The 72,089-nt window shown below is 36.6% G+C and overlaps 1 protein-coding gene across 2 annotated transcripts; it reads right to left on the reverse strand.

Annotated features, from left to right (window-relative positions):
- Window positions 1-22,613: 22,613 nt before the first annotated feature.
- On the reverse strand, window positions 22,614-41,714 carry LOC131072402 (pyruvate dehydrogenase E1 component subunit beta-1, mitochondrial). Of its 2 annotated transcripts, XM_058008538.2 has the most exons (16): window positions 41,558-41,698; window positions 38,654-38,765; window positions 37,678-37,757; window positions 37,283-37,360; window positions 36,025-36,105; window positions 35,870-35,896; window positions 35,673-35,735; window positions 35,467-35,553; window positions 32,362-32,487; window positions 32,119-32,252; window positions 31,835-31,907; window positions 31,687-31,752; window positions 24,143-24,181; window positions 23,925-24,049; window positions 23,693-23,807; window positions 22,614-23,109 (listed from the first exon to the last, which is right to left on the reverse strand). In XM_058008538.2, the coding sequence occupies exons 3-16, from the start codon at window positions 37,735-37,737 to the stop codon at window positions 23,041-23,043; spliced, it is 1,143 nt and encodes a 380-aa protein (XP_057864521.1). In that variant the 5' UTR covers window positions 37,738-37,757; window positions 38,654-38,765; window positions 41,558-41,698; the 3' UTR covers window positions 22,614-23,040. The 2 variants fall into 2 exon arrangements, with proteins under 2 accessions (XP_057864521.1, XP_057864520.1); XM_058008537.2 differs by lacking the exon at window positions 38,654-38,765 and having other exon boundaries at window positions 41,558-41,714.
- Window positions 41,715-72,089: the final 30,375 nt, after the last annotated feature.

Genomic DNA, 72,089 nt, shown 5'->3' on the forward strand with positions numbered 1-72,089 from the left:
TAGCATTCTCTATGCTATCAACACGTACAGCTGGAAAAAGTCCTAAAGAAATCCTAAAAATCAAAAAAAGTCTTGAAAAAAAATCAAAAAAAAAAATCAGAAAAAGAAAAGAAAAAAAATATATAAAGAGACAAAATGCCCTAGTGAAAACCTAGTAAACAGGCACCTTGGTAAAAAAAAAAATGAATCTCTACCAAGCAGGTGAAAACCTAGCAAACAGATGCCTCTTGTACTCAAGCGCTCCATCTATCAACGCAACATTGGCATTTCCCGTTTTCCTGCATCTTTGCTTTTGCTTGTACATATTTTTCAGTCACTTTCGTGACATCCTGGTTCGTTGGAACCCTCATGACTTGAAACTGATCAATGTCTTAGTCTTAGGTTAATTGACAGAGCACATTACATATCCTAAACAGTGTCAACCAAGTCACCATCTTGTCAGTGAATCGTGGTCGTCCACTCTGAGTCAGTCACCTGTCTCCTAACTACCAAAGAGTTTTTATCACTGAGTAAACAAGCAAAACAACATAACAGAAAATAATCACTAAACAATTTGAGCTATGAAAGAACAATTTTCTTTGTGTGTTGTCTTTTTATATTGGTTTTCGATTATTATCCCTCTGAGTAACTCGAGGAAGTCTATTGTGACTAAGAGGAGCAAGGATTGTGGGCATAATTTTTTCTTTGTTTTCTGCTTGTAGGAATGATCCCAATGATCTAGAAACATAAAAATTTAGTTGGGTGTCTGTGATAAGAACCTTCACATCAAGGTGAAATCGCCTCACATACCTTGACTCCGCTTATTTGTATGCTACAGGGAGGTCCATATCATTTCTTTGTCTATTTTGAGAGAATTTCTTTATGATGCAATTCGGGTCCTTGCAAAATTTGTCCAAGGATATGAACGAAAAAAAGGTCATTGCGGACAAGATAATAAATATTGCACATTGAAAAAGAAAGGAACTCTAACCTACCTAGTGTTCATTATGCTCAATGATGAATCTTAAGTATTTTAAATCTAGTGACTAGGTTTAGGATGCATTTTGCATATCATTCTGCATTTTTGTGAATTTAGAGTGATTTTGGTATGGTAATAATCTCTTTATCTTCTGAATGAGAGCTGAAAGCATCATCATTTCTTACGCTAAGTGTTCTATTTATCATCATTTCTTCGATCGAGTATTTGTGTTTTGAGATGTTTTAGTTGCATACATAACATTTAATATAGCTTCATACATTTCATTATTCACTCATTTGCATTCATCTTATTACACAGAAGAAAAAAAAATTGCATTACTCATATTACTTAGTTGCACATTCATTTATTTGCATATGAAAAGAAACAAAAATAGACATCCATAATCATTTGCATTACATACATTCATATTGAAAAGAAATGCATACATATAGAACAAAGCATATAAAAGACATCTCATAAACGAATGAACACAAGTACGATGTAGTCAAATCGGATCTCGTATATATATATATATATATATATATATATATATATATGTATGTATATATATATATATATGTATGTATATATATATATATGTGTATATGTATACATATATATATATATGTATATATATGTATGTATATATATATACATATACATATATATATATATATATATATATATATATATATATCATGTCGAGTCTAAAGGTACACAATGATTTCGAATGACATATACAAAATCCCATCGGAGCAAGAATCGTATAGGCTACAAAAAAATGGGTGTGTCTACAAAATGGATACAGAGGATCCTATATACATCCTCAAGAGTGATAATCAACTCCCCCACCAGTAGATGAAAGGTGTTATGCTCTTAATGGAATCTCTCTACCAATGTCGTGAGCATTCTGTGATTCACACGGATATCTGGCAAACTAAGCAGATGAGTCAAACCACATACATCAATATGAGCCTGCTCAACCTCAGATAAATGTCGAACTAAAGCCATAGTAGGAGGATAAACGCATCTAAAAAGCACAGGAGGTAATTGAACCTACAAAAACCCAACAACGAAGCATCAGAAAACATTCCAAATGACCCTACACGAGAAGTAAAACATCAAGAAAATCCAACTAAGTCAAATACAAAATCAAAATTTCACATTTAGAGCTTCAAAAATGCTCACTGTCTCCCGCATGACAAAACAAAGAGGGACAGAATCTCGTACGAGTCAGGAATAGTTATCGTATGACAAAATAACCCCAAACGACAATTTATTGGACTCTGCACGACAAAATGGTCTTGTTACAGACTTGTCATACGATACAAGGGTGCATCCTGAACGACAATTCTAATGACTTTAAATGTGTTGGATTTTGCCAAGATCAAGGGCACAATGAAAAGCATAAAAGAGACAATAGAATGACAAGAACAAACTGTATTCTCATCAATATAAAAATGATCAACTGGATTAACCAATACAATGAATAGAGGCCTGCTTATATAGGCAAGGCCATATGGATGTATGAGCACACAAATATGACAAGTGGCTCAATGAGAAACAAGGGTAGGTAGGAAATAGGTGTGGGTAGGTAGGAGAAATAATATAATATTCCACATGAGGTGGATCACCCACCGAAGGTGGAATTATCACTCCACAATAAGTGGATATGATAGTGTAATAACAAGATCAACACCATAAAAGGTGGAATTTCTCCTACACACACTATCCCAATGTGACACAAACACCCAAGTGTCTCATATCCAAACTACTATGAAATGCATTATCCTAAGTTAACTTAAGTAAGTGTAATAATATCCATAATGAATATTTATTTACACCAACACCCCCCCTTAAGTGCAACTTAGGGGAATGAAGACTCAAGTCAACAATGCAAGATGGGTCCCGGCTACAAGGCCATGATAGGTGCCCATGTACAACATGCAAATGAAAGCAAAACAATGCAATGCAATCTCTCATAAACGGAGAAAGGGAGAAAACCCAGTGGGAAAAAACTCCCCCCCAAAAGAGAGATAAATGTACAAAAGAATCTCAAGGAAGAAGGACAAAACCTCAAGGAGGAAAAAGTCCCCCCACCATAAAAGAGGAAGGAGAAGTCAGCTGACCCCCCCTAATGACACATCCCGCACCCCCAAGAGAGCTCGCAACTGCTGGAACTTACTCTCGGTGAAAGGTTTGGTGAATATGTCAGCAACCTGCTCTGCTGTAGGACAATACTGCAAATCAATGACTTGCTCCTGGATGAGCTCTCGGATATAGTGCATATGAATCTCGATGTGTTTGGTCCGCTGGTGCTGGACCGGGTTCTTCGAGATGGCAATGGCACTCTGATTGTCACAATGGAGGACTGTCGGTCGTGGAGTAGTGAATCCAAACTCTATGAGAATCTGCTGGAGCCAAATGGTCTCAGTTGCTGCGTTAACAGCGCCTCGATACTCAGCCTCAGTCGAAGAGAGAGCAATAGCATGTTGCTTCTTGCTCTGCCAACAAATGGGGCTCGAACCAAGGTGAAAACTGTAACCAGAAGTAGACTTACGATCAACTAGATCGCCAGCCCAATCGGAGTCTGTGTAACCAACCAAGCGAAGTCCTGTGCCTGCTGCATAGTGAATCCCATAGTGATGTGTACCCTGGATGTAATGTAGAATGCGTTTGGCGGCTTTCCAATGAAGCTCATGTGGTTCCTGCATGAAGCGAGAAACCATGCCAACTGCAAATGAAATATCAGGGCGTGTATGAGTCAAGTAGATGAGACTACCCACAAGCTGACGATACAAAGTGGCATCAACTAGTGGAGAAGTACACTGAGCCTCAAGCTTGACTCCTGAAAGAAAGGGAGTCGGGGCAAGCTTACAATCAGCCATATGAAAGCGTGCAAGTAGATCAAGAGCATACTTGGGCTGCGATAGAGTAATCCCGGAAGGTGACTGTGAAATCTCTATCCCGAGAAAGTAGTGCAAAAGACCCAAGTCAGTCATAGAAAATCTGTCATGCAAAGCAGATTTGACCCTGCTAATGATGGATGAAGTACTCCCTGTAATGATCAAGTCATCAACATAGAGCACAAGTATTAAGTGAGAGTCATCCTGTCGCAAAATGTAGACATTCGGATCGGAATGACACCTGGTGAAACCTGCAGAGAGAAGAAAGGAATCCATCTTGGCATACCAAGCCCTGGGGGCCTGCTTAAGGCCATAGAGAGATTTCCTTAGTCTGCAAACCAAGGAAGTATCCTGGATGAAACCCTGTGGCTGCTCCATATAAATCTCCTCATCAAGGTCACCATGAAGAAAAGCACTCTTCACATCCATCTGATGTACAGCCCAACCATGAGCTGCAGCTATAGCAAGTGTCAAACGAATGGAGTTCATCTTAGCTACGGGTGCAAAGGTCTCAGTATAGTCAACACCTGCAACCTGCGAGAAACCTTTGGCAACAAGCCGAGCCTTATACTTATCCACACTACCATCTGCTGCAAACTTGGTCCGATAGATCCACTTACATCGAACCATCTTTCTCCCCTTAGGGAGATGGACTAGATCCCATGTGTTGTTCCTTATCAAGGAACTATACTCTTCCTCCATAGCTTGGTCCCACTCAGGAACCCCTGATGCTTCCCTAAATGTCTGTGGATCGGAAGCGGTAGCAATAAATGCATGTGGATGATCCTGATGTTGTGATCGAGTTCTCCATGTATCCGAAGGATCCCCAACAAGAGAACCCGCGGACTCAAGTGTCTGTCGAGCCCAACGAGGTCTAGGTGGAGGTGGAGAAGGAGGCACCTCAACTACAAATGGACCCTGTGGAGGTGTAACCCTGCGAGTCAGAGTTGAGGGAGTCTCATCATCTGAATCACTAACATCACTATCCACAATGGAGGAAGGTGGAGGAGGTAGAGAGGCTAAGCTAGGAGAGCTTTCCTCAAAGTGAACACTCCTCTCAATGAATACCTCATGTGTGTCTGGATCCATCAATCTGTATGCCTTAACACCCTCAGGATATCCAACAAATATGCAAGGCCGACTCTGTGGTTCCAATGCCTTGCGTTTCTGTGGAGGTATGCGAGCCCATGCTGGACACCCAAAGACTCTGAAATGTCTCACAATCGGTTTCCTACCAGCCCAAGCTTCAAAAGGAGTAATACCTTGTAAAGCTTTGTGAGGAACCCGATTCTGGATGTGTGTGGCACAACTGATAGCCTCTGCCCAAAAAGCGGGATCAAGAGAACGTGCATGAATCATACAGCTAGCCATTTCTTTGAGAGTTCGATTCTTGCGTTCTGCAACCCCGTTCTGCTGTGGAGTGTATGCAACAGAATGCTGAAGATCAATCCCCTCAAATGTACAAAAATCCTCAAGTCTCTTGTTCACATATTCCCTGCCATTATCTGTACGAAGAATCTTGACCACTTTCCCTGATTGCTTCTCTACACGAGTCTTGAAGTCCTGAAATCTGTCAAATACTTCACTCTTATGAATGAGAAAGTAGACCCAAGTGAAGCGGGAGTAGTCATCAATGAAGGTAAGAACATAGCGGGCCTTACTAAATGAAGGTGCTGGAAATGGACCTGCTACATCACTGTGAACAAGTTGAAGAACTTCCAAAGCTCTCCAAGTTTTCTCTTTATCAAATTTCTCTTCGGGATGCTTGCCCATGGAACAACCTGAACATACACCCTCTGAAAAGCTGATTCGAGGAAGACCTGTGACCATGTCTTTAGTGATAAGCTGCTGAAGATAGCGGTAGTTGACGTGACCAAACCGCTCATGCCATAGCTTACTTTCTGAATTTGAATGAGTAAGCAAGGCCCTAGAAGGTGAACTTGGCACAAAGTGGGAAAATGAATAAAGCCTTGAGTTGTCATTGACTTGTCCCACTGCTACCAAGGCATCATCATCAAGTTCCTTTACCACAACTGAATCTGGTGTAAACTCAACCTTTTTCCCATTCCCATAGTGAGTGATTTGGTAGATGGAGAGAAGATTGGTAGACAAGTTAGGAACATAGAGAACATTCTCAAATGTTCCATCATCCATGTCAACTGAACCTTTCCCTTCAACCTCTACTTGTGTATCATCACCTATGTAAATGTGAGGTACCTTAGATGGCTCTAATGAAGAAAACTGCTCCTTTGTAGAACCCATGTGATATGAGGCACCCGAGTCAAGTATCCATTGCTGTGAAGAACCTGTTGTAGCCACATATGCTTGCCCTTTTCCCTTAGACTGTGAGGAAGAAGAAGAAGATGAATCCTTCTTTGTATAGGCGGATGGCAAGTTGATGTTGTTTTTCTTGAGAAGATTGGTTAACTCATCAACTTGCTTTGCGTGGCATCGATGCTCATCATGACCATACTTTTTGCAATATGCACAAGTTGGTTTATCCTTCTTAGGTGGTGTCCCCTTCTTGGAAGAGGATTGTTGATTGCCTTGTGATGGAGAGGATGATTGTCCTTTTTCCTGTTGTGGTTGAGACTTAGATTGCTTCTTCTTCTTGTTGGAATTTTTGCCTTGACTTCCTTGATTTCCTTGATTTGCTACCAAAGCCTTGGACTTTGAAGACTTGAGAAACCCCATGTTCAACAACTTAGATTGTTCCAAGATCAACATTTATGTGAAAGCTTCAAAAGAAGGCATAACATAAGAACTCCCCACTGTCAAACGATGAGTTTGGAAGCTAGATACAAATGCTGCATATTCTGGTGCAAGCTTGTCCAACAAGTTGAATATCAATTGAGCATCCTTTTTGTCTATTCCACAATCCTTTAGCTTTGCTCTTAGCTCATTTGCTTTGGTTACATAATCTTGGATTGTATCAAAATTCTTGGGATCTAAGTTGGTGAGCTCATTATCAATCTGATAGCCTCTGATTTCATCAACTTGTCCATACAACTTCTGAAACATATCCCATGCCTCTTTAATTGTTTTACACTTCTCAATGTGGAAAATGAGGTCATCTGATACATACTTGCGTAAGGTTCCAAGAGCCATGCAATTCTTAGTGAGCCATTCTAATTGAGCATTTGGATCAGCCTTAGGATCAGGTGGTGCTGTTATTGTTCCATCTATGTAGTGTGTAAGACCCTTTTCCATTAGTTTACTCCATACTTTAATTTTCCATGATGCATAATTATGTGGAGTTAATGGTGGAAACTTATTAGGACTCATTGCAACAAGAATGGAAAGAGAACAAAAGAGGCACAATCACACAAGACACCCCCCCAAATTCACTCAATCAAAGAACCCCCCCCAAATGTGATGATTTTGGCACTTTATAAGTAGTGCGTATACAATGGGCCACTTGCACAAAATGGCAAAGTGGACTTCTGATTTACAATTTTACAACTACCTCAAGAAGGCCAAAAGAGACTCAAACTGATAATGCAAGAGATCTAACTAAGATCCAAGCAATTTACAAGTACCTAATAGGCCAAATAAGACCAATATCTGAAAGTACAATTTTCACTCAAAATCTCTGAAATCTGATCATAGATTCTGAAAGTAGACAAAAAAATAAGCACTTTCAAAAAAAACAGCACCTGAAAAGGAGGTCGTATGAGCTCAAACGAGGCCTTTGAAGTTGCAGAATTGGGGATTGGACAGATACAGCTGAGAGAATCCAAAAATTCTGAAAAACCTGTGCATCAAAATCAGAAAATAACCACACCACTGTGAAGATCACGAAATTTTAGCCCATTTCAAAAAAAATTGCACCAAAAAAGGAGCAAAAATGAGCAAGATATGGCCCTCCAAAGTTGGACTGCAAAACTGAAAAGCCCAATGGAGAGGGGTTAAAAAAATTTCAAAAAATACTGATGTGGCGCTGACATCAGCAAAACACTGTGTTAAATTTGACGGCCGTATGACCGTCGCGAAAACTTCGCCTCCCTGGCTGACTGTGCGTTCGTACTGTACAGACGGATGAGTCGGTCTGCTGACTGTACGGTCCGTACTGTACGGAAATGCTGACTGTGTAGAGCTGATGTGGCTGTCCGTACCGATGACGTGGCGTACGAATTGATCTGCGTATGTGTTGACTCGGCGTACAGATGGTCGGGTGTCACTGTACGGAGGATCTGCGTGTACGGGTGACGTGTCAGACGCGTGGCGGACGAGCTGGCTCTGCACGGTCACCTGTTCCAGGCCACGTGGCTGTCTCTGGTTGGCTGGGCCTGCCGGAGAGGACTGTGCCGGAGATCTGAGACCGGCGGCCGCGCTGTTGCCGGAGGAAGCGGAGGTGACGCGGCGGTGCCCGTGGACGAGGCGCCGGAGTCCGGGGAGGAGGCGGAGCTGGGTGCCACTCGGGTGGTGGCGGACGGGGGAGCCGCCGGGGTAGCACTGCCGGAGCGGGGGTTGCAGGGTGCGGACGCGGCGCGGATCTGTGTTGCACGGGAGGCGCAGCCGGGAGAGACGCTGGCGGAGTGGACGAGGGGCCGAAGTCCGGACAGCATCAACGCGCAGACAGGTACGGTCGGCGCGTGGGACCAGGTACGTTGTCTGCAAGGAAGCTGCAACCTGCAGGTCACGCGGTGGTACGGGGGTCTGCGGACCCCCAAACAACTATTTTTTTTTTTATTTCTTTTTCGAATTTTTTTGATCTTTTCAATTTTTCAATTTTTATTTTATTTTTTTTTATTTTTCAAAAACAATTTTCTGAAAAAATGAAAAAAAAAAAATTTTGAAAAATATATATAAAATTCGAAAATCCGTACAATATAGCAAAATTGGGGAAAAAAAATTTCCTCACCAAAATAGGTCGACTTTATAGTCAAAATTTATGGAAATGGCCTCGCGGATTCAACAGTGATGTCCAAATCGCTGTAAGATGCCTCCAAAAAATGAAGATCCCCAAATCCGAAAATAGAAGCCTTCCACGATGTCTCCAAAAATTGATCAACGAAGCCCCAATGGCTCTGATACCATATTGGATTTTGCCAAGATCAAGGGCACAATGAAAAGCATAAAAGAGACAATAGAATGACAAGAACAAACTGTATTCTCATCAATATAAAAATGATCAACTGGATTAACCAATACAATGAATAGAGGCCTGCTTATATAGGCAAGGCCATATGGATGTATGAGCACACAAATATGACAAGTGGCTCAATGAGAAACAAGGGTAGGTAGGAAATAGGTGTGGGTAGGTAGGAGAAATAATATAATATTCCACATGAGGTGGATCACCCACCGAAGGTGGAATTATCACTCCACAATAAGTGGATATGATAGTGTAATAACAAGATCAACACCATAAAAGGTGGAATTTCTCCTACACACACTATCCCAATGTGACACAAACACCCAAGTGTCTCATATCCAAACTACTATGAAATGCATTATCCTAAGTTAACTTAAGTAAGTGTAATAATATCCATAATGAATATTTATTTACACCAACAAAATGACACAAGATAATTTACCAGTTACTCATATGAGATAGAATCTTGTCTCGCACGATAAAACGTGAAGCCCGACTCCAAACATGCGAAAAACATGAAAAATGAGAAAAAAAATTCAAAATTGAAAACATTAAGAGGCTTAAGATCGATCACTTACCGCTGGCTAATAGCTTCGGGGTCGATTATGATGTCTCTGGCACTCGAATCGATGTTGACAAGTAGGGACCACCATTTTCTTCACAGAAGGATTTTTGAATTTTCATACTTGGAGGGTTAAAATGATTTAAAAATGACACTTTTGTCCCATATATAGCCAAAAACCTAATTTTTCAACTTGCTCCGATGGACATGAAAATTGTACCCTTAGCTAATTTGCCCGTTTTGATTCCATTTTCGGGATTGAAATCAAAATTTGAGATCATTTTGCTAGTTAATTTCACAATTTGGACCACTCAGCGCTCTTTTCATCAAATGCTCATTCTTTCTTCAAATTACGCTCAATTTTAACACTGAATATCAATTTCATTTCTACACATCAATTTTATGATCAACACTGTGCTTAACTCATCAATTTCAATGCTGAATTTTTCAAATATTTCTCAGAATCAATTTGTGCTCAAATAACTTATTTTCGCCACACAATTGCCTATGATCAAGTACCCTCGCTATTTTTTTTCGATTTTGCTCCCGAGGGGGCATACTCACAACCTTATGACTTCACATCTCACAAGTCGATAAATAAATTTTTCAAATCTTCATCAAAAGTCAAGCAAAATCAATTCTTATTACTAAGGGGCATCTCAACTTCATCGCTTCACATCAAGTTGAGATCTCTCGATTATCTAAATCGAATCAATCACTAGGGGCATATCAGTTTCATCACTTCAAATCAAGCTGATATTTGTCTTTCATCTGAATCAATCTCTTAACGTTAATCAGTTTCATCGCTTCAAATCAAACTGATTATTCGTTTAAACTCAATCAAAAGTTTAAAGAGTATCTTTGATCACACTCAATTTAAGCAGGTGTTTAGTAGTTGTTTCTTGATCAAGCTGAACAGTTTATCTTCGCTCATCGTGTCTTGATCAATCAAGTTCAAGATCGATTTTTATCATCACTCACTATGTCTAGTTCAATCAAGTTCTAGATCAGTAAGATCCGCTTCTTGATCAATCAAGTTCAAGTTCGGTATCTTTTGTTTCTATCGTTCCTAAGTTCAATCAAGTTCGGGATCGGTATCGCTTTAATCAGACTTCATTCAGCTTTGTCACTTTGAATCAAGCTAAACACCTTGCTCTTCATCTAGTTCGTGATCAATCAAGTTCAGAACTGGTATCTCCTAGACATCACACATTCTTTGAACCAAAGCGTTGCTCGCACATTAATTCAAAGAGGGGCAAATGTAATACCCTAAAAATGGTCATCTAAACCATAGGCTCCTAATCTCGACAACATCACCAAGGTCCTAACCATAGGCAATTAAATCAATCTTGAGCACATTATTAATTCTTTAATCATCAAATATCACATGGCAAATCAATTACTCAATATTAATTAAATATTCATTTAATTAATTGAATCATTTCCAAGAATATCATTTTGATCAATTACCTTATTTAATTTATTAAATATCCTTGCATATTTAATTAATTAAATAAAATTGTCATTTAATCATGCAAAGGAATTAATTTATTACAAAAGAGGAATTAATTACAAAACAAGAGTTGAATTGAAATTAAAATAAAAGAATTGAATTGAGAGAGAAATCAAACTTGAGATATTATTTCTTTTTCTAAATTTAGAACTTGAAATCAGAAAAGCAATTAATTGAATTATTGAATTATTCTCCAAATTGGAACTCAAAGCTTTTCAGAAAAAGAAGTTCAGTTGCATTGAAAAGACTCTTTTCTTGAATAAATAAAAGAATTATCTATTTTTATCACAAATGCATGGAATTAATTTATTATTATTTCCAATGTAACTTGGACTTCTAATTTGAATGCATTTCAATTAAATTATAATTGGAATCTATCTCAAGGTTAACTAAACCTGATTTCTCAATTATTTTCAATTAATCCTAAATTTACCTTTTCTCTTGTAATTCTCTATAAATTCAGCCTTCAGCTCTCATTTCAATTCACCCCAGAGATTTTTGAGAACACGCTTGGAAATTATTATCACGCTAATTTCGCTCTGGAGTCATTGAAGATTATTGTGCTTTTTAGGTTATTTGCATCCATTTTACATCCATCATTGCTTGAAACCATATTTGCTTGAATTGATTATTGCTTGAATTATTCATCCATTTTGCATCCATATAGTTAATATCGTATAGATTAAATCCTTCGTCTTGGTGTAGTCTAGTCACTGGTATTGCTTATAAAAATCTGAGAGCAATCTTATACTCGCATCTTTTAGAAGGCAATTAGTCGCTTTGTTATGGTTTATTATTGATTGATTATTATTTACTAACCATGCATATAATGACTTAATTGAAGTGTTGTGCTTGCAGCTACAGACCACTTTTTCACACACAGACTTGTAACTAGTTATTAGCCACTCCATAGTGTCCATGAAACCTTGCATACCCTCTGGAGGGGGGTTAGGGGGAGAATCAATCTTACAGGGGATATCGTGTTCCTTTTTTGGAGTGTAACAAACAGTAGTTGTGTCTTCAACCCTAAGAGCCTCGCTAGTGGTCACCTACTCCAGGTTTTTTCGGCTTCCGAAGTCTTTTCCTACTTATAAACCTCCAGCTCCTTCACATTCTCCTCCTTCCTCTTATGCTTGTTTCTAATCTGAATGTGGACTTTAGTTTTCTTTTTCAGAGAACCCTAAGGTTTCTCCTTCTCTGAGTCTTCATAGACCTCCTCCTCCGAGGAAGAGCTAATCTGGAGGATTTTGCCTTTAGGTTTTTAACCCTTTGAGGAAGAAGGTCTTGTTTTCATATATTTCCTCTTCTTACCAATTTTAAAATCCGAACCATCCAAGCTCTCCTTAGAATCACTTGATGGGTCACTATCGGAATCCTCAGCCACTGAAAAGAAAGAGTCAGACCCATCCTCCTCAAACTCTATAGAGGGTTGTGGGCGGGCTATTTGATTGGCCTTGAGATGGTCATAAATAAGGACCATTAAGCCTTGATGCATGGTAGTGTCCCCCATAGGGTTCTCTTTGTAGGCCTTAATAGTGGCATTCATCGAGCATAATAGAAAATAAGGAAAATTAACCTTCTCATCATGCCTAAAATGATTCAGCAAAACAAAATGGTAGCCGTAAACTTTAGTAAACCTACCATCCAATGTAATGTAGCGCATTAAAAAAATGAGGACCTCCCACCATGGTTTAACAAAAGCCCTAGGGGGATAGTAAGTTTTACTTAACTTCACCAGGCATTTTTTCTCCTTTTCAGTTTATGGATATCCATCAATGGCCTCCTTACTGACTTTTGTGTCTCTATAGAAGTTGCATCCTTCCCTTTTGAGGCTCGTGGCTTGGGCAATAAGGTCTTCATCAATTACAACAGACGGGTCTCCCATTTTCAACATAACCTTTCTCCAGTTTTTGCAGAAAAAATTGGTAACCATGACATCCCGTCCGTGGAGTCTCTCCATGAATTTTGAAAAACCACCCTTCTGCAAAATGCTCTAGACTACCTCCTTCTGTTTCCATTCCTTGCAGCTACTAGGTTCGTATCGACGTCTGTTTCCACCCATATTTTCATTGTTTAGAGCCAAATTTTGAAACTTGCAGAGAGTTTTATCTAGAAAGCTTATCAAAACTATCAATTTAACCCAAAAAGCATGGGAAGTGATAGAATAAGTATTATAATAAGTGAGGCTAACATTATTATAATAACTCAAAAAACTCCATTTAGTCCTTTTCATTATTATTCTGTCCATAAAAAATCTTTGGAGTGCTTCTATATCGGTCCTTAAAAATGATTAGTCTGACATCCTCAAGGAGTCCTTGTTCTCCCATCCACGTAATCATTTCATCTTTATTAACCAACGCGTTGGCTGCCCAGTCAGCAGACCCATTGGCTTTACTAGAGATAAGGGATATGTAACTTTTTTCAAAAGTGCTGATAAGGTCTCTAGCAGCTTTTATGATATTTTTGATAGACCATGAGGGCTTAGAGGTCCCCTTGAGACATTTGATGATATTGTTTGAATCCCCTTCAATCCATATGTAGGGGCAATTCCATTTTTTAGCAAGGAGAATACCTTAGAGAGCTGCCATTGCTTCTGCTTTATGGTTTGTTTGGCTCCCTATTGGGACAGCAACCATTTCCTTGCAAATACCTTTATCATTTCTAAGAATAGCTGCACAACCCACAGGGCCCGAGTTACCTTTTGCAGCACCATCAAAATTGACTTTGAACCAACCATGAGGGGGTGTTTTCCACCTAGCTTCAAGTATTTTATTTTGATTGGGGTCAGAACTGCCAACAATCTTAAAATTTCAGGAGCTTAAAATGTTGGATTCCAAGGGGTTGGTCGAGAAATAGGGACCCTCAATGATCCCAATATTCTCCACAATCGCTCATTGTATTTTCTGGAACACAATATCCTGATTGAGGGATATGTCCCTGAAGATACGATTATTTCTTTCTTTCCATAATCCCCACAGGATGTGAGGAAGTGATAGCTGCCACAGAGATCTCAAAAAGGAGTTAGTCCAATGAAAATTCCAAGAGGAGAACAGTTCACTGATAGTGTTAGGAAACACCCAATCAATGCTAAAACTTTTAAGAAATCTTTCCCGAACTGAGGTAGAATAGGAACAGTGGATGGCCAGGTGGTCCACAGACTCTTCCTCCTGAAGACACAATGCACATCTATTAGGGAAGGCAAAACCTCTGCCCTTGAGGTTGTCTAGGATCAAGATCTTATTTTGAAGGATGGTCCAATAGAAAAAGTTGATTTTGGGGGTCAGACCCTTAATCCAAGCTTTAGACCAAAAAGGATTAACAGGAGGGGTGGAGGAAAGGACACCATACATTGTTTTGGAAGTTCATGTTTCCAAATAAGGGAGTCTTCCTCTTTATTCAACCAGACCAAAGACAGATGGATCTTGAGCTTAGTAAGGCTAGGGTGGATACTTTCAATGTTCTACCATTTATTGCCAGACCAATACTCTGCAACTAAAGGGCTGAAAATTCTAATACAGGAGGGAGCATGAGGGGCCCATTCAGGGATTCCAGTCAAGGGTTTATCAAAAATCCAGGGGTCTTCCCAAAATTTAACTTTCCTGCCATTTCCTACTTTCCAAATCACTCCTTTAGCAATGCTTTCTTTGCACTTAGAGGCATGATTCCATATATGGGACCCATTAATATTGATTTCCGAATTGATAAAAGAAGAAAGAGAGGAGGACAGAAGAGAGTACTTACTTTGCCAGATTTTACACCATTCAGTGTTTGAATGGAACATTCTCCAGACCTATTTGGACAGTAGAGCTTCATTTAAGGTTCGGATTCTTCTCAAGCCCAGACCTCCTTTACTTTTCAGTCTGCAAACCTCATCCCAGGTCACCAGAGACATTCTTTTCTTGTCCTCAACCCCTGATCATAGGAATTTTCTTTGAATTTTCTCAATTGCGTCAGCATACTTAACTAGAATTCTGAAAAGACTTAGGGCATAAATCGGTATACTTTGAAGAGAATCTTTTAGAAGTTGAAGCTTTCCAACCTGACTTAAAAGGGCTCCTTTCCAACCAGCTAGTTTTTTATGAAATTTATCCACTAGTGAGCTCCAAAAAGGATCAGGAGGTGCAATGCGCATGGGGAGGCCAAGATAGGTCGCAGGAAGATCAACAATCCTACATTCCAGGATTCTGTTGATTCTCTGTTGTCTTCTCTCAGGAGTATTGATGAAAAAAACTTCGCTTTTGACCCAATTAATAAGTTGACCAGAAGCTGAGGCAAACTTACAAAGAGTACTCTTCAGGATTTTAGCTTCAGAGACACTAGATTCCCCCATAATAATAGTATCATCCACAAACTATTGGTGGGAGCAAATAAGGTCAGCAGAAGAAGGTTGGAGTCCCTTAAAGGAGCCTTGCATAACCATATTTTCCATGGACCTTCCAAAACATTCTGCCATAATGATGAAGAGGATGGGGGAAATGGGATCCCCTTGCCTTAGTCCTCTAGAAGCTTGGAAAAAGGGGGAAGGGGAGCCATTGACAAGAACAGCAAAAGAGGCTAAGGTGATAAGTTGGCTGAAGAGGTCGATAACTCTAGTGGAAAAACCATAAGCCATAAGAACCTTCACAAGAAAAGGCCAGTCAACCCAGTCATAGGCCTTGGAGAGATCAAGCTTGAGGATGAGCCCCTGCTTCTTAGCTCTAACAAGAGAATGAATTTTCTCATGGACAATTATAATAGATTCAAGAATTTGTCTTCCAGGGACAAAACCATTTTGCTAATGATTAATCAAAGCAGGAAGGACAGACGGAATTCTGGTAGTAAGAACCTTGGAGATAATCTTATAAAAAGAATTGCATAAACTGATTGGTCTAAACTTGTCCATAGAGTCTGGACCTTGGGTTTTGGAGATGAGAGCAATGAAAGTACCATTGATTTCTTTCAAAAGTATTCATATAGTTATTGATACTACATTGTACAATATTGTGTATGGTGCAAATGTTATAATGCCTGATCAATTCCATCTTTGTGAGTTTCCCTTAAAGGATTTATTGATGATGATACTTACCATGAACAATGTATATATAGTTAAAATCTTCTTCAAATGATTTGTCTTCTCATTTATGAATTGAACTTCCAGAGCCAAGTGATAGGGATGGGCATTCCTCCACCAAGTAGTTGAACCAACAATCTTGTTGTGAGAACACGAAAACCCAAAAAAAAATGTGTGATAGCAAAGTACCATCTACACCAAAACATCAAACTCTCGTAATCAAGAAATTGAATCCTCTACATATTTCAACCATTAGGACATCCCCATGAAGAGCCTTTGGAAATGTCAATGTTCACCAAATATGAGAAAAATTAGTGTGAATATTGTTAGAGATCATAGAATCCACCTTCAAAAAATTATCAATAGAATTGTTGATATCTTCAAAGCAAGAAACTTCTCAAAATGGGAGAGAGAGATAAAACCTCACCCAAGCTAGTATAATTAAGAGATTCTATCATAGGAGTGAAAGTAGGAAACCATGGTTTAAAAGAGGGAATGCTCACCCCATGTCCACAACCTACCATTAAGCACCAACTCTATGCCCTTCGTAGTATGAAAGTGTGTGATAAAGAAGTCTCTATCACATCAAAAAGATCAATTGAACAATTAGTGAGGAGCCTACAAGACCCCAAAACTAATTATACAAGTCCAAGAGAGAAGGCCAAAGTTAATGAAATCTAAAAATCAACTATGTCAAGTGTAAAAAAAACCCATTATCGATCACACCTTGCCCTCAAAATTTTGATTACTTTTTTATCTCTACCTTAACTCCTTGAAGTTCAACTTGTCTACCTACTCTTTAAAATTTATTTTCATTTGAAATTAAAAACCAAAAAGAGCATAACTTCAAATTTTCTAGTATGAGCTTTAACATGAAATAGTTTACTTAAATACTTTTCTCTTGAAATATATTGTTGTTCAAACATACCTCTCTAGACATGGAGGTACAAATTAACCTCGCATCCACATCTAAACCACAATCTATCTATTTTCCCTTAATGAAATTATTAATTTCTTACCCTTTTATTATTTTGATGATGTCATCCTCACTATGCCTATAATGTCTCTTAATATCTTTCTTTGTAAAACTAGTAATCACATTTTGTGTACCTTTTCATTTGCACATTCCTTTGTTTTTGGTAATGAAACCATTTTATTGTTTTTGTCAATCTAAAGAGAATTATGGACCCTTTTTATTGTCCCTCTCAATATAATGAGATTGCAAACAAACATCCTCAATGGCTAAGCCATTTAAATAGGCATCCTTGTGTCAATATGTAGCCACCTAATTGCTTCATAAAAGCATCAAATCAATCAAATCTCTTTCTATTTTGGCTATTGTCTTGTGAAAATTTAATTGTCAATATGTATCTATCCTCAGAATAAATTGGATAAAAATTTATCTCAATCAAACTTTTGAATTCATCCATTTACTTATGAATGGTAATTAAGTTAAAAAAAATATCTAACAATGGAGGAACAACCGTTACTTACAAACCAAGTTGGAGAATGCCTAACCTATTTGTACCTTGCAAAATAAATTTATTATTCATTCAATTGAAAAAAATGAGACTTAATTTATCAATGTCAACTTTACCTTTGTATGGATGAATATTTTTCCTTTTCTCTAAATGGAGGTGGAGCTTTACTCAAAATAATTACTTATTTTCTATTTATTTGTTTTTAGCATCTCAATAGGCACTCCTAACCTTCTCATTAGCACCTCATGTATCTTTTACGCTCTTTCAAGTTTTCCCATTACGTAATGGATGCATCCTCCTCCAACTCATTGACTTTTTCCTCACTATTAGTATATCTTGTTTCCATTTCAAAGTTTATGCTTATAATTTGCTTACTCCACTTTCTTATTATATGTCTTATCACAAAGGAACCAAGAAACCTTAACCCCTTGCACTAGTTGATCTAGTGAAGAAAATACAATTACAAAATTAAAAACTATACACATTGTAGACACATAAAAATTTATCCTCATAATCATCCTAGTTCTTCTATTAATTAAATAGGTATTATTGTCTATTTAAATAATTCATTACTATTTTCCTCTATTTAATCAATTCATTAAATCATTTCATTTATCTAAATCATTGAACTCCTCTCATAAATTCATTCCTATTTATCTTCATCTCTACCATTTCCTCAATTCATTTCTTTTTATATCCTTCCACCCACCACCAATTACATCAACCGAACAAATGTGGGATAAACAACACTTTACCTCTATCTCACTCATTTAATGCTACATCCTTCCCGACATCGGAATCACCCATGAGGATACCTATATATACATTCCTCCCCTCTTTCGAGTCTCTCTTGTTTCTTGAAACTTGGACGTCGTAATATTGTTTTGATATCATTTTGCATACTTAGTCAATTCTCATATTTCAAATCATTTGGCATTGAATCAACCATCTTCATTCTCCATAGCTTCTTGTGCATTGTGTTTCCGAGAGCACCAAAATGTTATTTGCAAGATCCTGGTAGATAGGAGGGCAATGGAGTGAGATTTTCATTTGAATGCATTTGTTTGTTTACTTAATATTTGTTTTACATTTGTGTTCATTGGAAGAACTCCCTTGGCATGATGTCGGATTAAATTTTGGATCTTTGGCTTATGGTCAGACTTTTAAGGTTCAAGAATTAGTTTCCCGATTTCAACATCATCACACATCACATGTAACAATATTAAAAGAACACAAAAACTAAGCTTTGATACCAATCTGGTCCACAGACATTATGCTCATTCCACTATCTGAGTTACCAACACAAAACTGACTAGTTTCAAACACTATTTCTAATATGCTTGTTGGTTACAATGAAAAATTAACAAAAAACAGTTTTGAAACCATTTTGTTGCTTAGTAAGTACAAATATAAGAAAACTTTAACACTAAAAGAGAGTGTGACCAAGCATGAATACATATCACAGCTAACATTTCATTATAGGGGTTTACTGAATTTGAGAAACCCTCCTACCTTATTCAACATACAAAACAATGCACATACAAAGGATTAATCAACAAGGCCAAATCTCTAAATAGTCCATAATTTCTTTGTTTCCAAGTAGACTTTTTTTATATTAATAAGCAACAAAACAAGGGTGTTGACCCTATTTCCAAGTAGAAGCTAATAAGGCATATAACTAAAATTATTGTGTTGCTTGGCATTACCAAATGAGAGTTCAAATGAAGCAATTAAGATGTTACCGAAAAAAATGAAGAGATGCAACTAAACACAATATTAATCCTAGGAAACCCCAAGAAGGGGAGAAAAGCCATATGGTAGTGGTAATTGCTCTTCAATAAAAGTGCATTGCTTCAATAAGTCACAGATACTAGAATTAGCTCCATCAAGTTTATTTCTCCACTTTTAGAATGTTCTTCACCTCTTTGTTACTTCAAGAACTTCATTATCCTCCCCTTTGGTTTTGAGTTGTCAATGTCTTCAAATAAAATGTTGGTGAATTCAGAAGTCCTAGAAGCGTTTAAGCACATTAAAATAGACAAAATCAATTGAATTATTTCACATTTATTTTTGTATCAACTATGAAACCATCCTTTTAAATCAAATGTTCATTTCATCACCACCGTGGTAGTTACAAAACACCCCCTAATACCCTGTAATTTCTTAATTGGTACCAATTCAAAACCAATAATTTCATTCAATCCAATTCAAGGGCAATTTTGATACTTAAAACTTGCTAAAGTGGCTTCATATGATGATGAGCTTTCCTCCTAGATCCAATACAAATCAGTAACATCCCCAATTAGACTCAACACACAAAAGAGACAAATGCAACTATATAAAATTATAATCAATTGCAATATAAAGGAATCCATTTTTCTATTGTAGACAAGGTTTAAATATAGCCCAATAAAGATATACTCTCAAAGAAGCCCGGCCATTCAAAAGTCGTAAATATGAAACTCCAAATAATTCAAGTTCCCTCTACATAGCCTATGTTTTTGTCTTATCTACAATAATTCCTACCACAAGTGAATATGTTTAATGAACCTATTATCATCTTCGTTACTCGAGGACGTGTCCCTGGTTTTTGTTTTAGATGTCCCCATCCCGGAGACATCCCGAGGATAGGGAACTCCTAGGGGACATCCCAAAAAATTCTGCATATTGACAATGAATTTTGACAATGAATTCTATAAGCAATTTGACCGACTCTCAATTTAACACAAATATGGCATAATAACTTTGCTAGTTCTTATATGTTAAGGTTCTATTATTGTATATGTGAATGCTTTATCCATGTTTTCATATGAATATTTTAAATTTCCCCATATATTTTAATTTCCCTATTTTTATATAGCTGTCCCCTTTGCCGTCCCCTAGCCCTCCCCTAGCCCTCCCCAAAATTGGCAAAAAAAAATCATCGTCTCGAAAACACATACCCCCATCCCCTGTTGTTCATGTCCCGGAAGCTCAGGGTAACATAGATTATCATCAATGACATATTAAGTCAAATCAAACTAGCACGATGTGTCCACAAGACATTTTTTATCATTAGTGAAATCCCTTCATTGTCCTAATCACCTAACATTTGTTTTTCTTCACCTTTTTTTAATCTCTAAAACTATTTGTTTCACCTTGGACTTGCTCGAAATTGAGTATCAATTCTTGTCTTAGCACTAGAAGTCTTCAAGAATGATTCATAGCGACTAAGTTAGCCAATCTACTAACTTTACTAATCTAATTTCAAATTGGATACTATAGAAAAGCTCTTTAATATGAATTTCCATAACAACCCTCATATAAGTGAGATTTAAGGAATCATAAGACAAACTTACAAAAATTGTGATGAGGTGTTAACATGTAATATTAGATGCAACACGTTGCACACAAAGGCTAACAAAACCAATGTTAAATATCCTTCCAATAATTTCAAGGTTGCTTTTATCTATTTTCTCCCTCTAAAAGATTACACTGAAGCATGTGTACGTATCCAATACATCCAACCCATGTTCTTAGTAGCAGTCCTTTGCAATGACAAATTTCTTTTCAATCAAATGTATGCCCAAGAAGCTGCATTGAGTTCGGCAAAGTTGGATCCTTAAGAACAATCTCATCCTTCAAAATTAATTCACCTCAATCCTTCCATCCACTAAAAGTTTGTATGTGACAAAAATCCCTTGGTACACTCAGAGACACCTTTGTTATCTATATAGCCAGTGTTCTTGTTTGTTTCTTGATAGTAATGTAAAATGGTATTGTTCTCTAAATGTGGTCCCCAAGCCATGATTAATTAGAGACCTGCCTTCATTGTGAGGGCATTCAATTAAATCAAGCCAATTTAGTGCCTTCCAAAAAGATGAGTAGCAATGATGGCTTCCGCTTTACTAATTGTAAAAATGTTTGTGTTTGTTGGAAGACACCAATTAAATCCCTTCGCCTCTCATTATGTTTTCTTGACTTCTGCATCACAAGAGTTTCACTTTAAAGCTCCAGCAAAGTTCAAAATAAACCACCCTTGTAAACCCCATGCCAGCTTTACTGTGATCCATTTATTGAGGGGCATAGTTGCATAATTATATCACAAACATTTAACTTAACATTGAACAAATATGGATGATCAGTACACCTACTTGAGTCGCCAACTCTGGCGTTAATTCCACGAGGATTTTGATGCCATATGTAATCAGTATGTAAATTCCATCAGAATTATGTTATAGCTTCTCTAAAGTGGATAAGAAAATACCTTTTCCTTAACAAGAAATGTATTGCATCGATGCTACTTAAGTATTTCAGCTCAAACTCTATACTCAAGAATGGCAAATGCCACCTTAGCATCCCTAAAATGCAAAAGACACAAAACTCAACTATATGCAAATTAACAACCTGCTAACAAGAAAAAATAGACCTCATTCCATTGCTAAATTTATAGTCATTTAATCAAATCACTTATGGTTAATTTTTCAAATTTCCAAGAAACATCCCAAAAAATGGATATTTCACGTATAGATTCACCATTCCCTTTCATTCTAGTTATTATGCCCAAGAGTAAGACTGTTCCAAACCTGAGTAATTGTCCCCGATGTATTAACAGTAACACATCTATAACATTAAAATAATACTTAGTATATTTTTCAGATTAATGCCCCCTTGATTTGTCTATTGTCTCCAGAAATCTCGGGGCATCACACTGCCACAGAAACACACATCCCATCCGCATCTGTGAAAGCTTGTGGAAATCAATTGAAAACCTATGCAACAGACAAAATTAATTCCCAGACATTGCTTCATTTTAACACAATCGCACTCAATGAAAGGGCACCACTGAAGAACGCAAATCAATCTCTCAGGATGAATGTACTGTAACATAATGCAAAACAAATTAATATTTTGTAACGGCCCACAAAATGCTCAAAATATGGTACAATTATTTAGGTTGTATTTAAATGGATAGTACCAAAGCAGTTTCACCCATCTGGTTACAGTCAGCAACTAAATCAGCTTTAGGGCTTTATAATTGTGCAATTGTTTGGGACAAATCCATCTACAGCAAAGCAAATCATCACATTTAACAATTCATTATTATTCAAGGATAAAAACCTGGTGTTACACTACTTAATTTTATGGCTCATATAGGCTCCGCACCAAATGACACCAAAATTTTGGTTAAAAATGACGGATAGCAGATGATAAAACAGTTAATAGAAATTGATTTCAACACAAACGAGGATCAATTCCCATCAACTGAACAGTAAATTACAATGAGAGCTACATACTCTGAGAGCGGAAAAAAAAACCTTTCCAGCATTAAAAATTGCGAGGCCAGCAAGGATAAAAATAATCCTGACCAAAAGAAAGTTCAAAATGACCATACCCTATATACTAGGATCATTCTGAACACATCCTTGGGCCTCATTAAACATATAGCAAATTTCCTTTTATTTTAAAGAAAAAAATCAAATCAAATTTACACTAGGCAGTTGCACTCATTGGAACTTCTCTGTAGCAAGCCCTTTTTGCAGCACGAATGATGTCTTCTACCTGTAAAATGAAAAGAGGAGAGAAAGAGAGCAAAGCCAATCAATACCAGAAAAGGCACCTCTTAATACAAATTGCTTCACTAGTCTTATAATCATAGAACAAAAACCCATTATTTCTGGATCAAGATTTTGCACGTAGAAATTATTATCATATTTTCAGTATATCTTCATTCTAGCCTCCTACATTTCATTCCACGGCATGTTTCACAAAAACTAGAGAAAACTAACTTCCACTGGCCACAATCGTTATCAAGTTTTACAAAGCTAGAGAAGCTGAATTCCAGAATCAACCAGACATCAAACCATGCCACATGTTATTCTGCAATGTATTTCCTACGATAACATATTCAGATAGGTGTACGATGCAACCAACCAAGACAATCCAGACATAAAAACCAAGCCTTAAAAATTTCTAAAATGATGATCATCAGTAACAACATAAATTAATAGCAAGGCTGGCAGGAATCATCGGCACTTTCCAAGGAGAACAAAGCAAACATAAAAACAATAACTATGATAATAACTAAATAAGTAAACTTTGTGAGAAAAAATAAAATGAGGAATACACAAGATTTAGAAAAAACCTGTGGAACTGCCAAGCGCTCCAAATTTGCAGCATAAGGCATGGGAACATCAGCCCCTGCAATTCTTTCCACAGGTGCATCCAGATATTCAAAGCTTTCCTCGACCACAGAAGTACTGTTCAAGACATCAAAATATGATCAGGTGACCAAGGGATATATTTGTCCCAATACAGGCAAATGAATGGAACTCAGAAAGAGATACCACCCAGAAATGGATAGAAAAACATCTTACCAAATTTCTGCACCAATGCCATGTTGTGGATAACCTTCTTCAACAGTCACCAGCCGATTTGTCTTCCTAACAGAAGCATTGATTGTAGCTCTATCCAAAGGTCGAATTGAACGAAGATTTATAACCTACAGCATGAAATGTCAACTTTTATGTGAATCTTTGTAGAACAAATCGCATTGAAAATCAATGCCCATAATAATCGTATTGAAGAGATTCACCTCAGCACTGATTCCTTCTTTTGCAAGTTCTTGTGCCGCCTGAAAAAGGAATTTGCAAAATAATTAAATTAAAGCAATTGTTAGCACACGTTTTACTAACAAGAAACACATTTTAAAATAAAGGGAAAAATAATATTGCTGCAAATACAGATGCAGATCAAGTCCAATAATGCTGCAGTCAATTCCTTGTTTTTTCAAGCCTAAATCCCTATATTTGTATTCTACTTCTGCTTATGCCCTTCATGTTATAGAATTAGGATCATTCTGTATGTGATATGTATTAATTGACATGATTCTCACTTGTCCTTCATACATATAGAACTATCAGAAAGTAACCATACAGTGATAAACGACTCTTTCTTTTTTCCAGCAATACTCATGATGAAGCATGAAGCATTATAAATTAATTTTTTATTTGAGATACATCAAAAAGGAAGGTTACAGTATAGTGCATTTATGACTAAAGCTAGACGAGTGTGACTCCAAGGTCTCTCGGTGCACTAATCTTTGAGAGCTGTTCTCTGAAAAAGATATTTTTAACCCAATAATGCTGGAGTCAATTCCTTGTTTTTCAAGCCTAAATCCCTATATTTGTATTCTACTTCTGCTTATGCCCTTCATGCTATAGAATTAGGATCATTCTGTATGTGATATGTATTAATTGACATGATTCTCACACGTCCTTCATATATATAGAACTATCAGAAAGTAACCATACAGTGATAAACGACTCTTTCTTTTCTCCAGCAATACTCATGATGAAGCATGAAGCATTATAAATTAATTTTTTATTTGAGATACATCAAAAAGGAAGGTTACAGTATAGTGCATTTATGACTAAAGCTAGACGAGTGTGACTCCAAGGTCTCTAGGTGCACTAATCTTTGAGAGCTGTTCTCTGAAAAAGATATTTTTAACTCATAGAATCCCTCACTGAGCATGCAAAAGCACCCCTTCCTCAGCCACCTATAGACATTGTCATTCATACTTTTTCAATACTGCCTTAGTGACCAAAATGTCAATATTTCTGTGATAATTTTGGTATTGTAAATTTTATCATCCACTTATGAACTGTAAAATTTGATAATACTCTCATGCTTAAGTGTCCTCAATAAATGGACCTAAGAATAGAGACATTCCAAAATCATTAGAGCTTTGTAAAACACCACATAATTCCCTTTGTTATCATTGATCATGTAGAATATTTGATATGGCAATGCAGGTATCATTTTCCATTTCCTGCTGGCTTGTTTTTCCAACTTGGCTGCAATTTTTTTGCATCTAGAAATGAACAAATATTAGATATGGGGTCTTTCTTTCTTTCTGTCAAGGCTAAGAGGGGTGTGGGAGCCCACAAACAATAAATAAAAATGTTTTTCTTTTGACCAGCGGCCTTTTAAAAAAAATATGCTCCAATTGTAGGGGCAGCCAGCTGTCCCAAGGACAGTTGGGGGACATTTGAGACATCCCCAACTGTCTTGGGGATGGCTGGCCATTCCCTACCCATCCCCTTCCCATCTGTGTCCCTGAGACATTTCCAGCTTTTTTTTGCGATTGAGGATGACTAGGAAACATCCCTGGGCTGTCCAAATGTCCCTGAGACATCCTCAGTGCAGGGACACTTCCAAAAACCCTAGGGACACGTCCCCATGTACCCTTGTCTATGAGCCAAGCTTCTTAATGAATGGAAGATCAACAGCTTTGGGTTCTTTGAAGGAGTCTCAAATTTCTTCATAGCCCACTCAAGTATCTTCTACTGTTCTAAAGCCCTCTCAAGGAGCTCCTTTTTTTGCATCATTGCCTTCTAAGAAGTCTATTGAGAAGATTCCTTTAGTGGATTATGGTTTATTTCCTTCTTTGCCTTCTCAAAGGTTAAATCTTAAAGCTCTTGCTGGCACATGCCCTAAAATGCAAAATTTTCTAGGTCTTGTGTCCTCTTTGTTGCCTTGGCCCTACTCTAGCCATTGTTTATATTCAATCAAAGAATTCCTTTAATGGGCCCCCTCGGTCAATTTGTGGTTAGTGTCAAGCTTTGTCTCCCCTTATATCTTTGTCATCAGCCTACATTTCAAAAATGTCAAAAATTTCAAAGTATGAAAGGTTTTTGGGTCAGTTTCAAGGCTTGGGTGGGTTTTCAAAACTTTTCTTGGTTCCATTTCCCTATGGTCCCCATTCCCCAAACCCCCAACTTGAGTTATTTGTTGGAGTTTCGAGTTTTGTTGTGATATCCTGTCAAAAGTACTAAAACCTAGAAATCCCCAACTCTCGATAGATTTCTAAAATATTTGAAGGTCGAGAGCTTCAACAACGATAATTCTCATACCACTTATCCTAAAGTTCGTTCCCCACTACCTTTGTGCTTGTCTTATGTTGAACCTTTTCAGTCTCAACTCCTGCGGTCCTTCAAGCTCTCCCTTGCACCAATATTCAAGGATTTAATCGCCTCAAGTTCTAATCTACACTATGGCAGACTCCCACATTATTCTCCAACATTATACTTAAAGGTGATTGTATCTTTGAACTCCAAACTCCGAATACAATCTTAGGACTTTAGACCTTTTCATTCGCAACCCCAAACTGTACAAGGCATCTCAAAGCTCCAATCCCCACTAGCATGGTGGACTTTGTCGATCCCTTTATTTCCAAGGTAGATAGTAATGATTATCCTAAAGCGTTGACCTCTCTCAGTATAAGCTCTTAAGCAAGCTTTCAAACTTTCCTCTAACTAGTAGAATGGCACTCAATATCCTAGCTCTCATGCAAGCTTCTGGAGTTTCCTTATTAACCTACCTTTTACAAAATTATTCTCCTCCCGCTCCTCTCATCCAACAAAATTCCATAGTTACATTGTTCTAGCTTCCTTGGCCCACAAAATTGTCTTTCCTTGCACCCTTGAATCACAATTTCCCGATCACCCTCTTACAATCATACACCCTTCAAGCATGAAAATCAGCAACACCGTGCCATTCAAGCGCAATGCCCGACCTACCTACCTACACTTTCCAAAAGGGTTGAGCACACAACAAAACTGAGAGGGGGGGTGAATCAATCTGAAACTTCAAAACAGATTAATTATAAACAGCATCAACCAGAGTTTTAAAACTCGGACTCGCCACGGACTCGGCAAACCAAAAAATTGGACTCGGACTTGGACTCGGACTCGCAAAGGACTCAGCAAAAAAAAACCATAGTTTTACAAAAAAATATAAAGAAATTAATGCATTTAGAAAACATAAGAGCCATAATTGAAACATTACACGTGTCATAAGATCTCCAACCACTCAATATTTAAAATTTCATCATTCATACTCATAGTTTCAAACTTTAAAATGTGTAATAGCAGCATAAGTTTATAAATGTTTACAAAATTACATATAATGATAGGTCTAGATCATGGGGGAGAGAGGAGAGACTCAGATAGAGAGTGGTAGAGAGAGGGGATAGAAGAAGAGTGATAGGGAGATAGATAGGTCTAAAATTCAGGGCAGATAAAGTGAGTGAGATAGAGAGGGCAAGAGAATGCTAATAGGAGCCTACTGATTACTGAAATTTGACTGTCTGAAAATTTAAAAGATCTTCTAAAACCTAAAATTTGCATTATAATTCCTAGAGATCTGAAACCACTCTCAAACAACCTGCCAATATATACATGAAATATAACTTAAAGTATAAGAAAGGAAAAAGACATACTGAAATGCCACTTATACTTAAATGTTATATTTCATGTATATATTCTGATGAAGAGAATGAGACTCACTTGAAAAAAAAAGATTTAGATAATTTTTTGACGTGTTTTCTTGGTTGCACAAGTCTAGTCAAAAGACTCACGAGTCCAAGCAAAAGACTCGCGCGAGTCAATTAAAAAGACTCGCGAGTCTTTCAAAAAGACTCGCCAGGACTCGTCTCGCAAGTCTGTGGCGAGTCGACTCGTGGCGCCACTAGACTCGCAAGTCCGTGGTGAGTCTGTGGCGAGTCCACGAGTTTTTAAACTATGGCATCAACTAACTTAGCAACAACACATTAATCATCAACACATGAGCATCAACCATCAACACATGAACACCAGAGTTACGTGGAAAACCCAAACAAGGAAAAACCATGGTGAGAATCTAACTCACAATATAAATAAAAATGATTACAAAGTTTTAGGCTCACTGCCAAGGAGCAACAACACTTGAAAGACTTGCAAGGCTAGGGCACACTACCTTAGGGCAAGATACAAGGACTTGCACAATTGAGGCTCATTGCTTTAGGGCAAGATACACATTGTTGCCGAAGGACTCACTATCAATCAACAACAAAGGAAATAGCTGAATTGAAATTGAGAAGGATTCTCCTGAACATGAAATTGTCCTTGAACAATCGGATCAAGCGACCAACATCATGGTAAACATCTCTGATAACCTCTACTGTCACAACACATTGTCTTACTGAATATATCACCTTCAAAGCTCTGTCTTTCTCACTTCTGCAATATCAAATTTGCTTGCATATCAATCGCATACACTTCTCATCAATTCGCACATACTCCACTTCATGCCACATACCACACTACCATGTCACCCTCAACTCATACATCCGCACTTCTTAAATGTTAGATAAATCATTAAAAACTTAATTTGGGGTCAACCAAAACAAAATAAGCAATATTACACAAAATAAGCCACCCAGACCAAAAATACTCAAAGCGCTCCACTCTTGGAGAAAGAAAGAACCAAAACATATTACAATACATCCTTCCAAGATTAATACAACGATTTGCACACATTAATACATTCTCCAAAGTCATTACCAAACGTAACGTGTAGATATAGCAATCAGTCGGCCATAGAACATCTTCCGATTCAAAATACTTCATGCAGATCTCCACACACCATGGTGAGACCCATAACAACGTCTCAAAACAACTTCCAACTCATATCCGAACCAAAAGAATATGATCCAATTAAGAGAACTTAATCGGACACGGAGTCATAACATAACTAAATATCCCGAACATAAATCAACAAAGCTCTCTTGTGGAACAAAGAAACCATTTAAGAAACATAGTGAGACTACAACACATGCCATGAAACCACGTCCACTAAACCGCAACACAATCTGCAACATATCTGGAGGGCACCAAAGGCTTCCCAGACCATTCTGACATACACACTTCCTGCCAGAGAATAGAGATAACTGCACAACAAAATGTCACAGCCAACACCAAAAGTACTGAACACAATTTGCAACACAAAACACAACTGCAACAACCAAGAGCGTATCCAGACCAACATCCATCCGGATAACCAGGTTTGACATCAATGACAACCATACAAGCTCATGCTTCCAACAAAGATGTCTTTCATGCTCAAAATTGATCACAATGGACATGCATGATCACTCAAGTGCCACCAAAATGTCACTTGAAGTGTATGAAGATGACAAAGACAGGTATGGCCACTAGAATGCAATACATCAAAACCTGAAAGTCTATTAAAAGGTATTCACTACATCTAAGCTCGGAAAGACTAGGGTGTCCAACAACATAGCCAAGGTAGATTTTGCGACAAGGGTGTGGTGTTGCTGCTTTCAATGTTTTGACCTGTATGAGACCCCCAAAAACCCCACCCAAGAAAATAGAGTGCATGGTAAGAGAATGTTATGTATACAAGATAAACAGATATAATGGTTGTTGATTGCAAAGCCAAGTGTCTCACATGTTCTAGGGTATCAAATGATGAATGTCCAGCTCTGTAAATGATGAAGCATGTTCGTAAATCAAAGGAAGAGCTAGTCTAGTAGGGTTTTGCCTGCAAGTTAATGTCTCCATGATAGGATGTAGCATCTCGAGAGGGGCTTTGAGCTTAGTTGTCCCACTTGCCATATTTGCCAGCATGATTGTAATCATATCAGATTAATGTGTCATATTGTAATCATAAAATCTTAATGTGTCATAGACATTCAAAGGCATCATAAACTTCTTTGTAATGGTCTTTTCTCATTACATGTGGGTGCTATTGATTTGTGATGGATAACTAAGCATGTTCATTTGCAGGTTTCCATATTCTTTGAGGTTGTAAATACACAATCATTTGTCATTGCTGATTTGTAAGAATGTTTTCATCCTTGCAATTTGTAACTCTGCTGCCCATTGGAGTAGGCACCAGTCTGATTGGTGAAAGACCAAACACGTTTCAATTTTAATCAACTCTCTTTGTTATATGTAAGAGCAGTTGTGAGGTTACATCACGCTGGTATGATCTATTGATGCAACTCATGATGTATTTATTCTATGTTATCCTCAAACTGATATGTCTTTTGTGCATCATACTAGTGTGTTTGTTCTCTTAATTTATCTATGCAACGTCAGATGGATTCATTCTAAAGGACATAACACTACCATTATCTTTTAGTGCATTGTAAGAGAGAATTCTCATCTACTTGTTGGAGGTCTTGTAGGTTTGTTTGCAGCCAACAATGACATCAATTTAGTGACATTCTTAGGGATTCAGACCACTATGGGCATGGCTATTAGAGAATTGAGTCTATTTTTTATTTCTCTTTTATCATTCTGCTGTAAAGAGCTCGGGGAACACCCCACTTAGCCTAGCAAAGCCTACAGATGAAGGTGAATTTACCCACTCACAAGCACTGGTCCATTCATGCCACCGTCTAAGCAGAAGTCCTACCCATTACCTTTGTTGAAAATATCCTTGGCTTCAGGTTTTGGTGCTAGTCTTTAGGATTTGTGGAAATACATGTTTGAGAGCTAACAGTTCCAATGGTGGATGAAGTTTGTCCTTCTTCCCCTTTGCTCATGGTGAAGACTGCAAGTAATCCTCCAATAGGTCCAGTAGAGCCTCCAATTCCTTTGAATAAGGAAAGAATACCTTTGGGAAGCATAATCCCTTGTCAATGGAGAAGCAAGATTTCTTATATGCTTAGATCTGGGAGTAAAAATGAGAATGGCTTGCTGTGAAATTAATACCCAGCATCAGGTATTTATCCAATATCAGTTCAAGTGTGGGTGCCCCAATGCCACCACACTACCTTGCCAATCATTATTGCAGTCACAAAATTTTCATCGTCTTCACACAGGACCATAAAGAATTTGTATTCCTTTCCACGCAAGCTGTAGATGAGATGTAAATCCACTATCAGTTCTATTCCCATTTTCATTGATGTCAACTCCTAAAAATTAGTCCTGGAATGACAATGAAATCGAGGGAGTGTGATATCGTCAATAACTAAGATACACATTTACAATAAATATCAGATGATTATAATTTTTTTGAAGTTTAGTGGACTACATGATTCGGATTTTATTTTCCATGCTATGAGAAATAAGCCATGCAAGATACATGTAACCTGAAGCTTCAGCTGCCATGTTTTCACTGCATTTATAGATCATCATGAAGCATCAATTTATTTTGTTGTAAAAATGCAGCTGAATAAACGAAATTCCAAGGTAAAATTTAAGATGGTAACATGATCTTGATAAGATGATCTTACATCAGAAGTAAGAAATTCGTTTTAAAAATGGAACATAAAATAATCTTTACCTGCAAAGCATAGCCAACCATTTTTGAAAAAGCTGTGATTGTCACATCCTTCCCTTCTTTCTCAATCTGCAAAAAAAATGATTAGTGGATAAGACGTTGATTCCAGGAATTTTCAACTTATAAAAAAGAGTAAACAACAAATATGTACCTTTGCTTTCCCAATTGGAAGACAGAAGCTAGAATCAAGAGATTCTGCTGAGACTGGAAAAGATTCGCCATACCTGCCACGATACAGCTTGTTGCTTAACAATAAATTATTCCATCTTTGAAATAGTGCATTTTCCTTCCAGATAATCATGGAAATGTATAGTCTACTATTCCAAGTTAGAAAAGAATTCTTTCAAGATGATTTGCCTTTTAAAATCTCATATCATCAATCAAAGTCAACACAAGATTATATGCAATTACTGAAAGCATGCTTGTTATGCTTACAGCAATTCATTTTCAAGGAATATAACAGGATCTGGGTCACGGATAGCAGCTTTCAGCAATCCACGAGCATCTTCTGACGAATATGGAACCAAAACTTTTAGTCCTGGGCAGGAACCATACCATGCAGCATAACACTGCAAAACAGATAGACACCCAATGAAATGAAAATCATCTTGAGCATCTTCTTCATTGCTTTTGTTCTCTCTCACACACAGACGTGGGCATAAATCACCAATATCAAACCTGAGAGTGCTGAGCACCAACTCCAGCAGCAGCTCCATTTGGTCCTCGGAAAACAATGGGCACAGAGATTTGGCCTGCAGACATATAATTTGACTTGGCTGCAGAATTTATGATGTGATCAATAGCCTGTGAACAATAAAACACTATTTTCAGGCACACAAAAGAGCTGTCATATATGATAGACAATGCAGAATTAAAATCTGAAGTGTACAAAAATATATATGCTGTGATCATTTCCAAAGAGCTACAGAATATCAGGGATATCAACATAAATGAAGATGTACAATATTATGCCATAGATTTGTCTTTATTATCAGATATAGGTTTGAAATGTGTGCTTGTAATTGTTACTCTTGTGCTACAGTAACGCAAAGATATGTCTTTTCATGTGCTGCACAGATATCAAGCAAAATTGAAGAAAGCAAATTTTAATATGCCCCAACACTATGTAAAGGTTCCCTCCCTCATCATCCAAGTTGCATTCATTACTCTAAAGGAAGAAACGAATCTATTAAAACACATTTATCTGTCTATACAAACATTAAAAATCACATACTTGAATAGAAATATGTTTTATTATTCATAAACTAAGGCATGTGGATCACGCTCTCAATAGGTGATGGGCCAAGAATGTACTAAATCAAATACCCTAGAATCATCACATTGGGATATATATGACTGTTCTATCATTGACTTGAATATTATGATGTGTGTGTGTCAAACAGACTTCAGACTGCCTGTGAGCTTATCCATTCAAAGTGCTGCTGAAAGTCAATACAAAAAAGTTGAAAATTGATCTGTTAAGGATACAGGCTTCAATCTATGAAGTTTATGATAATTGCAATGTAAATGTGCCCAAAGATATGTCTATCTAACAATCCACCTTATACTAAAAACAAAATTCAATATAATACAGAAAACAAAACAAGAATGGTGATGTTCTAGGTGCTATGCTTGAGAAATCAGCTGACATAGCATCAGATATAAGAATAGAGCTGGAAATGAATCGGCATGGGAGGAACAAATAACAAGTATAAAAAGAAGCAACCAGCACACATCAACATGAACACAAGGTTTATACTGAAGAAACCCACGTGGGGTGAAAACTCAGCAAAGATGGAGCTGTGCCTTCTTATCAGGTCTTCAAATTGCAAAAATACAAGATATGGCTCAACTTTAGAGCAGTGCAAGGCCATTATGAGTTGTCTACAAGCTATGATATTGCTATCAGGGTCAACTGTGTAGTTTTTGAATCAAACTCATTGACCCATGTTTCATGAGTAGGTTCACAAGAACCCATCTCTCATGAGAATGAATGGTCCACTTAGCACTCATTGCATCTAGGTGATGCTCACAGGGGTGAAGCATTGGGACTTCCCGGGAGGTCACCCATCCCAGTACTACTCCAACTCAAGCGTGCTTAACCACAAAGTTCCCTCCAAGGTTAAACACACTTAGCTTGCAACCCCATTTGCAAAACCTTCAACAAGTGTTGTGCCTTATGAACCATTCATTATAGAGCCCCTTTAGCTCATCAATTGACAAGCTGTTTCAACCTCCTTTCTCTTCAATGGATAATCATAACCCAAATATGAATTACATTTTTAATATCTACACCTGCACTTTTTCTCTACCACAAAACCAAATCTACATGACCTCACAGTTCAAATACATATTTATGTTTTAAAATGGCTTGCAGCAGTTCATGCCTCATTCTGAGAAGATGTAGTCACAAATTGTTATTGTTCAGAGACTGTAAACGATAAATGGTCTGGAAAAAGAGTCATCTCCCATTCCATCTAGATGATTTGTGGTTATACTGTCATATTTGAACAAATTTGTCAGCTTCTGAAACTGTGAAGATGACATTGACCTCCAACCTGTCCAGATGACATCAGATGAATGTTTGACAAATTCAGTAGTTCCCAAGACAATATTAGATGACTTTTAATAAATATAAGAGTTGCAAAGCATGCCAAGATGACATTAGATGACTTTTCCAGCAGACTCGACTCCTCTTCACTTGATTTTTTTTTTCCCAAGTACAGATTATTTTCACATTACCTCTTCCTTTGTTCAGGTTAAAATATAGAAAACTACTATTCGATAAAAGGAAGATGAGGATCAGCAATAGAAAACCAGTTTTGAAGGAAATTTTGCATGGTTTAGGTGTTGGATGGATGTTTTTGAATATTGCATAATTCTATAGATCCATTTCAGATCAACAGCTTATGTGGGAAGATTGTAGCAGCTCACAGAAATTGTTGACACCATATCCATAATGCCTTTGAAACTTATAATGATAAAAATTAAAGAATCTACTAGGTTTTGCATTGCTTAACTTTATTAATAATTGCATTTATAACATCACTACGAATTGTATTATTAAAGAGTGCAAAATCACTAAATCTCAAAACTGGCTACACAAAAAATAGACATGTCTGAAAAGCATATAAATATATGGAATTGTGCATCTAAACTCCAACGTGACTATATAATGATAGGATTAATATTAATAAGATAGAACTGTGACAGTTTATTCAGATTTATTGTCTCAGCCCAGGACAGACATTTTAGAATTAGAAATATAGAAAAGGAGTCAATATAAATTGAAAAAAAGTCACTGATGTACTAGCCGCAACAATTGAATCTCATCCAAGCCGCTCAAAGATGATTTTCATTATTGTCTTGTATTACTAGTGCAATTAAGATAAGGATATTCAATTTTATAATGTAGTAAGTAATAACTACAATGGATAAAGGTAAGCAACCAATTTTCTAGTTGTGGACTTACTGCCATGGTTATTATTTTCTTGTATTACTAGTGTAATTCAAGATAAAGCTATTCAATATTATAATGTAGTAAGTGATAACTACTATGGATAAAGGCATCCAACCAATTTTCTAGTTGTGGACTGCCAAGGTTATATGGACACTATAGGAAGGGAAACGGTAGTGATGTAGATCGCATCATTACTCTTCCTAGCAAACAAAATATTATAAATGAAGCTCAAATGAACAAAAGCGGAGTAAAAAATTACATGACAAACAAAATAGCATTCAGAACCAGTTGAAAAACACTTCAAAACTAGAAAAAACATCAACCTGCATAGCAAAATTGAATGTCATGAACTCCACAATGGGTTTCAGTCCATAATATGCTGCACCAACACCAATGCCGGTAAAACCAGCCTGCAATGGCAGAATACATTCAAATAAATTAGCTATATTTGAATAATAAAAGATATAAACGAAATAAATCTTTTCTCAGAATTTCAATTAGCACAGATAACTTCCACAAACTTACAAACCTCGGTAATTGGGGTATCAAGAACTCTGTCAGGTCCAAACTTTTGTAGAAGGCCCTTGGAAATCTGTAAAAAAACCCGAATATAAGTATTGAAATACAAATATCTCAAATTATCAAATTTTTGGTCAATTCTTCAATAGCAAATAATTCTTATTTGACTGGTACGTAATTTTGATATAACCTCCACAAGTAACTTACCTTATAAGCTCCTTGGTATTCACCAACCTGGTAAAACAACACTCACCAAGATCAGTAGGCAATTGCCGAAAATAATTTGCTTAACTCAATACGTTATGGATTTTAGGAAGTTCTTTAATGAAACTTTACACTTGCATATGGTATTGAACACAAACCTCTTCCCCCATTAAAAATACTTTTGGATCTGCAGACATTTCTTCCTCAAGAGCTGAGTTAAGTGCATCCCGCACCGTCATCTGTACAAAAATTGAGTTACAATATAAAACAAAACAAAATTGAAGTTTGTTTGTGTAATAATTTAATATACAAAATTTACTTTTGCAAAAGTCATATGTAAGGCACATTAGAAACAAAAAAAAAAATGTAAATGAATTCTCTTGCTACAGAGCTATGATTGTGCAATCTTTCAGAGTGCACAGTCCCTTCATATCGAAGATATCCATAAAATTTCAACAGAACAGACCACTTTGAGGCAAACTGTATCAATGAACAATCCATGACTCTGACGCACAGATACTAAAATGTACTTCTCAAGTCCTTTTCCCATGTCCTTCCCCAGCCAACATCTTCTCCCAAGAGACTACATTTTTCAGTTTGCTAATTTAATTTAAACATTTTCAACTATCACTCCACAAGTGTCCATTGATAAGATGGAAGGAACTGGAGTACATATTTACACATTCACTATGCTTACATGCAACTGGATGACTTTGTGTCAAGAAAACATTAATTTGCATCTCAACAAACACAGAAGGGTCATAAGCAAGGGCCATCCATGCATTAAGATGTTGGTCAAGAGCTGTTTGCCTGATAATTTTTTGATATTTTTAGTACAGATGTTTTGTGTCCCGGGTTTTTTTGAGAATTGATGTTACCAATCCACTTGCATTTTGGTTCCTAAGTCTTTTACAGACAAAAGCTTATATAGATCTAGGCTTTCATAGAATGTATGAAACTGCAAACAGATTTAAATGCTGATGAAAATAAAATTACTACAAACTTATACAATATTGATTCTAAGCATGTATGGTGTAGAGGTGTTCAAAAGGCACTTGCTTGTCTTTTCAAAGCTTTTGTACTTCATGAAATTTATACATTTGGAGGATATTAAATTTAAGCCATACAATCCCTTCGTAGGTTCTGCAGAAAGGAGTTTATAGGTAAAGTTTTGAATACATTTAGGGGAGCTTACAGTGATTAAAAACACAGATTACAGAATCCCAGGACAACATTTTTAACAGGTCAGATTCAAACCTTTGATAGATGCTCTTTTTTGTTAGTATTTTAAGCCTTACGGTACATTTTTGTTATTCTTTTACATCAAGTGAAAAATTAACACCCAAAAAACGCACTATAGTCACTGCAGAACTGCTATAGAGCTTATAATGCAATTTTCATCATTGTTCGATTTACCTCTTTAGCTGCAGTAGATAGACTTTTTAGTTGTGTTGATACAAGAGGCACCACCCCCTCTGACCCCAGACCATGTCTCTGCACAAAAACATAAGAAACTAAGGATCTGTCAAAAGGAAGAAACATAAACTTCTGGCACCAGAAATTTTCTGAATCATTGCAAAAGAAAATTCACTTTGCATGCCTAGAAAGCCCTGTCATTTCATCCCACATGTCTATATTAAGAGATCAAGAACCAAAATATACAAGCAACAAAGCTAAAGTGATCAATTACGAGATACAGCATACTCCTGCGTCCACGTCCTCCAGAAAAAAGTGAGAAATCTATCAACTTGAATGCTGCTTTTAAATTTTAAATGTACGAATAGCCAGTTAAGCAGAAAGGTGAAACGTACCAATGAAGAAACAAGATTTATCAAGCTAATTCTAGAATTTTTCCGCAAAGCTCCCAACATCTTTTCTCACTGGAATTTAACTGCATCCACCAACCAGTAATAATCTTAGTGTTTACTAACACAACATTAAAATTTGGAAAAAAGGCAATCGTCTAGGAGAACATGCACTAGCACTTGGCAAGAATTTAATTTTGTTCATAATATGAATACAATACCCTAACGAGAATCTTCTAATCTAGAAATCTCTTTAAAATATTTTTCAAACTTTGAATAGGATACATTAAAGACATTTACTATTTAGCTATCATAAATAAAAGTTGCGTTAATCTTCTTTAATTTATGAACTCCGTTGAACCTGTGTAACACCTTTGAATGTTACACAACTGTATCTAACCAAATCAAAATTTATAATACAAGTAGGATAAAAGTTTCAGTGTATGAATTAATCATTTGAGTTCTCAAAAGTAACGAAAAGCTTTAATTTAATTAAAATGTGAATCTGATGCCAACATGACACCTGAAATTACAAAAGGCTAAAGCATTGAAAAGGGAATCACTTCGTTCGCCTACAACTCATTAGAACAATTGTTTAATAAAGCTTTAAACAATACTCTAAATATAAAGTAGTCCACATCATCAAATTTTAAAAACATTTGCTGGTCAGGATGAGCATTTGCACATAGCCAATAGGCCCTTTGTGCTTGCCATGTCAGAGTGTCTGCTTCAAACTTGAAGTTCTTGCCAAATCTCATTCATTAAATCTATCTGGCATGCTTTTTGGGGGCATGGTGCAGGAGAGATGCAGAGAACATATGAAGCATATCACCCAAACATTAATTCTACTACCAAAGGATTGTAACTCAATTGATTTAGCACAATTACTGAAGGTGACGGTATGTTACTTAATTACACCACCCATCAAGGTTCAAATCCCACAAAGGTGCAATAAATAAGGGATGAGGTCGGGATTGTGCACCAGGTGAGCTTGACAGAATGTATACCCTTCACTCCTTAGCTCTAAGACAAATAAGTCAACTATTCGTGCAGCTTAGGCTTGTGCTCCAATTCCAACAAGTTGCTAAAATGACCTGAGGTTGCACAGCTTCTCAATGATTAAAAAAAAAATTCTACAAAAGAAAAAAACATACCACCTTATCTAACAGGAAAAAGCACCCATGGATTCTAACAGAGAAATGTTCAATAGAGTTCAAAGTAGCAGTGGGATATAAGTAGATATTAATTGAAGAAAAGTTCAAACGGAAATTAAACTAGCAAGATCAACTTCTCTTTCGTTTCTAATATACAATGTGTTGAGTTTTCTGGCTGAGATCATTGCCAATTCAATTTGCTCAAAGCATATCAATGCCAACTTCCAGCACATAAACCTCTTAAAATTGACAAACTACTGGTATTTTCATAGTTTCAAGACAATTAGTTCTCACCAAGTGAATCACCCAGGAGTCCCCTTACTACCATAGACATTACTACCGAAGCTTTATAATGAAATTAATAAATAGCATAGCTCCACTACCAGATATATTGTTGCCCTACACAAAAACAGATATCAAAGACCCTTACTGATAAACAAGACTGCCCAAATAAATAGACCACAAACCAATAACCTTAGATCACAACAAAGTCAGCAAGACAGGTGACCACAGCACAAGTATGGCTCAAACAGTTACATATGCCAAAAATTAAAACCAACCCAAATGAAACTTCTATATCTGTATAAATAAATTTTCTTATATCCCTCGAGAAGCATTTTTTTCACTAAAAATTAGGACAGATTAGCAAATGCAAAAATTTGAACTCCAAGGCAACCTGCTGATGGCTAGATTTGTTACTTTCGGGTTATTTTTATTCTGGTAGACTTATACCTCCTTTTAAGTGGTTATGAAATGAATCACAGCTTAAAAGTAATGGAAAGACATCATATCAAGACTACTAAGTCCCACATATGGTAATTCTAAAGTGGATCACAGCTTTAGAGGTAATGGCAAGACAGCAAATCAACACTACCAAGCTCAACAAACACCTCTGAATTCAGAAGAAAAATGCAGTATATACTCCAAAGCCATGGGCACAGGCCAACACCAACAAACCAGAATAATGCCTCACCTTACGGGCCAGACAAAATTTTAAGATGGACTTTTTTTCTACAATTGCAGGATAACCAGTAAATATTTCCACTGCTTTTAGATTTTTTGATTAAAACTGACTAGCAATGATCACAAATCTTCGCAAATATAATAACTCGTTAGGTTGCAGCTTGCAAACAGTTTTTTGGAGATATGGGATGCAATTTCAAACTTCCAACGATGCTTGTTGAGAAATATCAAAAAAGTATGCAAGTATATGAATAAAGGTTATCTGTTTGATACATTTCAACAGTCACCTGGAGATGTGAGAATGGGTATAGTATGACAGACACACCCATATGAACCAAATCAGCTACATAGTAGACAGAATTGTAGAAATTGTGTAAAAATCCCAATTTCCAAAACTTAGCCCCATAAATACAGACAACCCCTCCCTAAGCCCAAGTTTCAAAGTTACCATATAATTTCAAAATGGTGTAGCTTATTTAAAAATCCTGCTACATGGTAGATTTTTTTAAAATATTGAGTAAAGATCCCAATTGCAAAAAAGATGACCATAAAAACCGTGCTCGGAGTTATAATATGATGGGCATGCTAACATACCTGGGGCCACAAATAGCCTGGGGTGTAATTAAGTATTACAAGTAGCCAATCCTTGGATATCAAATCAAATGCCTCAGTGTTTATGATCCTTATCTAAAATTGAATTGTCACAGATCATCACACAAGGCCTGATTTGCACTATACTCCAAAGATTTTTGCAAGAAAAAATTCAATTTAACAAGCATTTTAATCTTCCAATTATTTTGTACTCCTACAAAAATTCCCTAAAAAAAATTCAAAAACAAGCTTAATTTGCACTACACCTTGCTCTAGCAAAAGGAGCCATTTGAATGTGATTTTATTTAATTTTATCAAATTTCCACAATCTGTAATTGAATCACTTAGCTGCTTTTGGATTTGATTGTGTGTCTCTTGTGTGTCTCTTTTTTTTACACACAATCAAATCCAAAAGCAGCTATGTGATTTTGTTGTTAAGAATAATTTGTAGTCATACAAACATTCATCAGAACATAAACACATGCAACCCTAGTTTGCGCTATACTTCAAAAATATTTGTGAGAAAAGCCAACAATTTAATTATGAAAAAATACACAAATTCAGCTATAGTTTGAGCTGTAATCACAGATGTTTGGGAGAAAACATTCATTCGAAGAAGCATGTCAATCTTTGATGATCTCAACTCAGACGAAGAATTCGTTGAAGAAACAAAGAAATCTAACCTTATTTTCCTATAGCTTCTCATATAGTTTTTCAAAAACACATTCTTCTGAATCAATATCTTACTCTTACGAATGCTCTTTTGTCACGCTGACAAGTCATCAATCAAATAAACAAATTCAATTTGTTCGCACATAATCTCACAGGTTTTTGCCAAATATATACATATAAACAGTAATTTTAATGTTCAAGAGTATTCAGCCATAGTGATAAACAATTCATCAGGACATAAACAGATTCAAACCCACTTTGCTGTATAATTAGCAGATTGGTTTACAAATCCAGAAATGTGAATAATAACGCAGTTTATTCCACAAATCTTATTTAAAAAAGGGCTCATTTGAATGGAGATTTAAATCGAAACAGTATTCTGTACTCAGAGTGGCAAATCATCCCAAAAAGGAATAAAACCCAACCCTCATATACTCTATACTCGACAGATTTTTCCGAAAAGACATTCATTCGAACGGGAATTTTAGGCAGACGGAGAATCTAACCTGGTTACTGAGCGATCTTGAAGGCCGAATTGAACCCAAGGTGATAGAATTTATGTTTAAGGTATGATTATTTTTTCACCGAAGTCTTGTAGCGCTCACCTAGGGTTCAAAATAAACTATCTAACTTTCTTTCTCACACACCCCACCAACCTTTGACTTGTAGGATATTTTTATTTATTGTTTAAAATGACAGGCAATTTTATTATTTCCAGAAGTTTGAATATTTGGCTCATTAAGCTTGTTTTTATTCAAAAAAATGCGGGGTGCTTAATTTGACTTGGAATGGAATATATTGGTATTTATATTTTTTATTTATTTATTTATAAGTTACGTGTACAATTTTTATTATGGAAAGTAAATAATGATTTTCTGATGTAAATTTTTTAACAAGAAATATTTAAAAATATATTATTGATTGGTTGAGAGCATTTCACTAATTTTGGGGCCTTCAGACCATTGAAAAGGAATACTTTTAAAATAATACTAGCAATTGCACTTTGGTGTGCAATGGTACGTCGAAAAGATGTGAATATTTTAGCGCATGAGATTAATTGGTAAGGCATTTAGAAAATGATAGGTATTTATTCAACAAAGATTTCAACTGAAAAGTGGTAGCTTTGAATTAACTATGCATCTACTTATAAGAATTCAAACACAATTGAAATAAAACCTCTCAATAAGAATTTTATATATATATATATATATATATTTGTAATACTTATCTTAATTATTTATTTCTATAGAATTAATTATATAATATAGTTAAATATGTTTATTTATAATAATTTATATTATGTAGGGAATCTCAAATTGAGATATATAATTGTCATTCAAAGCATTTTTTGATTCCCTGTTAGAAATGAAGATTAATTTATAGTTTTATTTTTAAGATGTGCTTTTCTAGATTATTATCAAGAAGGGTTGAGGCAAGATGGTGAGCGAAAGTGGCGAATTCGGCAATGGCAGCAGGCTTCAAACCGGCGAGCAGATTGTTGGGGCTCCGATCCATGGCAAGGGTCAGGGGAGATCAGGTCTTGGAGCGATGAAGTGGACGAAGCTTTTCCAATCGAAGCAATACGGAACCTTACGATCAGCAAGCAACCAACTCTCAAAACAACAGCATGGAAAGATCAATCCCCAGGCCGAATATGGAAGGTGGATGCACCAAATCCTGTGATGAGAGGTAGTATGGATCCTGGACCATAGAGGAAATCAGATGCTAGTCACCCCTACACAAATAGTAATCTCAGGCCAATAAACTCGCAGGCATGGAAGAAAAATGGCTTCTCATGGAGCAATGATGGTTGGTTTCGAAATGTGAAGCTTCCTGCTTCTGATTTGGCGCGCAATTGGAAGTCAATTTTAAAACCTAATCCCTCTGTATCGGAGACAGGAAAATTTAACATCCCTAATTGTCATAGGCAAGGTTTTAAACCTCCTCCGGGTAACGATCCTAATAAATTTCGAAATGGGTGGTTTAGGCAAGACAAAACCTCGCGCGTCGATCGTGTTGAGGCCTGGCGGTCCACTGCCCCGGCCAGAAACCAGCGATCTAATATGGATCAAGTTTGGAAAAATGAACACTGGCGAAGATACAATCCATCGGCTCATCCAGTTATCCACAAACTGGTAAGGAAAACTTTGAGACCCACTGTTATTTTGGATGATAATAAGATTAATTTGGCTAGGTCAAATCTTCAAGATTTATGTTTCTTTACCAAATGGGGTGGAGGCAAATGGTTAAGGGGAAATTTTGAGAAATATTGTAGATCGCAATGGGGGGAGAACATTAACTTTAATGTCCTTCTGAATGATTATTATCTGATTGAGTTTATGAAAAATGAGGACATGTTTAATGCTAAAAATAAAGGTCCTTGTACAATGGATGGAATTGGGGTGTATATCATTGATTGAAAACCAAATTTTAATCCCCGGTTCCATACCCTGCCGGAAAACACAGTCTGGTTAAGGTTATATAACTGCCCATCGGACTATTGGCACATTGAGATCATAAAAGATATCTACAAAGAGCTTGGCACTTTTGTTTATGTGGACGATATTCTAGATGATAGGGTGTGGGGTAGCTTTATCAGGATATGCATTAATACCAGCCAGATCTCCAAAATCCCAGAAGAAGTCAAAATTATTGGGGTCGGAGAGGTATGGATTCAAAGGATTGACAGGGAAGATCAGTTGCACCTTTTCCCCAAATGCTTCTCAAGGGAGCACATGGGCCTTGAATGTGAAGTATTGCCCTCTATCCTTAAAAGTTATGCTTGTGTGCAAACTAAGTCGGTTGACATGAAGTTAGTCAAGGAAAATATAGAAAATCAGGAAGCAAATGATGTTGAGCAATCCTTGGTGGTCGGTATGAAGGAGATGGAAAAGAATAATCCTGTTGTTTATTCTCCTCTTATTGTGCCTAGCCATCAACAGACCCATTTTGCCAACAGTGAAAGTGCTCAAGCTCTATTAAATCTTTTGGAAGATACTAAAACCCTTAAAAATGATATTATAACAGAGTTTGCAGCTACTCTTTCCTCAATACCCAATAAGACCGATGATTTTAATGTGATGGAGGATGAGATTATTCCCCCTTTGCTAGTTGGTCCAACCATCTTTGATGATCCAGGCAAGAAAGGCTTCACCATTGGCTTGGAAGAAGGAGAAATTGTTTCCTCTACCTCGGAATGGGAAGAAGATGTTGAACTAGTTGCCAACCTTATAATGGATGATACTGCAAAAGGGTTTGGGAAGTCTGAGTCACATATTAATGTACCAAATTTCCATCCAAAGGGTAAAAGGGGCGCAAATCAAGGAAAACAATGTTGATAATCGTAGGTGCAACTAATGGGCAATCCAAACTTAACTTAGGGAAGGGGAACCCCCTTCCACAGGCTCCATGAGACTACTATCCTGGAATGTCAGGGGCCTTAATGCCCCTGACAAGTGGCGTTTAATTAAGCACCAGATTGATGAGACTAAGGGGGATATTTGGGTATTATAGGAGACTAAATGGAGTCAGTCTGAGATTGATAAAAAAAAATGAAAGTATGGAAACAATGGAAAGGTCTATTAAGGCAATCTAAGGGAGCCTCTGGTGGCATGGGAATATTCTGGAACCCTTTGAATGTTCAAGTCACTCTCCTTGGCGAAGATAAATATTGGAAGCATTGTCTGGTCACTAGTTTATGCAAAAATGAGAGTTTCAATCTCTTTAATATCTATGGACCTTCTGATGCTAATGACAAACGTGAGCTTTGGGCTCTCCTGTCAAACAGATTCCAAAATATCACTATGGGCAGTTGTGTGTTTGCAGGCGACTTCAATGCTATCTTGGCAAGTAATGAAAAGAAGGGTGGTATTCAGAGGATTGGTATGGCTCAGAAATATTTCCAGGATTTTGTTGATAAGAATTAGTTATTAGATGTTGCCTCGAAGAATGGTACCTTTACATGGACAAATAGACGTACCAGTTTCACTGAAATTGCAGAACATCTTGACCAGTTTTTGGTGGCTGGTGATTGGCTAGCACAAAATCTTATTCTTAAATCATCTATTCTACCCCTTATGGGATTAGATCATTTCCCTATTTGCCTTAATGTGCCTCTAGGACATTCTGAGGGTGGCCATCCTTTCCGATTTGAGTCGATGTGGCTTAGAGTGCCAGATCTACATGATTTGATAGCAGCATGGTGGAATGAACCGGTTCTCAGAAACAACTCGAGGTTGTTCAAGCTAAATCAGAAACTCAAGTATATTAAGATCAAAATCAAAGAGTGGAATTTGAGTCAGTTCCAAAACATCCATATGGAAAAACTCAAGGTTACGGCAGAACTGGAGGATCTTTCCAATTTTGTCATTAAGTCAGGCATGAATGAAGTACTCTTCCAAAGGGAAAGCTCTCTCAAGTCTGAGCTAAATTAAATTCTCCAGCGTGAAGAAATTCACTGGAGATAGAAATCCAAGGAACTTTGGCTCAAGGATGGTGATAGAAATACCAAGTTCTTCCATAGATCGGCTATTGCCAACCGTAGCATGTCCAGAATATCGAAGGTGGTAAAACCAAATGGTAGTATTGCCAGAGATTATGAGGATATTGCCCGGGAAGCAGTAAGACATTATGAATCTTTGATGAATAGCAATTGTTAGAATGTTCAGGAAGCAAGAAACAAAATTCTAGATGCAATCCTGCCTTTAATTACTCAAAGACACAATATAGAGCTCTTCAAACCAATTGACTTAGAAGAGGTCAGGAAAGTTACCTTCCAGTTGAATCCTGATAAGACTCCAGGCCTTGATGGTTTTCCTGCGACCTTCTTTCAGCATTTTTGGGATATGATTTCCCAAGATTTGCACCTAGCGATAGAAGAATCTAGAAAAAAATGACTATGCTGGGAGCCATCAATCATACCTTTCTAGCCTTAGTACCGAAAAAGAAGAACCCTCAGCAAATGGGTGATTTTAGACCAATTTCTTTATGCAACTTGGTTTACAAAATAGTAACAAAGATCATTGCTAATAGGCTAAAACCTCTTCTAAAATGTATTATTTCAAATGAACAGAGTGACTTTGCCCCTGGTTGCTCTATTGTTGAAGGCATCATCTCTACTCATGAAACCCTCCACACCGCTAGGAAGACTAAAGCTTCTTGTATGATATTAAAGTTGGATATCATGAAAGCCTATGATATGGTGGACAGGGAATTTCTTGTAGAAGTATTGAGGAAATTGGGCTTTTGTAATGAATGGATCACTTGGGTCAATAATTGTCTATCAACCCCCAAATTCTCAGTTTTGGTTAACAGTTCATCTCATGGTTTCTTCGCTCCAACAAAAGGCATTCTCCAAGGGGATCCTATGTCACCATTTCTATTTATAATTATGGCTGAAGCTTTAGGTCGGATGATTAAATCTCTTCACTGTGATGGTCGTTGGCTGGGTGTCAATGTGACTACAGGAGTTGAACATTCAACCCACTTGCAATTTGTTGATGATACTATTCTTTTTGGAACCTCTAGAAGAAGAGAGGTGAGGATAATAAATGCATGCCTGAATGACTATTGCAAGGCTTCAGGGCAGAAAATCAATTGAACAAGTCAGAAGTTTTCTTTATCAACAGGATGTCGAATATGCAAGTTGTCCTATCAAGAATCCTTAATTTAAGAGTGCCAAAATTTCCAGGTAAACTCCTTGGGACTCCTCTTTTTAGTGGCCACAATAAGACTTGCCATTGGACACATCTTATTGAGAAATGTAAAGCTAGGCTTGAAAATTGGAAAGGGGAGTGGTTGTCATCTGTCGGCAAGCTTACTATGATAAAATCAGTCCTCTTTACCATACTGGTTTTCTCCATGGCTTGCATGAAGTTATCGGTTGCCATGAAAGATGAGTTAATCACTATAATGAGAAATTTCCTTTGGAATGGATCGAATGACAAAGGGAAGTTTCCACTTATTACCTGGGGAAAAATAAACCAACCAAAAAATGTTGGAGGTGCTGGCATTCGACAGATTTCGATTATGAATTTGGCTATGGGTGCAAAATTGGTGTGGGAAATTTGTAGAGGTGGTAATCAGAGATGGATAAGAATCCTTAAACACAAATGTCTAGACTCACTTGAGCCTAAAAGGATTCTCACAGTTACCAACCCTCCTAGGGGCTCAGCCATTTGGAATTTTATTCTGGAATGCAGAGAAATCATTAGCGATCAGGTCACTTGGGATGTCAGAAATGGGAGGAATGCATCCTTCTGGCTGGATTCTTGGAGTGGCAAAGAAGCCTTGTGTCATAACCTCGTTCTTCAACCTATAATGAGAGAAACATGTCGACTTTGGGGTCACAAGGTCTGTGATTATGGTCATTCAATTAAGGAGAATGGTATGGACAAATGGGTGTGAAACTCTTTGGACCCCTTGGTTTTAGCCCAAAATCAGAAAGACCTTCTTGCCGATATTCTAAAGAATCAAATTATTCATCCATCCCCGGACGAGGACATCATTAGATGGTGTGGCTCTTCTGATGGTAAGTATAAGGTATGTTTTGGCTATAAATTGAAAGAAGTTGCAGTAGATAAGAAGGATTGGCCAGTTAGGCTGTTTTGGCACAAACATCTACTTCCTAAAGCAGGTTCCTTTGCTTGGATGTCTTTTCAGAGGAAAATCTTAACCAATGAAAGACTCCTTAAATTGAGTATTAATGGGCCTAGTAGATGTGTATTGTGTCATAATCAAGAGGAAACTATTGATCACCTTTTGCTACACTGCAATTTCTCCAGCAACTGTTGGTAGCATTTTATGGGTAAGTTAAATATGGTATGCCCTTTTTTGAAAGGTTTGGATGATTGGTTTCTACTATGGCCTAAATCAAAATGCAAGGCGTTATTTGGGGACTTATTTGTTATCCTACCCTCGCTGATGATTTGGGAAATTTGGAAAGAAAGGAATCGAAGAATTTTCCAGGATAAAGAGATGGACCAGTTAGCCCTCTGTGGGAAAATTGAGAACCACCTGGTTGATCTCCTGAACGAAGCAGCCAAGTCCAAATCGCTGAAAAAGAATCTATACACTGACTGGGATTGGAAGTTAAAGCTTGCGTTTTTTTATTATCCCCTCGCTTTTCGGTAATGGTAATCCTGAGATACCGATTAATCCAAGATTGAATGTTAAATGGGAGGCCCCGGAACCAGGGTGGCATAAGATTAACTTCGATGGTGCCTCTGCAGGGAATCCGAGGCGTAGTGGTATTGGATGTTGTATTAGAGATTTTGAAGGCATTTGCATTAAGGAAATTTCTAAAGACATCAGTCTAGCCATTAACAATGAGGCTGAATTCCAAGAAGCATTAAGAGGTTTGCAATTGGGGGCTGAGTTGGGGATAAAAAGAATCCATTTGGAGGGTGATTCATTAAATGTTATCAATGTTGTTCGTAATAACCATACCCCTAGTTGGTGTATCAACCTATGGTGGGTTTGCTTGAGACCTTTGAAGATTTTTGGATCAGCCATATCTATAGAGAAGGCAATCTGGAAGTAGACAGACTATCTAAGATGGCAATTTCAAACAGTGGTCTTGATCCGGGCATACGGCTCGAGCATAGGTAAATCTTGATAATAGCAATTATTATGGTTTAATGTTGCATTTATTTTGGCAGAGGAATGAACCACTTTGGTTCCCCGAAGTTTTGGTCTCTACCAGTCGAGAGTACATACCGAGCGATGTACCCTTACTGGGGACGGGTCTCCGTTTGATGGTGGTTTTTCATGTCTCCTATCGGTAGGGTTATCGGTCCCAGCTACCCGGTCTTTACCGGTTGTCGTTGTCATTGTTTACATAGGCCTCTTGTACCTTTCCCCCCAACCGGTAATTTTTACGCTCTAGTTTAGGATCTCTTAGGGGTTACTCCAGTGCCTTTGTTGATGCTGCCAGAACGATAGTCTAGCAAATTTCTAATAAGCGGCTGCATTCGGTTCTCTCTTCAGACACCCAGTTCGAATGGAGGCACATCTACATTTTGATTATGGTGATTATTATGGCGGAAGTGTTACACCCGATCTTGTTCTAAGAAGGGATGTATGTGTCCCCGATGGTATTGACCCCTACCGGTTTGTAGTTCTTACCAGGAGATGTATTCTTACCGGCTTCTTGACTATCTCCAACCGGTATTCTTTATGGTTTTGGTAGTATGATCTCATCGGGGTCATTAACTCAAGCTCCAGTTTAGATGTTGTCAGAAGATATCTAATTTTAATCATTGATTTTAGATATGAAAAAGTTTGATGACGATTGACATCAAAGAGGCAATCAATTGCGATTAAGGTGGCATGCTTAAAATGTACCTTGTTTGTGCGAAGTAATTTGGCTCCCTTAGCTAAGCCCTTGATCTCCTCAACCTTTATGAGCTGGTGAGATAAATAAAGGATGACCTGTTTATTTTTAACATATCAAACTCTTCCCATTTCTTGCTCTGCTGCTTACTATGGAAACACCAATTTTGTTGGAGGCAACCTGCCGTCAAATGACATTCCTAGGCAAAATCTCTAATAAGCGCTTGCAATCGGTTCTCTCCTCGAGTCACTCTTTGATTATGCATTGTGTTAAAAGAATTTTGGGGGAGGAATTCCTTAATGCATACCATAGATACAGAGCTAATGTAGAGATCTTGGCTTTCTTCCTAGCCATGCTGCTCTATATGGGGACTAGCAAGCAAAGGGCGAAGCTTCTTACCCAAATGGTGTTTGAGCATTGCTTTCTTGGGGAAATTGACGCAGTATTGGATAATGTTGATGGCAATCTCAAATTGCCCTTTCCCCAAAATTATTATATGAGTTTGGGAAATGGTGCGGAAAACGGTGATCGTAAGCTCTTTTGACTTCAATGTCTTGGAAGCCTCTTGGCCTACTATTACCAAAAATATTGAGTTCCTTTGCAAGATTGTCGATATACTGCACGACTTCACGGCTGCCTGGAGAAGCACCTATATCCAGGAGGAAGGGCTTTCGGGTAGACAAGACCTTGGTATTACGGCCAACAATGACATAGTTGAAGGCAACTCTTGGGGGCTTGGTCATGGAGAAGAGTGGATTCTAGATGATGACTGTCACCCCTGGGAGAAAGCGGAATCATTGGCCCATGCAGCTTGCGGGAATGATTGCCCAGTAATTTTGGATGTAGCTGCTGCTCCTGCTCCCGGTATCGAGGACCTAGACTCAAGTGCAGAAGAATCTTGATTTCCATGTTCATTTTCATACGATGTTTAGTTGATTGAAGGCCTTTTGTTCAACCGACATTTTTCTCCTCTGGTTGTTTTCTCCTAGATTTTTAGCATCTCGACCAGCATGGTTGGCTTTTTTGTATTTATTGTTGGAGCAATGGTAGGGGGTTTTCTTACTAGTTATTTCCCCCTACGGCTCTTTCTAAACCAGTTATGTATTTTTCAAGTTTTGATTAATACAAGGGTGGTGCCCCTTTGCAGTTATTAATCTATTAAAAAATAAAATTATATTATGTAAATACAAAACATGTTTATTATTTGTATTGATTTGTATTTCACATTTTGAACTAAATTAATGGTTTATGGCTGGGGAATTAGTAAAAAACATGTGTATAATAGAACAATAAATAAATTATTTTTAAGGATATACATTCAATTTCAATATTTTCAATTTAATCATTAAATATACTATTAATATAATTTTAATTCAATATATATATATATATATATATATATATATATATATATATATATATATCTGTGTGTGTGTTGTATGTATATACATACATATATATGCATATATGTTGGTAAACAGATTTGTCACTGCGGTCGTTTATCTAAAACTGACCTTGTTTGCCCGAAGAGCAGTGACAAACGTTCCAACAGTTGGAGAGATTGGAGTAAAACCACAATCTTCCTCTGCATTTGAGAGGGGCAACTCCCTCGTATGATAGGGGTATTTAGGAGTTTTGTGTGCTTTTAACCTGAAAGTACATAAAGGAGAAAACATAGAACTTAAACAAGATTAATAGCAGAAACCCTACTAGAATACATACGAATACCAAGTGGGATTCCATAAATGATAACAATTACAAAAGGGGTTACCACCAAATAGGTTAGTCATGCAATGATGATGAAAGAAGTACAATAAACCTCAACATATGAAGAGATAGGTTGTACTAGCACATGCAAGTCAAGATACCATGAAATGATGTGTTTCATCAATAGATCTCACCAATACATAAAGGGATTACTAATTCAACATACGAGAAATTAGTAACGATAACTCATGAATACATTCAAGACACAGGAACTCAATGCATTCTTCATTATTATTTTTGAAAATATACAAGTTCAAAAACCCCTTGGTACAAAGGTATCAACATCAAAAGTTCTCACTTAGTTTCTCTACCAAAATTCTGCAAAGTTTCCACCCCCCCCCCCCCCAACAAAAAAAAGTCTACCCATTTACAATGCAAAAGCCTTGTATATATAGGCTAGAGAGAATATCATAACTCCTTGAATAACCACCCGAGGTAACTACTTAGGATAACTAGCTAAGTCAACCGCATAGGATAACTACCTAAGTTATTACTTCTAGTAACTACATTTTAGAAACAAGTTAGGATTTACCTAGCTTTTACAAAAATAAAACCCAAATTCTAACTTGTGGTTACATAACTGACATAATCACTTTTACATAAGAACATCTTGAAACATAAAACTTTTGATAAAACTTTCAAGTTAGGATTGCAACAAGGTGCTTATCCAACTTCATCTTCTTCATTCACCAATTTTCTCACGAATTGAACCTTGACTCTTATACTTGATTCTGCACAAATGTTCAAGAGATGAACATAAGCCACATCATTTGTAGAACGAACTCGAGGAGGAGAGTTGTTGCATATACTATTAACCTTATATTGTTATGTGATATACGAGCACCGAGTAGACACATTCACACAACCATCATAGGTTTACATGACAATTTGATGATGAAGTTCAGAGTATCTTGAACATAGCTAGCATCACCGAGAGGGTTAACCATAGACGCATAATGGTCAATCACAGGCCTCATACAATAAGTAGAAATGATGTGTTGAAGTATGTGTGACTCTCGTTCATTAAACCCTTATGACCGCGTGCACATGTACAAGCAAACTTACAATGTTAAAATGCATTCCAAAGTGCTTCATTTAATCAAAGATTTTAAGAGCTTCTTTGCGCAATCCATTTGATGCATATCCTTATTGTCTTCATTTGTAATACAAACTTATGTGTTTGTGTATATGATCCGTCCTCTATAAAAAATGAATGTTGCATATATGTGAGCACGTCTTTGCGAGCAAAGCTCGATATAAAGATTGTTAACAAATGTATTTTTTGCATATCTTTCAATCATTACATTCCATCAAAGGACATCGTTTCAAGCCATTCTGTCAAAAAAACAAGGTATTATGTTGATAGCTTGATGTTTTGCTTGCACTTTAACTCTTTGCCTTGTCTAAGCTTCCACATTCTTCGTCTCACTGCTTCCACACAATACAGTTCAAAAACACATATTTCTATCAAACATTTCACGTGCATTGTCTATGCCTACACATTCTGCAGTTCTACAAACAGTTCACGACATTGTCTTTGCTCCCATGATTTGCAGTTTGCAAACACGACATGTGTATTGTCTACCAGAGCAGCTACAACTACAACATCTGACGAAATTCCTCTATCCTTTATGCTTTGATAAATGTCCATACCATTGTTCTAAAGCTTCCATTTTGTGCAAGCAGGAAGGATGGCGACATTAACTTGTAACAGGAAGGATGCTAGCGAAGTTTGTGGAATTTGGCTTTATACCCGCCACTTGCATTTGCTTAAAAGCTTCAAAATATTTTTCAACAAAACATTGTGTGCTTATCCTACAATCGTTGCATTACATGAGATGACATCTCTTTGAAACATTTTGTCAAACAGTTCGAATGCACTATCTATACCTCCATATTTTGCATAAGTCGCGAGGGGTCTTAAAGTCATTTTCAACACACAAATTTGGGCACATCCTACAATCATTTCATTCTAGGAGATGACATCTATAAGGCATTCTGTCTTAGATTTCATGTGCTTCATCTATGCTTTCACAATTTGAATGCACGTAACTATGTGGGTAGTTATGAGATCACGTCTCATCGAGGCATCCTTTCTAGCATTTCACGTGCCTTGATAGCGGCTCCCATAGTTTGCATATATGTCCATCGTGCGCTTAAACCTGCAATCAAGCTTGTTTGGAAGCTTCTAAATCCATTTCGATAGACCAATTTCCATCTTATAATCACCTTATTCCATGAGTCGACATTTCTTTGAGATGGTCCATCAAACAATTCAATTGTAATGTCAATGATTTCAGTTTTCACGGACACAACGGGGCAAATTAAACTTGAACATCTGATGTAGTATGTCATGATGGATGTTTCGACTTTGTTCTAAAGATCTCATTGTCGGCACAACCAAGGAATACTAGTGAAAGTTTGTAGCATTCAATTTAACACCTACCATTTGCGTTTGCTTAGGAGTTTCTAAAGCCCTTTCAATAATCATTCTATGTCAATCCTGCAATCATTGTACTCCATGTGCCCATTTTTATGCATGCATGTTTATCAAATCTCACACAGATTTGTCAAAGCTCCCATCTTAATGCTAGCAAGGAGAATTTTGGGCATTGTTGTGTATATTTATTTTATGTTGTCAATTGTATTTTGCTAAAACTTTCTATTCCTCTTTGAATAAACTGATTTTGTGAACACTCTTTTGATCATTGCATTTCATGAGATGAGATTTCTTCGAGACGCATTAACAAACTATTCATGCAGCCATGTTAAGCTTCTAGATTTTCACACATTTTAACAATAGCATTTCCAACTATATTATCTTATAAAAGTCTCAGATTGTTTGTGCTTTGATGAATGCTTATACCTTGTTCCAAGTTTGCTATCTCTCCAAACTGCAAGTAAGACACTCTTCCGTTACTATATTCCATGAGATGAAATTTCTTAGAGCATTAGATGATAGTTACATTCATATATAATTGTGTGATTATTTTTTTCTTACTATCCCCACTGCCCTTCATTTACTATTCTTCGTATAGGCTTATCCCTTGAGCATCTTTTATTCATTTTGTGAAAAAGGTTAAGGATGCTCCAAAACGGAGCATTTCTAACCTTTTTATGTAACTCATAAAGCGAGCCCACACAAGGTTAGAAAATAAGGTTAGAGATGCTCCATTTTGGAGCAATCCTAACCTTTCCTTTTTGAGGTTATAAATTTGGGTTAGGAATGTTTGAAAATGGAGCATTCCTAACCATTTTCTCTCAAAGGGTTATGATTTTGACTCTTCGAGTTCCATTGACCACGAAGTGGGAGAAAGGGGAAATGAAACTAATGGTATTTTTAAATAAATTTCCCCCCCAAATGATCTCAATAAGAAATATGTAGAAACCTCATATAAACTATTAAATTTATTTTTTTTGAAAAATAATTTAAATTTTTCCCATTAAAATTTAATACCCGAGTTTAGGAAAAACGGCCATAACTTTTCAATGGTAAGGAGTTAGGTTCTGAACTTTGAAGCACATGTTGATGGTAGGGAAATGAGAAAAAATCATCATTTATTCCTCATGGTGATACCTAGGATGAGGGATTTTAATTATTTGCGAGCAAGGGACATCAAAATTTGAAAGTTTAAAATATAGCAAACTGTGAACTGGGTTCAGGGAAAAATTGGTCATGTGATATAAAATGATGCTTAGGACATGTTCACAAAATTGTTTCCCTCAATTCTTTGTAATTTATAAAACTCATCCATTTTTCACATTTTGACTGACAACGACCTTGGATCACATGCTCACTTGTTACACATAGACACATATTTGGGCCTTGATTCAACATTGGGACCAATTTGAAGTTCAAATTTTGGGTGTGTGTGTGTGTGTGTGTGTATATATATATATCTGTGTGTATGTGTATGTATATATATGTGTGTGTGTATGTGTGTGTGTATGTGTGTGTGTGTATGTGTATGTGTATATATGTGTGTACGTGTATATATATATATATATATATATATATATATATATATATATGTATGTATGTATGTATGTATGTATGTATGTATGTATGTATGTATGTATATAAACATATATATGTATATATGTATATACATATATACATATACATACATACATATATATATACATACATATATACATATATACATATATATGTATATATGTATTTATATATGTATGTATACATACATACATACATACATACATACATATACGTGTGTGTGTATGTGTACATACATATACATATATATATAAATACACACACACACACACACACACACACACACATATACATGTATACATATGTATATATGTATGTAAATATATATACATGTATGTACATACACACACACATACTCTCATATGCATATATTTTACTAAGAAAAATAACATTTCAAATTTTGAGTAAATATGAATCTTCTTTTGTAAAGATCAAATTAGATCTACTTTAATGACTATTGTTAAATAATATAAATAACAAATAAAAAAATGTGATTTGTATTATCATTTAAAAAGATCTAAAAAAATAATTATAGATATAGCAGGCTCTTAGATCGCACTCTTCTTTCATATAATTCCGATAGCTATACCAGATAGATAGCGGCAATTTCACCTTCATTTGGACTTCGTACATTCAGAGCAGCCTTTCGAGCTTCATTTGGACTTAGTACACTGAGCGGTCTTTTCTCCTTCATTTGGAATTGAAACCATGATCGGTTATTGAATTTTGTTTGCGCAAGACAGAAAATTGTCCAACATATCACATATATCCTCTAGCATCAATTCTTTCCTTGAGAATCATATATATTATTATGTAAACGGGTAATGTGACGCTGTAAAAGGGTTTTTCACGGATATTGCAAGGGTTCCGGTAGAGGCAGTAGCAGACCTCCATGGATTGAAGAAGGCTTTGAATCCTGCCCATACTCCCTTACGAAGGGAAAACAACAATCCATAGGTATTATCAAAGACCGCATTACTATCATCCAAACCCTTACACTGCAAATTCGTCGATTCTGAGACCGAAGAAGACAATAATAACAAAGCTCTTTTGAAGCTGGAAAAATTGAGTCTGGCACAATGAACTGACAGCAGATTGGCACAGACTTCATGCTTACCGCGATTTGGTTCATTGCTCATTGTTAGTGCACCAAAATTTACATTGGAGGGCAACGATTATAGTTTGGAAGCAAGGCGATCCTTTCTGAAACATATTGAATGAGCATTGGTGACAAAACATTCATACTCCGGTGGTTGGATCAGACAGACCTGGGCATTGAAGAACCTATCGATTTGGGTGTTATAACATTGCATGATCCTTGAGAATAACTATTCACAGTAGGGCCAAACTTTGGTGGGGTTCGATTGGGCACTGAGAAGACCTCAATATGATGGATATTGCTTGATTCTTCATCATTTCAATAAAGTGATTCAAACCAGGTGAAGACGCTATCATTTGGTTTGGAGATCGGCATTTGGGAGGAAGTTTTCAGACTGTTAGTAGCAGATAACTTTGTCATACTCAGACTTGTTTGTGATAGCAGCAAAGGATGACACCTGCCAATCATCTTGAGGTTCATTGTTAGTAAAAGTTTGCTTGCATTGTCATCGCTATAGTTGGGGTAACATCAAATCAGTCCATACATTGGTCTTTTGACAACATAACATAGTGATCGGATAATACAGTGATCGAACATGGCTGATAGAGGACATTTGGGTTCATGGGCGGATGTGGGCTGGGAAGACCCGCCTCATGTTCCGCAGTGGGTCTACACGAAAGGAAGATGGAAGGACATGGCGATACAGGTAAACCAGAGCAAAAATAACAAGGTTTTTCAACCAGCTTCAAAATACTTTCAAAGCTTCTTTGGGAACAGATGCAGTGTGGCATGGAGGCAGAATAACAATGGAAGGAGATTCACTCAAGGGCGTTTTAATAATGGTGCAAATCATGGGAATTCTAAGAAGCAATTCAAGGGCTTTTCAAGGAAATGGTCTTTGGATCTGGGCAATCAGGGAACGCTTGCTAGGGTTGTTGGCTTGGCAAATAAGGAGACTATGGCTAGGGTTTCTGTTTCTTCACAGGATGTGGGAAATAAGGTAAATGTGAACCTCAAGGAGGCTAGTCCGGAAAAGGTAAGTAAGATACCTTCTAATCCTATTCTGCCCGAGGTTTCTTCATCGTAGGTTTGGGCTCCTATCCCTTGTATCGATCTTTTAGGTTCCTATGTCGATAAGAAAGTGAATTGTTTGCATACGAATGTTAGTTTTGGGGAAATTTGGGGTGATCAAATTAGTTTGTTAAAGCTTTATCATAAATTGCAGAAAAGATGGGGGGATATGCATTATTTTCAATTATTGTCTGCGAATGCTTTTATTATTGTCTTTGATTCTCCTTTTTTCAGAGATGAGGTATTAAGAACTTCGCATCATTGGTTTGGAAAACATTTAATTTCAATTGCAACTTGGAAACCTTTTTTTGTTCCTTCTTGGTCTAGTTTGAAACTTATTCCTTTCTGGTTTGGTTTACCTAAAATTCCTTTTGAATTTATGGATCTAGATGTTCTTGAGAAAATTGGAAATACTATTGGAAATTTTTTAACATCTAAAATGGACCTTGTGGAGGGGGAGGTTCTGGTAAAAATTTGTGTTCTTATTAACCCTTTGCCCCCGTACTTGTAATATCAAGTCTCATGATGGTATTTGGCACCAGTCAATTGAGAAATTAGATATGGAGCTTCTTAAGTCTCCTTTACTTTTGGATGCTCCTTTACTTATGGATTTTAAGAAAAACCAGCAGGTCGTTGACTCTGTCCCTAAATCCCTTAATAAAAATAGTTTGTCGGCAGGACCTTCGATTGAAGGATGTGGAAATGTCTCTTCGCATAAATTGGTATAAACAGGTCACATTAATCTTGAAAATAATCCATTGTGTCATAGTTCTGGGAAACCAAATGATCACACTTCGGGTTCGGTCTCACTTTCGTCTTTATTGAAGATATTTTCTAATAAAGGGGGTATAGTGGCTGGTAATCCCCCGATGAATGGAGTAGATCACCCATTGATGATAGATTGCCCTAAGATGCCAAATAATCACACAAAGGGTAAGGACGACAGTTTGTCTTCATGCACTCAAAAGGAGGTTTTGGATTCTTCAAAGAATGTGAATTTAGATAAAAATGCAGTGGTTGATATGGAAACTATTAAACAGGTACCTGCCATAGGTTTTCCTAATGATGTTTCTTTAGTTCAGGAAATTAAGAATTTGGTGTCTAATAATTCCCCTCTGAATGTTGAATTTAATATGGCCAATGAATCTTCCTTAGGGAATAGTAATCCGTCAGAGGTTGTCCCTGTTATTATGCCAAATGAGAATCTGGTTCAGCAAGTACATGATATTTTTAACAATCATGCACATCAAATGGACGGGGGTATTACTGATAGAGTTGTTTGTTCAATTGAGAATGATTTGGGGGGTATAAACTCAACCCTTCCAATTTCCGCATCTGCTAATCCTTTTGCGGTTTTGGCTACAATAGAGTTGGGTTTTGAAGATAATCCATTTATCCTGGCTTCTCCAAAATCATGCAAGAGTTTACCACTTGTACAAACAACTCCAGTTTTTTCACCATCGGTGGTTTCTCCTAGGAGAGGTAGGCCTCCAAATAATCTTAAGACTCAAATGGAAATTGATGCTAGAATTCAAAAGACTTTGTCCCTTTCTCCTGCTAGTGGGCAAGGGAGGCATTTGGTCTCTCTTGGTAGGCCTAAGAAAACATGCCTAACTCCTGTAAGTGTAAAAAGAAAGAGGAGTAAAAGATTCATGACTAGTCCACCTGTGACAAGATCAGGGGCTGTGAAACGTAATTTGCAAGGTTGCTTTGGGGAAAGCAAAAATTATCCGATTAATGGGGAGAGGGGAGCTTCGGCCTCCCCTCGAGGACAATGAGAATTATTTCTTGGAATGTTAGGGGCTTAAATGCCCCTAACAAGAGACGCTTAATTAAGTCCCAAATGGACTTAATTAAGTGTGATATTTTTATGTTGCAAGAAACAAAGTTGTCAAAGGAGTCTGCTGATTTGGTTTTTTCATCTTGGAGAAGGTGGAATTTTCTTTCTTCTCCGGCTTGTGGTGCTTCAGGAGGTTTGGCATTGCTTTGGAATAATTATAATATTGAGGTACATTTAGTTGCATCTGCTACAAATTGGATGTTGACTTTAGTTATAAGCAAGATTTCGAAGGTTAAATTCTAGCTTTTTAACATTTATGCTCCGTCAAGAATTCAAGGGAAGAGTAAGTTATGGGGTGAATTAAAGAGGATTTCTTCTCCCTTAAAACATCATTCCTATATTATCTTTGGGGGTGATTTTAATGCTATCACTGATTTAGATGAGAAAAGAGGAGGTGTTTTCCCTAATAAAAGGATTATGGATGACTTTGGGGATTTCATTTCTGATATGAGCCTTTTTTATTGTAAGTCTCAAAATGGGGTTTTCACATGGACAAACATGAGAAGGGATTTTTCCCTGATTGCTGAGGGAATTGGATTGATTCAGATTTTGAATTCTTTTCCTCTATTATTCCGGTATCAGGTTCTGATCATTTTCCAATTTCCCTTTCCGTTATTGAGGATAAGGCTCCTTTTAAGTCTCCATTTAAATTTGAGCCCATGTGGTTTAGGGATTCTTCCTTTTTGCCTCAGCTTATGAAATGGTGGAATTCTGCTCCTTTTTGTTTTGGGTCCCGTATGTTTCAGATTGCTAAGAAGATAAGTTATTTGAAATTGAATATTAGGGAATGGAATATCTTGCATTTTAAGAACATTTTTCAGGAGAAACAAAGGATTCAAGATACAATTGAGTGTTTTAATACTCATGTGCTTCAACATGGTATGGTGCCACAAGTTTTTGATGAATTGAAGTCACTAAAATTACAGCTTGAGGAGGTGTTAGCTAGAGAGGAAATCTATTGGAGACAGAAATCTAGAGAGTTATGGCTTTCAGATGGTGACAGGAACACAAAAAAATTTCATTCTTCAACTAAGATTAAAATATGTAATAATAGGATATCTTGTATTCAGTGTCAGAATGGGAATTTATTGACAGAGCCAAAGGGCATTGCTTCAGAGGCAGTTAGGTTTTTTAAGTCATTATTATCTTCGGAAAATGGAAATCTCAGCAATGATATTATATCTAATATTCCTCCTTTAGTATCTTTGGAAGACAATAAGATGTTGATGTCTCTCTTTTCCTTAGAAAAAGTTAAGAGTGTTGTCTTTGCCATGAATCTGGATAAAGCCCCGGGACCAGATGGTTTTACTCCTTTATTTTTTCAGAAATGTTGGGATTTTGTGGGAAATGATGTTTTATTGGCTCTCGAGGGATCTACGAGAAATAGGTCCATTTTAAAAGAACTTAATACTACAATGATTGCAATTATTCCTAAATAAGAGGATACTAAGACTTTTGTTGACTTCTGCCCCATTGCTTTATGTAACACTTTGTATAAGATATTTACGAAGGCAATTTCCCTTAGGTTGGCAAAAATTCTACCTAGGATCATTTCATTGGAGCAAGGTGGTTTTGTTCCTGGAAGGGAGACGACATAGGGTGCAATTGTAGCACATAAGGTGCTGCATTCTATTTCCACCCAAAGAACCTCGACCATGATACTTAAACTAGACATGATGAAGGCTTATGATAGAGTAGAGTGGGGGGCTTTATGTGTTGTTCTTGAGAAGTTAGGTTTTTCCAAGGCCTGGGTCAAATGGATTCGTGCATGTATTTCTTCAGCAAGATTCTCGGTTTTAATTAATGGTTCTCCTTGTGGTTTTTTCACTTCCTCTAGGGGTTTGAGACAGGGAGATCCCCTTTCTCCCTTTTTGTTTATTCTCCTAGCTAAAACCTTTAGTTGGGCTATTAGGGCTGCTAAAGTGGGGGGGCTTTGGAAAGGTACAAGGATTCAGAATATTCCCCAAAGTATTTCTCATTGTCTCTTTGCAGATGATACTCCATTATTTGGACATGCTTCGTTAGTTGAGGCAAAAGTGATTAAAGAAATAATACAAAATTATGCATCATTTTCTGGTCAAAAAGTGAATGGTGATAAATCAAAGATTTTTTTCCTTAATACATCACAACTGATTCAACATAGGTTGCAATCCTTTTGGGGATTTGAGACTGGAAATCTTCCATGTACTTACCTTGGGATTCCTTTCTTTGTTAAACAGGATAAGATTGGTTTTTGGGATAAGATTATTTCAGTCATTTCTAAAAGAATTCTCTCATGGAATCATAGATGGTTAACTTTGGTGGGTAAAATTGTTCTCATCAAGTCTATTTTGAATATTGTTCCCATATATCTCATGTCTGTTTTGAAGTCTCCAAAAGCAGCCATTGTTAGTTTACAGGATACTCTTAGAGATTTTCTTTGGAACAATAATAAAGATGGCAAGAAGAAACTCCCTTTAGTTGCATGGGATAAGGTATGTTTTCCTAAGGAACTTGGGGGAACAGGAATTCGGAGTCTAGAGAATCAGAATTTAGCCTTAGGTGCTAAGTTGGTTTGGAAATTATATGACAAGCCTAGCTCCTTATGGGCACAGATTATGTTTACCAAATATTTAAATAATGGACCAAGAGAGTACATTTTTAAAGTCTCAAATTTGCCTTCGGGTTCTGCTATTTGGAATTTCCTTTGTAAATGTAGATCGGTTATTTTGCCTCATCTCTCATGGATTGTTCATAATGGTAGAAAGGTCAGATTTTGGGATGAAGTATGGAATGGACACACACCTTTGGTGAATATTAGGGATTGGTCTCCTCTGATCATCGTTCTTTCCTCCCTTCAGGGTGTTTTTGTAGCAGATTATTTTGAAATTGTGACTCTTGGACCCCTTAAGCTAGCTAGATGGAAGTCGATTGATTTCTTAGATGTTGATCAAAGCATGAAATTAGATTTTGAAAAGATTTTGGGGGATAGAATTGTATTTCTTTCTGATTCTGAGGATGAACTTATTTGGACAAAGAATATTTCTGGTAAGTACACTGTTAAAGATGGTTACAACTCTCTTATGGTTGCTAAAGATTTATCTTCTTGGCCTTATAAGTTGTTTTGGCATTCGGCTTGTCTTCCCAAAGCTGGAGCCTTTGCTTGGTTGGCAGTTTAGGATAGAGTCCTTACAGGTATGAGACTAGATAGGCTTGGTATTACTGTTGTTTTCCCTTGTGTCCTTTGTAACAAAAAATTGGAATCTTCTTCACACCTGTTTCTACATTGTGATTATGCTTATGAATGTTGGTAGTGGTTGTTTGAGAAGTTAAATATATCCTTTGTTATTGGTAAGGATCTCATTTCCCATTTTAGATCTTGGTCCTTTATGTTTGCCTCATCTTTTTATGCGTGACTTTGGATCATATCTCCATCTATTGTGATTTGGAATGTTTGGCTAGAGAGAAACAACAAGATATTTAAAAAAACAAGGTCTCCTATGTCTGAGGTTCTATTAAAAATTGAGTCTTCAATCTCTGAGGTTGCTTTGTCATTTATTTATAAGAATTTGGAAAATCTTACTTCTTTTTCGCACTGGGATAGTAGAGTTACTAGAGTTTGGAAGTTGCTGTCAGTTTTACCCTCTCATGGTTCAATTTTAAAAAAGAATGATGCAATAGGTAAGAGATGCTCTGCTAGATGGAAACCTCCTCCGCAGGGGCACTTTAAACTGAATTTTGATGGGGCCTCTCATGGTAACCCTGGGTCGGCTGGGGTAGGCATGGTAATTTATGATCACAATGCAAATTTTATTTGAGCTAAGTGTCATGCTATTGGTTTTAAAACTAACAATTATGCGGAATTTCATGCTTTGTCTTTTGGATTGGATATGGCAATCTCTTTGGGAATTAAGGACTTAATAATTGAAGGTGATTCTATGGTGATTATTCAATGTGTTATGAAAAAAAATCGAATTGTTGGAATTTGCAGTATATACTTGATCCCATTTTACAAAAATTAGAATTGTTTGAATCTTTCTTGGTAACCCATTGTTACATAGAAGTTAATAAGATTGCAGATTATTTGGCAAATTTAGCCATTGATAGCAATGCTAATCAGCGAGAGGTGGGTTTTGAGGAAATTCCTTCTAGGGTATGGGAAGGTTTGCAGCAATAGTCATATGATTTTCTTGAGTAACGTCGATGTAAAATTTTATGATGATAATTATTCATGCTTTCCCCTTTCATTTCAAGTATTCATGTTCGTTGTCTGGAGAAGAGTCCGAGGTCATGGTATTTGATATAATAGTATTTTTCCAAAGGTTTTTTGATACTTTCTTTTTTGGCAAGAAGGTTTTTGGCTATGGGATTCGACACAGGGCTTTGCAAAATTTTGTCTTCTTCCATTTATAGCAGCTATGGGTCTACATTTGAAAATTATCCGATGGTTTTTTTTGGCAAATTGTCATATGGGCTCTATGCAAAGCTGATATTATATGTGTTGTGACCGCATTTTGTATGTGGTTTTGGGTGGGGTGTATAAATTGATCCGTTAGATACTATTGGTTTATTTTATGAGCTGTGATCAGAGGTTTTCTTCCCAGGGTTCTTTCCTTTGGTATGCTCTTTGAATACTGTGTAAAAAATAAAAAATATTAATAAAAAAGTTTAGTGGAATAATCCACTTTTATTGAAAAAAAAATACATATATTTTAATTTATTTACTATCAATAAATTAAATTAAAAAATATAATATATATAAAATACAATATAAATTAGAATTGTATAGATTTGTTGTAATATAAATTATATTAATATTTAGCAAGCATATTATATTTTATTTTATGTTAATTTAAAATAAATTGTTCTAATAGCGCATAAAACTTTTAATTCACTAGCCACACATCATCATGATTTTAAATGAAAATATATAATATAAATATTAAACTTTTAAAATTTATTACAAGGTAGATTTATTTACTTTTACTGGAGGGGAAAAAATAACATAGTAAACAATAAACATTAAAAAAAATTCCTAGAAATACTTTCACTTCACAATTGAGAGAAGTAGAAACAATAAAATAGAATAATGAATGAAAGGGGATGAAAATTTTCATTTTTAGGACTAACTTTGTAGAATATAAGTAAACTGAATTTGAAATGTGAAGATAAGTGAATATTGGAACTCAGTGAACTTCGAGATTTTTTCAATTAATCAACATATTAAAAAGCATTAATGTTTATAATAATGGAGTACAAATACCATTTTAAAAATTCTTACAAGTAATCATTTGACCTTCTAGTGGCATTGGAGTTGTTCATATGCTTTTGGGGTGTATGGCTAGCTTCACAAATTTTTCCCCACAAAATTAAGCTTGCTATTTACCTAAAGAAACTTAAAGATAAACAAAACTTACATAAAGACTATGGTTTTAAACACATGAAGATCAATACATAAGAATTTGTTACACATTCATTATCTTTCACAACAAAAAAAAATACATAAAATTATCAATTTAACACAATCCACCACTAGGGTTCTAGGAACTGCAATCTTTTTCATTGTGCTTTATAATGTTCTATGTGTGCTTTATTAGGCATTTGCTAGACTAATGCATCCATACTACCATTTTATACAAGTTATTCCTTTGGCTAAAACTTTTAAAAGATGGCATAGAAAAATAAAAATTATAAAGCCCAAACCTCTATTTTTTTTAGATGTAATATTTTACTCTCTCAATATTGAGATTATAGTCCATATGAATACAACAAACGAACTGGGTTGCTCTAGCATGGGAAGTGAAGCATCCCAACTTCCTACAATGAAAGGAAACTTGACTTGCATGCAAGTGCAATTCTGGAATGCATGGGGTATTTTAAAAATTTGATCATATGATTTTTTATATCCACAAACATTGAATATGTATTAAATTATTTTATAAATAGATGATTATCCATCAAAATAAATTTCAAGACAAATCCTAACCTCTCTCCAAATTTCATTTTAACAGGAATTTATATTCTAAACCTTTTCCTAAACCTCTCCAATTTTATTTTAACGGGCATTTATATTATAGACCAATGAATCCATCTCAAACATCTCTTTGTATAGCTAAAATTGTGAAATGGAGTGATGTAGCCTTTCTCTTCAAAGATAGACTCTGGCCATGTGGGTTACATTAACATATTATGAACCAATCCTAGAATGACTCTAAGCGAGCAGGCATTTTCAATGGACATCCTGTGGTGGGGGAGTCAGGATTCAGGATTGAGGAATGAAGGCATAGTAGTAAAGATAGTAGGGAGGAGTCAGGGTGGGTGAATCTATTTATTAATAGGTAGACACATATCAAAAGGAGATATTTTGGAAAAAACACGTGCATGGCAGTTTTTTCATAGAACCTTGTTGTCCAGAAAAGCTCATCACAACGTGTCAAACAACTTCATTCCCTATTTTCACAATGACAGAGCATTTAGATACACTAATACCTCCTAGTTCATCAAATTAAATGGCTTCTAGCATCAGTTGGGTCAAATTTTTTAAGCAAACTGCTCTGGAGGACATAATTTTAAGTGCATATGCTTGCAATTAGGCCAAATTTGTCTTTTTGAACTAATATATGAATATCCTTGTATGATTATTGTTGTAGTGTTAAAACATGATTGTAAAGCAGGTTAATTTTGCTTACCAGTTTATAATTTTTTTTGAAGCATTCTCTCTCTTAAGATGATATACATGTAAAAAAAAATTGAGTTGAAATAAAGTTTCCAAGTTCTCTGTTTTTCAGTGGGATTGTGTTGGAATGGAAAACAAAATTTTCACATCCCATCTTACAACTTTTTGTAAATGATTATTGTTTTCCAAATGTTATAATCACAAATATACATTCAATTCTGTCTAAAACAATGGCATTTAACTACTTCATCATAGCAAAATAATTTATCTAAAAGTCTGATTGGAAGTTCTTTTGTTTGGCACCCGTCTGTTTCAGAGTCCTTTTAGGCCAAGAATATCCATTCCAAAATCTTCCAGCCTATACTATCTATTTTCAAAAGATGGGCCAAACCCAAACCAATCTTCCTACAATAGTTGCTTCAATCTGTTTATAATAAATGAAAATTAGATCTTAATATGAAGGACACGATGAGGTGTTTTGAGATCTACATTAGATAGCTTTGTTGCATCATTATTGGTGTGGAGGAGGCAGGGGACTTGTTTCTAGTGTAGTTATAAAGAAGTTATTGTGTAGAGAGCCAAACTGTCCCTGATCTTGCAAGACAACATAGACAAAGTGAAAATTGGAAATAGCAGAAGATACTTTTGGAGAATCTGGTCTTGAAATTGAATGTGGCTTTACACCTATCAATTTTTTACAAGATTCTAAGGCATTTCCAAAGAATCAATTTTGTGCACATTGTGAAATCATCGCATTCCATGAGATTGCTTCTTTTTGAGGCATTTTGTCAAACAATTCAAGCGCCTTTTGTAGGCTTCCATATTTTGCATACATTTCTACTAGGGAATTTGCAAGGATGACATCTGATGAAAGTCCACATTGGATTATGGTTTTATGGATACCCTTTCCTAGTTCTAAAGCACCCATTTGTGCACAACGTGGAAAGACACTGGAAAAAAGGTTGGTGAGATTGGTTTTACACCTGGCAATTGCATTTGCTTAAATTTTTTGAAGGCCTTTTTAACATAGTCGTTTTATGTGTTGATGGTATGATGAAACAACAAGGGTCCGGTCAACTACTGAGAGAGGGGGGGGTGGTGAATCAGTAGATAGAATAATAACTTTCACCAATCTCAGAATCAACCTCTCAAAGTAAACTATAAACTGACAAGTTAAACCACTGAACTATAATGCAATATCACTGTCAAGTTTAACCGGTTGACTATAATAGCATATTAACAGTAAACAACTTGAAACTTCACAAACATCCAAATAATTTATTGACATAAGTAAAACCTCATTTCATATTATTGGCGGTTAACATGACTTATCAAAGTGGATTAAGCAGTTAAGCAATTTAATCATAATAAACATAACCACAAAAACATTCACCACTTGACACAATATTTTTGACGTGGAAACCCAAATGGGAAAAACCCCGGTGAGATGAGACTCATAAGTTAACTATCTGAACTCTTCTGAAGTTCGCCATGTTAGGAACCAAGCCTGTTAAAGCTTTTACAAAAAGTCATGTTAAGAACAGATCTTGTTAGGGACCACCCGGTTAAGGGATTGACTATAATGCCCTATTAGAAGCAATATCCTTTGAGGAGTAACCTCAGTAGAGGATTTAAAATCCAAGCTAGTGGACCACCTAGTTAGAGGATTTGAATAACACTAAGCTTGTTAGAGCTTACCCGGTTAGGGGATTTTACTACTGTAATTGTTAGCAAACAACAAGAGTTTGTTGATTTGTTTGAATAGCACTACACTTGCTTGTTCAAATCCTTTTCATGCTCCTACCTGCCTTTACACAAACAACAGATACATTATTTGGTTTGGCAACTACACACTCAACTAGAAATTTGCCAACTCTGAAACAAAACAACTCATTGACCTTATAAACAAATCAATAGGTCGGTAACACAACAAAAACCTAATTCTTTCATAGAGATTACAAACAAGTCGGTTCAAGAATGACCGTTGGAGTACATAACAATCTTTGTACATCATTCAAGATAGCCTCGACTGCTCCTTGATCACCGCTTCATCGAGCTCAGTAACTCATCACGGTTTGCATTACATGCAATATACTTGCTCATTCCCTAGACAAAAACCATTATCTCAACTCACCAAAAACACTTTGAAACTCTTCTCATCCAACATGCATTTGTGTCATAATCATTACCACTCACCATCAAATCATAAACCAATATAACAAACTTCATCGGTTAGGGTTTATCAAATCAGCAGGTAGGGTTTACCGATTCATCTCTCCATTACTTAGCAATACCAGTTCACTCCACAAACTCACCTACTGGTTACAGTTCCCTTCACTAGCTCTTCCTACTAGTTACAAAACAACATTATAACAACATCATTACCAATTACAATTGACATCAATGACAACATAACATTTCATTAATGCAATCTTCATGCAAATGCCAACAATCTCCCCCTTTGGCATTGATGGCAATACAATTATCAATACCATTGATTTCTATGATTTTGAATAGTAATCTTGGTTTAGATTTTACCATATACTCTCCTTGTCTTCAACTGGTAGCTGGTTGTAGATCTTCTCTCTATCAATCATACAATTCTTCTCCCCATAATCATATAATTCTCCTCCCCCTTTGACAACAATGCCAAAGTGAAAGTAAAACATGCAATGTCAAACTTCAATGTTCAACATCAACAACCTGCAACTTGATGCTCCCCCTGTGGAATAACTCCACTTCTACACCAATCCTACTGAAAAATTCTACAAGTAGCTCCGGGACTGATGTACTCTACATCATGCTCAATTCACCTCATGAAGGGGTACAACCCCTAGCTAACTTCTAAGATACTCAAAATTAGTCTTAGGCAAAGGTTTAGTAAAGATATCTTCAAGTTACTCCTTGGTAGAAACATGCTCCAAGATCACATCTTTACTCTACATGTTTTCCCTCGAGAAATGATACTTCAATTCAATATGCTTGGTTTGTGTGTGCAAAACAGGGTTCTTGGAAATATTTATGGCATTGGTATTGTCACATAAGATCTTTACAAGTTTTAAAAACTTCATCTTGAAACCTTCTAGAATGTGCCTCATCTAGATAGCCTGGGTACAATTCATATAAATTGCAACATACTCAGCTTCAGCAGCAGATTGTGATATACAACTCTGCTTCTTGCTACTCCATGAAACAAGTCTTCCTCTAAGAAAGAATGCTCCACTGGTTGTGCTTTTCCTATCATCAACATTACATGCCTAGTCTGCATCCATATACACCTTCAAGTCAAAGTTTCCTTCATATGGATACCATAATCCATAGTCAACAGTGTCTTTCAAATATTTGAATATCCTTTTGGTTGCTATCAAATGTGTTTCCTTTGGATTCTTCTGAAATCTAGCAACTAGACCAACTGCATGAGCTATATCCGGTCTGTTGTGAACGACATAGTGCAATTTCCCAATCATTGACCTGTACTCCTTCTCATCAACAGATGTGGGTTCATCTTCCTTAGACAATTTACATCCTATAATCATTGGTGTCCCAACTGGTTTACAGTCACTCATACCGAATGTCTTTAATACCTCTTTCACATACTTAGATTGTGTGATGAAAATACCACTCTTCATTTGTTGAATTTGCAAGCCTATGAAATTTTTTATCTCTCCAACTAGAGACATTTCAAACTCACTTTTCATTTCATTTGCAAAGTCATTTCTCATGTCATCATTGCCTCCAAATATAATATCATCCACAAACACTTCACTAACCAGCATCTTATCTCCTTCAAATTTGAGATATATGTTGCTATCTTCACTGGTTCTTTGAAAACCTATCTTCGTCAGGTGTGAATGAAGCCTTTCATACCATGCTCTTGGTGCTTGCTTTAATCCATATAATATCTTGTGCAACTTGCATACCATATCTTTTTCATCAGTCAAAGCATAACCATCTAGCTGCTAAATGTATACTTCTTCTTTCAGTATTTCATTCAAAAATGTTGACTTCGCATCCATTTGATATATTTTGAATCCCTTATGTGCTACAAATGCAAGTAAAGTTCTGACACCTTCCAGTCTAGCAACTGGTGCAAAAGTCTCACCATAATATTCTCCTTCTTCCCGTGCATAACCTTTGCAAACCAATCTAGCTTTGTTTCAAACTACTATACCATCTTCATTCAGTTTGTTCTTGAATACCCACTTAGTACCTATCACATTTTTATTCACCGGTCTGGGTACTAGGGTCCATGTGTTATTCTTCTCAATTTTATCAAGCTCCTCCTCCATAGCTTTGACCCAATGATCATCTCCAAATGCTTCCTTAGCAATTCTAGGCTCAATAGTGGAGATCATGCAAGAATTTTCTCGAATTCTTCTTCTTGTTAACACTCCAACATCCTTATCTCCAGTAATATGGCCAGGATTGTGATTGAGTCTCACATACCTCGAAATAACATGATCATTATCTTCAGGTTCTTCTTCTTCATTATGATCATCTTCTTTTGAATCTACCTATTCCAGTTGAACCAGTACAACAACATTCTTTTTACCAATTTCAGGTTTCACGGGTTCTGGTTCCAAAAATAGAATGCAAGGATCTTCATCCAATTTCTCCACATTGGTTTCTCCTGAGACTTCAGGATACTCATCCACTCGAACATCAACACTCTCAATGATTCTCTGTGTCTGGTTGTTGTAACATTTTTAGGCCTTACTCTTAGTGGAATAACCAAGAAATATACCTTCATCACTTTTAGCTTCAAACTTACTAACATAGTCACCTCTCTTAATAAAACATTTACTGCCAAATATCTTAAAATAACTGACATTAGGTGATCTACCATACCAGTATTCATAAGGAGTCTTATCCTTACCTCTTTTTACCAAAATCTGGTTCATAGTGTAGATAGTTGTGCTGACAATTTCTCTCCAGAAAGTTTTCGCTACACCTCCTTGTATCAACATCGTCCTAGCAGCTTCAACAACTGACCGGTTGTTCCTCTCTACAATACCATTCTGTTGTGGTGTCCTTGGTGCAAAAAGCTGCCATTTGATACCATTTTCTTCACAGTATCTAGTGAATTCCTCAGAAGTAAATTCACCGCCTTGATCAATCCTTAGGCACTTTATCTTCTTACCACTCTCATTTTCAGCTAAGGTCCTGAATGCATTGAACTTAGTAATTTTTATTTTTTTTTATCTTTCAAGAATGTGACCCACATCATTCTTGAGAAATCATCAGTGAAGATCATAAAATATTTGTCACCTTGAATACTTTTAGTCCTTATTGGTCCACAAAGGTCTGTATGAACCAAATCTAACAGATGTTCCGCTGAAAAAGATTTGCTCTTGAAAGTTGAGGATGTCATATTTCCCAACTGACATTCCTTACATAGAGCATTAACCGGTTTGTCCAACTAAGGCAAACCTCTCATTGTCTTGAACTTACTCACTTTAACAATGTTATCAAAATTTATATGACAAAATATCCTATGCGAAAGCCAACTATCATCTACTTTAGCAATTAAACAGTTGCTGACTTTAAGATTCCGGTGAAACAAGCTACCTTTAGTTTGCTTGTCGGTTGCAATCAGTTCACCTTTGCTCACATAGATTTTGCACATACCATTTTTAAACTCCAATGGATATCCTCTGTCATTGAGTTGAGCAACACTCAAAATATTGTGCTTTAGACCTTCAACCCAGTAGACATCATCTGCACTGCTCTTCCCATTAAGAGAAATAGTTCCCTTACCTTTTACCATGTAGGGCGAGTCATTACCAAATCTTACAACTCTGCCATCAAATTCCTTCAAAGAAAGAAATTTGCTCCGATCACTGGTCATGTGATGTGAACAACCACTATCAATGATCCAATCATCAGAATTATCCATGCGAGATACTAATCCCGCTGATCAGATGTCTCCTCTTTAATGGCTACAAAGACAATGTCTTCATTAGCATCACCCTCAGATTCCTCATTAGTGATACCACCATCAACTATAATAAAACATTCTCTTTTGCCTTTTCCCTTGTACTTTTGAACTTCTCTCGCTTGTGCTTATTATCACCATTAGAATAGTTAGCTGCAATGTGTCCAATCTTGTTGCATGCAAAACATTTCAAAGGTAATTTACCTCTATATTTACCGGTACCTCTAGGCAACCGCTTGGCCAACAATGCTTCAAGCTCAACCAAACTATCTTCGTCATCAACTTCTCTGCTGAATCTAGATTCATAACTATGACTGACAT

The sequence above is a fragment of the Cryptomeria japonica genome, chromosome 7, assembly GCF_030272615.1.
Source record: "Cryptomeria japonica chromosome 7, Sugi_1.0, whole genome shotgun sequence".
In the NCBI taxonomy this organism is placed as follows: Eukaryota; Viridiplantae; Streptophyta; class Pinopsida; order Cupressales; family Cupressaceae; genus Cryptomeria; species Cryptomeria japonica.

What these genes read in the sequence shown, in the direction of transcription:
- LOC131072402 (XM_058008537.2), bottom strand. Translation starts at nt 37,737, where the DNA reads ATGTTGGGAGCTTTGCGGAAAAATTCTAGAATTAGCTTGATAAATCTT. An exon ending in TAAATCTTGTTTCTTCATTG is followed by an intron (nt 37,361 to 37,677) that starts GTACGTTTCACC and finishes GTTTTTGTGCAG; the next exon opens with AGACATGGTCTGGGGTCAGA. An exon ending in CATTCAATTTTGCTATGCAG is followed by an intron (nt 32,488 to 35,466) that starts GTTGATGTTTTT and finishes TATTGTTCACAG; the next exon opens with GCTATTGATCACATCATAAA.